Source organism: Pungitius pungitius, chromosome 19, assembly GCF_949316345.1.
Source record: "Pungitius pungitius chromosome 19, fPunPun2.1, whole genome shotgun sequence".
In the NCBI taxonomy this organism is placed as follows: domain Eukaryota; kingdom Metazoa; phylum Chordata; class Actinopteri; order Perciformes; family Gasterosteidae; genus Pungitius; species Pungitius pungitius.
Window position 1 is genome coordinate 1339311 of NC_084918.1, and position 63927 is coordinate 1403237.

Consider the following 63927-nt stretch of genomic DNA (forward strand, 5'->3'; position numbering starts at 1 on the left):
GCCGCGTGGTTCGCGCGGCTCCGACTCGCTTAGCGTGCGCGTCACGTGCAAAAAAAAAAGACGTGCACTTGGCGTTGAAATGTGACAGGTGAAGTCCTGAAATATGGAGCTTTTATGGGCGCCGGAGCCTACTTTTACAAGGTTAATGAACTTTAAAAGTCGTTTTTTTTTCCCGACTCATGCGTCTTCATAAAGCGCCCTTCCCCAAAGTGTGCGGGCGAGGGGGGGGGGGGGGGGGCGCACATTTGGAGCAGCTGCGCCAGGCGTACTGCGGCGGAATGAAAGGAGCCGCGTGATGAATCGCGTCCCGCCTTCCGCTTCCCCCGTCGCCCCCGTCGCCCCGCCTCGCTGTCAGCGGATCGCCGGCTCGGAGGTGAGGGGATGAGAGAGTGCAGACTTCTGTAGGCTCCTAATCACCTGGTCCAGAGGTGTGGGGACACACACACACACACACACACACCCCAGGAGTGGTATTAACGAGCGGAGCAGCCGAGGTGAGGGCTGCAGGCCCGAGATGGAAGACTCTGCAGACTTGTGGAGTGAGTTTGGGATGACGGTGAGAACGTTTCTTCTTCTTCTTCTTCTTCTTCGCTGAGATGTTCTTCTCCTCTTTGTGCAATAAGCAGCCTTCTGGCTTTCTGTCCGGGTTGTTTCGTGCGGTCCGACGTCCCTTTGGAGTCCTTGTTGTTGGTAGTTCTCAGTAACATCTCTGTGGACATTAAACACCTGCAGCCCATTCAAAAGGTTTTCAGTCGCTCTTGTTGTGTTGACGTCTCGCCGTGACCCTTTGTGAGAATCGGAGAGACCGGGTGTTTCAGACGAGCCCCTCCCCCGCCCCTCGGTGTGTTCACAGCGGACTTCCCTCAGCACCACGTGGTCCTGAGGGAACCCGAGGGAGGAAGTGACCTTTGAATGCGGATGGATGTGATGCAGACCTTCTCCACCAGGGGAGGGGTCTCAGGCTCCTCCCACCTGTGACGCTCCGCGTTAATCCTCCTCCGTCCTGCGTCCCCGACAATGAAGACAGACGCTACACCAGCCAGAAAGGATCCACGGTCAGAGCCGCCAGAGAAGCTTTGGATGGTTTGCTTACTTTGCAAATGTGGAGATTAGAGGGAGAAAAAAAACCTCAAATAAAACAAACACGAGCAGCGCGGATAAAAAATAGAACGACGACAACAGAACAAAAGAGAGGGAACGTGAGGACTTAGTGAGACGCACAGAAAGGGAACTGAGAGGGTTTTAATTACACCAGCGGTGCGGCGCTGCAGGTCCCGAAGGAGACGCCTCACGTCCCCGAAGGAGACGTCTCAGAACCAGTCCACGTTGGTCCCGGAGCTTCGGCAGGTTTCTGCGATTCAAACAGTCATCTGAATCAATTCAAGTTCTTAAGAATTAAATGTTTTTCTCTGCTTTCTTGTGCGGCGACAGGAGACGGATCACCAGGTGTGAGTGGGCCGGGGGGGGGGACGAAGGTCGCTCGACGTGATGGAGCGAGTCTCACTCAGACGCCTTCTCCATCTCACCCCCCCCCCCTCGCCGTCCCCAATGGTTACCTCTCTTAACTTCTACTTTGCACTCTGTCTCTCTGCCCCCCCCCCCCCTTGATGTGATTCCTCCCCCGTCCAGGGTTTGAGGCGTCACTGCCGGGCCTTGAGATGGATGGGATCAGCTCCACAATGGAGTCACAAGTGGAATGAATCACACTGGATGACGGCGCCGAAAGCCCATAAACTCTGATGCAATAATCATAAACTCTGATGCAATAATGTTTGCAGGGAGAAGTCATAAAATCAAACATATGCTCAATGCGTGTGTGTGTGTGTGTTTGTGTGAGAGAAATTAAATAACTTGCATCATGTGACAAAGCCGTCTTAAGAAACAAATTTGAACCTCTTTTCGCTCAATGGGATCCATTTAAATGCAATCAGTGGCGAGTGAACAGAGGCCTTTCTGCTGCTTGAAATATGCTTCCCATTAAAAGACGTCAGTGGGAAGAAGGGAGGCTTTTAACGGGACCTGGAACATCTGTGTCTTCGTCGGAGCGTCATGTGGTCAAAAGCAGATTATTCTAACTCAAGTGGGGGCACGCGAGGGAGGAGGATTCTCCCCTCTGAAGTTTTATAAATAAGTCCCCCCCCCCTTCCCTTTTATCTTCTGACACCACAAGCCTGCAGTTTTCCGTGGGTTTGTGGTAGTTTTCCTTAGTTCCCGAGCAGAATGAGGACTCTTCACTTTCTTCTGGGGGGGGGGGGGGGGGTGCAAACCAAGTGCACATGTAGGACCCACGCCGCGCCAATAAGAGACACACGCAAACAAGCTTACGTTTCATTCATTACGTCTCCCGTCACTTCCTGTTACCGGGGGCCGGGCAGTGGTGCATCTTGTTTGCTGTAGACTGCAGCAAAGAAAGCAAACAGCGTTTAGGTGCTGGGGGGGGGGGACAAATAAAATCAATGAAATGAAGTTACATTTGACACGTTACCTTGGGGGACGGTGTTATTACAAACATTGTACATCACATCTATGCAGCAGCTGACATCGTCTTCCTCGCGGAATAGAAAGAGAAAATGTGTCCAGACTGTGAATCAAACCTTTCACCTGCCGCAGATAGAAGGACCAAGGAGGTGATGCAGGGGGGAGGGGGGGTGGTGGTACATTTAACGCCCCCCATTGTTACCTGCATGAATATGAGGGGCTCAACGTGTGCGAGTCTTTTCAAGGGTTTGCATTCACTGCCTCGTTTTTTTTTTTTTTTTTTTGCTGTTTCATGTCAATTAGATTTGCACCGCAGCAGGTGCAGAGATGTGTGTGTGTGTGTGTGTGTGTGTGGGGGGGGGGGGGTAACATTAGCCCGGAGCTATGTATTTACAGCAGTAGAGTGATGCTGATACCAGGACAGAACATCAGAACGGGGCAGAGACGTCACGTGTGTGTTGCTTCTGTTTGGGCCCATTTCACCCCGATAACAAAACATCTGAGACGTCCTCTGCAGGTCGTCTCCTTTCATTCGTACGTCATGTTGCGTCTTTGTAAAAAAAAAATAAACACCGCTGCGGGGGGGGGGGGGGGGAAGACTGTGAGCTGAACTTTCAAAGGCCACTTTGTTAAAGGTAAAAAGAGTGTTAAAAGCTTCCTTCTGACATCAGAGTGCAGAGCTCGAGACCTGTGGTTTAATTCTATGTTTTGCTATTAATGCTACGAAGCCAACAGAGGTGGTAAGAAGCTCTATTTCTGCTCCACGAGCCTGATTGCTGATCTGTGACCAGTCACCACACAATGACATCACGTGGTAATAAACAACGTGTTCCACCAGAGAGACGTTTGGTGGTGAGCATGTGATCCGCTACGAGTTCAGGCCCATAAAGTACAGCGGTCCGGTGGTCTAAAGCTGACATTGACAAACAGACGGCTCGCTGTTGATTGGCCGCGTCCCGTCTGACGAAGAGAGCGTCGTCCTTCAATCAGAGACACTTGTGTGAGTGAGTGAGAGCGCGTGGTTGGTCCTGATGAATAGTGGCTCCACACACACACACACACACGCGCGCACGCCGCCATCAGCGCATGTATGAATGGGAGTCAACGGGTGAATGACACGTAGTTTAAAAAAAGCACTTTGAGTCATCCGGAGGCTGGAAAGGAGCCGTGAAAGTCCATTTACAATCACTAAAGTAGCACTTAGACACAGCAGGGAACCGGGCCCGCAACGTTTAGCCAGCCAGAACGCTCATTATTTCACTCAGCCGGCGGTGGAGACCAAAAACAGAGAGAAAAGTCCTTCAAGCATCTGTGCTTCTGGGGACAAGAAGTGACTGCGAAGAGTCCAAAATGCTCAATGATTGGATCAGTTTAAATGAATCATTTAAGGACAAAATCACGCTTAATCTAAAACAGGGTATTTATTTTAACAGGATGTTTTCCAAACATTATTAATACATTTAGATGTTAATACAGTGACGTCGTTCTCATACAACAGTGCACTAATAAAAAGATTGCTCCTCTTCTTCACATTCTTCCTCCTGCTGGTGTCTGAGAACTCATTTCCCATGGCTACCTCCCGATGTTCTCGTCGTTTATATCTTTAAGAGCGACGTTTGAGGCGCCTTCTCTGCATTCGGACTCGTTTTCACGCTTTACTTATTTCTGAGCCGACCCAAGATGTCCAAACGGAACCCGAACAGAGGGCCTCGTCCACTGAACCTTTTGGAAGAAGAAAAACACGGAAAACTGGCAGCGTCGCAGAAGGTCGGCGGTGCGATGCCAAGAGGAGGGGCTCTCGGGGGGGGGGGGACTGCAGCTGGTGGGGTCTGAGGTCACGGACAGATGCGTCCTCCACAACAAACTCCACCCCGACCGACGGGACCGCTGCTCCTTTCAAACCGCCAAGTCTCCATCAAACACGCAAGTCTGAAGCCAAAAAAAGATGAAAACAGAGAATTAAATTGGGGGGGGGGGGGAACTACTTTGTGAATTTCTAGCCCTCGGCCCACAGACTCCAGGCTCCTGTGTGGGTCCTCGTGTTGTTTTCAGCTCACAATGAGGCCTTGAAACTCTCTCTTCTTTAGTCGGGGCTCATCCTTAAAAAGCCTGGTAATGGTCGACCATAATCACACCTCTGTAGCCTACTCCCCTGCACCCACACGCCTCACTGATTTATGGCATGTTGGTAAAAAGGCCGTTAGCTGAACGAGCCGCACCGAGCAGCCCCCCCCCCCCCGGCGCTTTGACCCTTTTGTCTTAATTGGTCTTTTCTGTGATGAAGTTTTGAGATTAATCACCTTTTTACTGGAGCTGCGGCTTCCCGCCGCCGTGTTTTACAAGCGCGAGGCGACCCGGAGCCGTCCGACCTGATTGATTACCTCGCCCGGCATCTCGGCCTCTCGGCCTCTCGGCATTTCACCGCGCCTCCCGTCTGCTTGACTCCGACTACAAACCCCACGTAAAGGACAACAAAAAGAGGAAGCATTGCAAACAGTGGAAAAGGGGGGGGGGGGGCCTTAGAGGAATAAATGTCAGGCAGGAGAGCTGTCGCGCTGAGGCTGAATATAATGTGGTGTAAGTGTCCCTTAGAAGGAGCTTGGGTGGAACAACTTCTGTGGATGATCTCCGTCTCATCGCCATCATCCACTCCAAGCAGCACGGAGAAACTTCTCCACCTCCGGGGAGCACGTGTTGATGAACAAGCTGAAGCCACAAAAGCCTTTTAATGAACTGTGAGGGAGGCCTGCTGTCTTCAGGTGGGAAACAAATTAATCCGAGCCTGGTAATCCACGATAACCCCCCCCCCCCCCCCGTTTGTTAGCCCCACGCCCCTAGGGGGTGGGAGGTGGTGTTTCAATCAGGCCGCAATGGCTACATAATCAGGGGGGTCACTGGGCACAGGTGTTGGGTGTTGGAAGGGAAATTTACATTTATGTTTTTCACATGACATCATCTCTGGCTCCAAAGCAGCTAAAAGGCTAATTAGCAATTAGCGTGAAAGGGACAGTGAAGCGGGGCGGGGCCACGGCAGTGATTGACAGCTTCATTGTATCTTTAACCCTCGTTAGGAAACGGATGATCAACAGGAAGTGGTCATTGTGGTGTTGTTGTTGAAAGTGAACCGACGTGGGGTTGGGGGGGGGGGGGGGGGCGCTGGAAGACGAGCGACTGCTTTAAACGATCTGGGGAGTTCAATGGCTTCGGGCCCCCTGGGGTGCTGCTCTTTAATGGGGGGTGGGGGTGGGGGGCTTTCATTGCTCACAGGCTGAAGAACAAAGAAGACATTTCCTTCAACTACAATAAAGTGACTTTAACTAAAGTGGGCGGAGGGGGAAAGGATCCCGCTCCATTCGGGTGGAGTCAAGGCGACCGGGCATCCATCTACTTCATTAAAACGTGAGGTGGAGGCTTCTCAAAAGACACCGTTCCTCCGTCCTGACAGGGTTCCATTTCCTTCAGTCAGATCGAAGCTATTGTAACGGGGACATGAAGAGGAAACGTCCTCATTTGAGGTCCCCCGGGGGCCTTGTTTAATCACTCAAAAGCTGCTTTGTGGTGAAAACAGAACCTCGTTGGGCGTAAGATGCAGAAGGTTCCTTTGAATCCTCCATGTGTGCACAGAGGAGCCGTCATTACGTCATTGTTTGAGAAGAGAATGCGTCAAATGAGGAGCTGAACACTGGACCCTTTTCTCCGTTTGCATCCGTCAGAGGGAAAAAGCTCATTTCAGGATTCAATATTTACGAGACGCGTTTGTTTCCTGTGTGGCTTCTGCCGCCGAAAGTGTGTCGCCCCCTTCAGAGCTGCTTCAGCTCCACTGAACCTGCACATTAAGTCCCTGACGGTGCATTTGATCCGGCGCCGTCGGAGGTAAACAAAAGGGAGTCTTAAGAAGAGGAGAAAGAAGGGAAAGTGAAACGATACTAACTCTCAGCGCCATCTTTTAATTCCTTTTGAACGAGGTCACCTGACCTCAGCGGCAGACCCTGAGGTGGAAGAAGTGACATCCATGACCGTGAATCCATCGGACACAGTTTCTGAAAGTTCTTTTCATGGGGGGGGGTTGGGGGGCACGGACGGCGTGATACTCTCATTAATCAGGAGAAGGCTGCAGCTTACAACACGAAAGCCATTACAACAAGGAGTTTGTTTTTTAATTAAAGCTGCCCTTAAGCCTCCACACACACACAAACACACACACACACTCGGTGTACACGGGGGCGGGGGGGGGGGGGGGGTGTTGTTTGACTCCATGTATCAGCCGTGTGCCGGCTATGAGCAAAGCAATTACAGCGTGAGAGTCTCCTTCGGCCCACGGAAGCACCCGAGTGTTTGTGTTGATCCACCGCAGGGGGCCTCTGGAGCTCCGCCCCCCCCCCCCCGCGCATCATCCCATTCAAATGAAATGTAAATCCCCGACTCTCCCCACTGTCTTACAAGCCAATACCTCCTTGACCCCCCCCCCCCCCACTTGCTTACTCCGCCTCTGGCTGATGGAGGCGCGTCCGACTCTTTCATCACGCCGAGCTCAGCGAATCAATCCGCCTCACAAGTGCATCTGCCAAAGTGATTTCTCTTTATTTATTTATTTTCTCGCTCATTAACTGAACCACCTTTGATTGCAGTTACCCAGAATGCCGCTTGCGACCCGTGTGTGTGTGTGTGATGACATTTAATGTGACTACCAGCACCGCTAGAAGTCATCAACACTACGAGAAACATGTTTTCCATTCGATGGATATTTTTATTTACACTTAAAGTTGATCTTTAAAAGAAATAAATAAATGTATTGACACGCAGAAACCAATGAGCATGTCTGCAAACAATCTCAAGGAAGCAATTATAGTCGTATCTCAGCGTCACATCTGTTGATTTCACATTTACGTCCACACACGCTGCAGGAGCTACTCTTAAACGGGACGGGCGGGTTTACATTTATTGTTATGTTTTATTCTTCTTTGAATGGGATGCGTGTCTCTCATCTGGAAGGTTATTTTTTTTTTTTTGGAGAGTAACTGATTGTGAAAAGGAATAATTTTTTCATCCCACTCAAGGACACCACAGAGTAACGAGTTCATCCAGTTTGAGATGTTTATTAAGGTTTTGTCAGACACCACAACATTGAAACAGCAAATCAATCCACCAGTGTGAAGAGAGTAGTCAAATAAAGATGTTTCATTACAAGGGATTTTTTTTTTATCAAAATGAGTTAGTTAGTTATGAGATATAATGAGCTGAATGTGCAGTTCCCTGAATGGCCACCAGGTGTCTTCTCTAAAGAGGTAATCGTCATAAACTTTAGATAGTTTACAACCTGATTTAAAAGAACGCTTTTCTTCACCCACTCCTTAACTAATGTCTTATGTGTATATGTATATGTCTTATATGTATGTATATGTCTTATATGTCTGTATATGTCTTATGTGTCTGTATATGTCTTATGTGTGTATGTCTGCGCATGCCGTTGGCCATAAACGTCTGTGACTGGATGCAGGTCCATGCAGATCTGAGTGCTTCCTTGACAATGGGGCCCCCGCTGCAGAAAAGGAAAATAGAAACACTTTACCTAATGGAAAAGGCTTTCTGTGGATTCTGCTGCTACTGCCAAGTGGCTTTTGTGTGTATAAATCTTACATATCAACACAACAAATGCACACAGAGTAACAGCATTCAACGGAGCTGTGGGTGAAAGAGGAAGAGGAGGAAGAAGGTGATGTGCTCGGGTCCGGCTCACTGCGTCGCTCCGGGGGCGAATCGGGCCTTCAGCCGCAGACTCACTGCTGGATGCGGAAAGCTGAGCTCATTCGATGAGTCTCACACACCGGGACGAGATTAAGGAATAAGGGAGGAGCCTAATCCCAGGTCACCTTCACGCAGCGTCCTCCACTTCCTCCCTGGTCCGGGCCAGCCGTCGTCCCTCAGTTTGTCCTTTTGTGTCTCGGCCCTCCTCAAACCTAGCAACAGTGTGGAACCTTCCTCTCTGGAAGACCTTTTCCTTTCTATGGTCCTCGCTTTCTCCCCTCAAAGACCAGGTGGCTCGACGTGAGTTTGTCCTTCACACGTCACAGAGCAGCAGTCGAAATCCAGCCGAGGGATGTGTGATCTTCACTGGAGTGAGAATTACACGCAGAGTGCATCAAGCTCTGCTTGGAGAATAATGAATACTGCATTTATATGCCCCCCCCCCCGCCCCCCACGCAGAGCGATGGACTGAATCAAAACATGCTTTCTGCGTGCTGTAATCAACATTTAGAGACGGCAGCAGAGCGAAGCTTCCTTAGAAATGACTGATTTGAAGAGGTGTGCATGCTTGTTTCTTTAATTCCAGGTCTGATGACTTTCAACCAATGCAGTTTCCTCTTGAAATTACATTTGGATTAGAGGGTTGTGACTTTGGCAAATCCTCCTTTTATCTCTGCAAAGCCTGTTTAGCGCCGTGTTTGCTTGCGTTCCCATCGGCCGATTCCGCCTCTCCGGGCGGGGGGGGGAAGAAGAGAACAGAGGACGTGCTGCGCTGCCCTCTGCTGCCCATCTGCAGGGAGACACCAGCACGCCGCTCGCTCCGCTTCACCAGAACAAGAGAAGACCACTCATTTCTCAGGCCTACATGAGGCACAAGTCCTGGGGGGGGGGGGGGGATGAGCCCTCGTGGGAGGTGCTACAACTGTGTCTAAAAGATGAATGAGGGCCGATTTGGCAGATGTGAAGATATGAGCCCACAGATGTTTGGTTGGATGGCGGCAGGTGTTCCTCTCCCTTCACCGTCAGCTCGTCCCACAGGTGGAGGACGATAAGCTTCCGTCCGCTGCAGAAGGAACTCAGTGATTGTTTAAGTGAGTAATAAAATGACAAAGAAATGGGAAAAATAACTGTAAAAGCATGTTGAAATACATCATTGTCTTTTGATTCATAATAATAATAACAAATATAAAGCGAATACCAGACTAAATATTTTCTAAATTAAATTATTCTTGTCTAACGTATTCATCATCATTAATATTATGAATGTATACGTATTATTTAATGTGCATACTATGAATGAATGAATGAAGAAGTGAGGTCATCATTTAATTTTGTGTCCCTTCTGTAGAATATTCAGAGCAAAATGTTTCTTTATCTCCAAATCCTCACAGCGGCCCCAAACTGCTCAGTTATTTCATGATCAATTATTGGACTGGATGCATGGAAGCGTTTATTAAAATCACTCCAGGGGTACAGGTTGCTACGGTAACGGCCCTGAGGGCCTCCAGGCCTCGGCAGCAGGCAAATGTTTCCCAGGCGACAAATACAAAACCTCCAGGGCGAAGAATGGTTCTTTTCAGCCGGGGGGGGGGGGGTCGGGTTCTTGGAGGAGGCAGCGGCTTACTCTACTCTACTCAAATCCACTCGAGGTACCAGTGAAGAGGTTCTTGGGCTGAATAGTCGCCTCGGGTTCAGAACACTGGAAGTAAAAAAAAATTACATGGGAATAATGAGCAAAAGTCATCTTCCTCTTCTGAAGCCTCGTATCCAACAGTCCTTTGGGGTGAAACCCTTCACAGCCCCCCCTGAGCTGGTGGAGGAGAAGGCGCCGCATGGAGCCGCATGGAATTTGCATCATCACTTCTCTCCAAGATGTTAATACTGAAGCTTTAAACAATGAATACGCCATCGAGCAGGTTGTAGCCATAAAAAGCATTTTGTGTTTAGCTTGTCTTATAGACACCTGAGGTCCATGACATCACACATCAACCCCCCCCCCCACACACCCCTCATGTATTTTAACTGAGCTACTAACCCTTCTATCAAAGTTCAGTTTTTACAGAAGCACTTTTTGCAAAACAAACGTGTAAAGTTACGGTTCATTTAATTATCATTTATCATCAATCTTCTGCTCCTCTTTTCATCTGTGGATTTAATTGAAAAGCTTCCCTTTGATTTTCTTGTTATCTAAAGTTCAGTCAACTGAACCCAGAAAGTTTCTCAGGAGCCTTTGATCTAATTATGCATGTCAAGGGAGGGGGGGGGGCGGGGGGCATCTGAATGACCGTACCCAGCCTTGCAGTGAACGTATCACAGTGTGTAAAATAAAGGTATTGTTGAACGACGGGGCAGCAGATGAAAGGTGACGTCGTGGTTCGGTGACATCTCACCTGAGCAGGTGACCCTGATCACTCAGCCATTTTCAAATCAGCCGATGGAGCGGCAGGATCTCATCGACTCTTCATCACTTTGTGGAATCCTGGAATTCAAGGTGGGCTACAAACAAGGATTCACACGCTGCAGGTGGAGGTCGTTCCGCTCACGTCTGTGCAGAGGTCACGTGCGTGCAGTTCTCAGCTCGGCCAGCAGGTGCTGCTGTATCACCGGATTACAGCGGCACGGAGCTCAAGGAGTTCCAATTCAGAAGCACAAAGACGAAGGAGGCGGGAGACGATTTGCCTTTTCTGGGGGTTTCTCCTCTATTTTCTGTGCCTTTTTCTATTATTTTACTCCTTCAATAAAAAAAAACAACAACTATTGTATCTTCATCTCATGAACATACCGTATATAATTCAGTTACTCAACCCCTATAGTTATTTCTGATTGTCCCAGTTTTTTATTCAAACACACCATTTCAATTCTATTCACCTGGACTGAATAGGCCACATATTCATTTCTGATGCCTTGTCCCACCTTCCATTACGTTTCCATGACAACTCAGCTTGAAGGGTTGCTGCAGATGCAAATTCCCAAATATTCAGATTGACTTCATGTTTTAATTATTGGAGGATAGGCATCTTTTTCTCTGAGTTTGACACCTGGACACCTTGTATCATAGCACATAGTATTATCTGTGCAGGGTTTATGATGGTAGATCACAATGCATTCTGGGTAATACGGTACTTCTTGACTTGTGCACCAACTCGCTGAGCCTATAAATAATAGATCTCACATCTCCACAGAGGGGCAAGGAACCGTGGGGGGGGGGGGGGGGGCGTGGAGAGGGTCAGGACGGGGACGGACGGACGGGGGGGGGGGGGTATCAGAATCGATGCAGCACAACCAGCGATGTTTTGATCCATTTCCTTGAAAAAACCAATAAGACTAAAAGTGTATCGATGACATTTTGAAGTAGTTTCCTCTTATCATAATGTGACACCAGGTGAATAGAAGCCCTTGTCATGCTTTTAAGCACTTACCTTTGTACCAAACCCCAAAATGACGGCTCACTCGTTTCTTCCTTGTTCCACTTAGACAGAAGGTTTATTTCTGTCGGCAGGATCTTCTGATGTTGAAGTCCTTTTTATTCATATCAAGCCCAAATCTCATGAAGCAGAATTTATTTTTCCCGGACAGTGCTTTGTGTTCATGTTGCTCCATGAAGACAACTTATGTCTTTACTTAGTTCCGGTTGCTTCTTATCTCTTTGTGGTAGTTTTGTAGCTCTCTGCATCCTATTTGTGTTTCATTTTAGTCCCTTTGGTCGCTTCGCCTCTTTTGGAACTCATTGTGTGGCTCTTTTTGCAACTTGTTTTGCATTTCTCCGTAGACTTGCATCCATTTCTAGTTGCAACAAGGAATATAAAAAACCCCATTGGCCCCCAAACCTTCTGGGCCCCCCGGGGGCCCTCTAACCCGTACCAATGATCACCATCCGCCTGTGAGGCGTCATCTACTTCGGACAGGACCAACAGGAGTTTGCGCCCTGATGGGCTGGATCATCTCTCCCTAATTCATAAAACATGATGATTTCAAAGCCAAGATTTAATTAGCAGAAAAGTGAGAGCTGTGCTTCATCAGGACCGACTCCCATTAGCACCACATGCACATCAGACCAATACTGCTCACTTACAACACAACTCATGCCTCAAAATAGGTAAAAGTAATAAGTAAATACGCACATGGGAGGGGGGGGGCAATCTCATTCAATCGAGAGAGCTTTATTGAATCAGACCCTGAGACGTCCCTCTGCGTGTCCGTCTCACTGTCTCCTCACTTTACCCTTTTTGCCTGTTTAAACAGAGGCACGATCCTTGCTGCTGGCCTCTGCCCCCATTGACAGGTGAATATTGACCCCCCCTCAAAGGGCCGTTATGAGGAATAAACCAAGCCGAAGAGGGCAAACATGCCCTTTGCTATTGATTTGTTCAATAAAGGGGGGGGGGGCTCACCTCTACTGATTAAGTAGGTAGGGGAAAATTCCAACAGAGTGTTTTTAGTGGCTGGGGGGGGGGGGGGGGGGAAGGAGTGAGCGCCGCTGCCGGCTGCCATTAATGATAATTGCGCAGCTGCAAAAAAGGTTGCATGAGCCATTTGCTGATTTTTTGAAAGTGCCCTATCAGAGGTTATTAACTTCCCTGTGCCACTGCATCAAGGGGAACATGTCGGGGTGGGGGGGGGGGGGGGGGAACATGTGTCTGACATATTGGGATTTTTGCTTTATTTAGTTTGTGAACCCTGAGCGTCATCGTCTGCCTCCCAATGAAACCCGTTTTTCTGAGAGACACTTAGAGGGAAAGTTCAGCTCTTTGGGGGTGGGGTCGTGACCGTGAGATTCAGCTGGGCCTGAAGGTGATTCTAATATTCCACGTACAGTTTGTTGTTGTGGGCTTGATTTCTTTGTCCCCCGAAATCCGCCTCCGGATCCTGTGATGTGCTCCTCCTGGTGTTTGAGCTTCAGCAGCATGAAACCAGCTCCAAGCTTCATGCTCCTCCATCGTGGCATTGTGATGCATTTTACCAGATAAACTTGTACCTCTGAGTGGTTTCTGTAATGAGCCTGCAGCATGAAGCGTGGATATTCCGCCGTGGGGGCAAACACTTTTTGTTACGCTTTTTGCGAACCCCAAAACCTTCCTTTTGATCTTAATAACCTCCTCTGGTCCGCAGAGGCTGGTTACATGACTCATGTGTGCTTCTCTTTGTGTGCGAGGCAACCGGGGTTCACAACGTTAAAAACTATGAATTAAAATCAATTCAAGCTCATTTTTTCCTGTGAGTCATGGAGCCATTTGTTCGCCTTAATGAGTTCCCTTTGGAGCCCAGTTGAATGACCTTAATGGATGTTTTGCTGTTGCAGGCCACAATGAATTCAGGATAGGAAGACAAGTTATGAAGTTGACCTCTGACCCCTACGAGTGGTGCCCATGTGACCCACGTGACTCTCTGTTTTCCGCGTGCGTGTTCCTGCGTTACAGGCCGCATGGGTTCTCGTTTTCTTGTAACTTTCATGCATAATATTCAAGTTCTGAGAGCATAAACTCTCGTGTCCTGGTTGCCGTGGAGGCGACGGTCTCTGGCGTCCTCCCTCAGCAGATGGGGACATGTCCTCCTCAGAGGCTCTGATCTGTTTGTTCAGAAACGTGAAAGTCCTTCGGATGGACCCTGTGGAGCTCCGCCTCGGTGTGTCTCTCTCCGTGGTGCTGAAGAGTAAAAACCCAGGTTTAAAGAGCTGTTATTCGTGCGTACGCATTTGGGCCGTTACACTGTGAACAGATTGGTCGCACTGTGCAGACACACAGATGAATTGGCAATCTGAACCTCTCGCTCTTTGGCACGCCGGACCATCAGCGCCATTCATTGCCCCCCAGGAAAACCCAGAGGGAAGATACGCGAGATTGAATATATTGTTACTGTTATTGTGTGAATCTCATTAACAGTTTCTGTGACAACTCCGCCCAGTACCACAAGTTGGTTTGTGGACTCCACTGATTTTAAAGTACTGGACGTGCTTCTTTAACGTGTCGACCACAGAACCTGCACCCACTTTGACCCACTTTAAGTCCCACGCAGGCTTTTTAAATGCACAACATTTGCTGCTTTAATCCCACAATGTGAGAGGCCTTTAAGTTGCAAAATGGTGCCTTTCAGAGTTGCCCGCAGCGCTACAAACGGTTGTTTTTTTTCTCCATCATTCCATCAACTATTTTAACAAGTAAAGTGCCACCATTCAGTCACTTTGGTTCCCGTTGTTTCCTTAGCTCCTTTGTGCTCTCTGAGGCCCAGCGGTGTGCCATTAGAGTGTTGTGGCTGCATCAAAAGTCACACATGGTGGATTTATTTTGGCCGTATAAGGAAATGACTTGCAACAGTATGCATTCTTTCTTTCTGTTCTTCATTCCTGATCAGTTCCCTCAGAGAATTTCAGGGGATGCTGCTAACGCTGTGCAGCTCTGAAGGAGGAGCCACACATTGAACATAAGTCCGCAGTGTGTCTGTGTCGTCTCTGAAAAGGAGAAAGCTTTCTTGCTTATATTTAAAGGGACATTTAGATTTGAGGATGGGGTTTTCATGCACGTTCACCATGGTAACAGCTTTCAACGGGCATTTCACTGAAGGACAAGCAGTCTTTTCTTTAGTGAAGATCTGTATCTCAAGCAACATGCTTTTTACTGTTCTTCAGATTGTAATTAAAAGGAGCTTTTCTTCTTCCCACAGTATCTCTCATAATGGGAACATTAAGTCTTACGTGAATGATTGGCACCTCCAGCACCGCCGGACTAATGGCAGTTCTGATTGTCCAGGGATGCTTTTTAAACAAGCTCTGACACCTCCAGCTCCTGCTTTCACAGTAAATATGTTTTACTGAAACTGTGCGTTGACGTTGGCTTGTATTGTGAAAGTTATGTGTTTTTTTTCTGTTGAGTTGTCCTTTCCATCTCACCCTGTAGATGTAGACGCATTAATGCAAAGGGTGAGTTGGGTGGATGCTGTGAGTGTTGTTGTGTAGAAACACTGTGGAATAAAATGAGTCATTTTGCGTTGAGTGGATTTCTTGTCCTCGTACCAGGGTCAATCGTTTTCATTTTTTTCTCTAATTCTCTAAACGCATCGCTCACGGTCTCAGTCATGAAAAGCTTTTTGTTAATTCTTTTAGTTAAGAAAAACTGCAAGCCCTTTGCCCTAAAATATTATGGTAAAATATATGATAAAATGATATGACAATATTAAGAGCGGTAGACAGTAGACATCATATTATAATAATAATGGTAATAAACGCAGTTAAAGTAGCGGTGAAGGCAACAGAAATATCCCTGATAACTCAAGCAGTGGGACTCAGGTGCGACAAAGGTGAGACTCAGATGGGAGTAAGGTGGGACTCACGCGGGACTCAGGTGGGACTCAGGTGAGACTCAGGCGGGACTCAGGTGGGAGTCAGGTGGTAGTCACATGGTAGTCAGGCGGGACTCAGGCGGGACACAGGTGGGAGTCAGGTGGGAGTCAGGTGGTAGTCACATGGTAGTCAGGCGGGACTCAGGTGGGACTCAGGTGGGACTCAGATGGGACTCACGTGGTAGTCAGGTGGGAGTCAGGTTTTAATGAGGTGGGACTCAGGTGGGAGTCAGGTGGGAGTCAGGTACCACAACGAGCGACGTGAGAAGGCAGAAAGACATCAGGCAAGTTGTCAAAACATGGTCAGGACTATTCTCATCAGTCCCCCCTGTGGGACTATTAGCCATTAGATATTTCTCGGATGTTGTGTTGCAATAATGTGTTTATAAAAAGGTCAATCCAACATTAAGAGGCTGCATTTGGGTTTGTTTGGAGCTTAGAGAGCATACAAATGGAGACTGAGGAATACACTTTAAATCATGATGAGCAGATAATTACACTCACTGTGTCACTCCTGGAATGCAGCCTTGCTGGAAGTAATTAATACATAAGTGATGCTTGTAAAGGTAATTGGCTTCTTATTTAGAATTAAACAACATACATAAAGAGAATCAACGCTCTGAGAGTGTTAACTTGTCTACCAACGAGTAATTAAAGTCAAGGTTTGAATAGAAGCAATAAAGTTCTTTCCCTTGAGGTTTTCCATCCGCTTTAATTTTCTCTTGGGCTGCTGCTTGTTTGACGTCCGGTTTGTTGAAGGGAGAAAGGGTTTGTGGGTGCACAGAGATCCTTTGTCACAAAAGAGCGGACCATGAAAGGAAAACACACTCACGATTAGCCAGTGAATACGACGGAGGGCTGAGCAGGGCCAGGTACCTGCCGACGTAACCATGATAACCCAGTGTCGATCTGAAGAGAGGAGAAGGGATCAAACTGCTGGCTCACCTGGGGCTGCAGCCTTGGACCAACCTTCCCCTAAAGATTTCTGGCCTTAAATGTACGAAGCCTGAAGGGGAAGGGGGGGGGGCTTAGAGGCGAGTTGAAATACAAATTATAGACAGAGGATCGTGTCCACGTGTTTTGTGTCCTCTCGTTCTGCCGTTTGTTAAAGCTGCATCCTCTGTAGTGACCAGCAGGGGGCGGCTCCTCTGCTCCCATAGATGTCTATCAGGAAATGACTCTACTTCTGTGTGGTGACCAGCAGGGGGCGACTCCTCTGCTCCCATAGACGTCTACGAGGAAATAACTCTACTTCTGTGTAGTGACCAGCAGGGAGCGACTCCTCTGCTCCCATAGACGTCTATGAGGAAATTACTCTACTTCTGTGTAGTGACCAGCAGGGGGCGACTCCTCTGCTCCCATAGACGTCTATGAGGAAATGACTCTACTTCTGTGTAGTGACCAGCAGGGGGCGACTCCTCTGCTCCCATAGACGTCTATGAGGAAATGACTCTACTTCTGTGTAGTGACCAGCAGGGGGCGACTCCTCTGCTCCCATAGACGTCTATGAGGAAATGACTCTACTTCTGTGTGGTGACCAGCAGGGGGCGACTCCTCTGCTCCCATAGACGTCTATGAGGAAATGACTCTACTTCTGTGTAGTGACCAGCAGGGAGCGACTCCTCTGCTCCCATAGACGTCTATGAGGAAATGACTCTACTTCTGTGTAGTGACCAGCAGGGGGCGACTCCTCTGCTCCCATAGACGTCTATGAGGAAATGACTCTCCTTCTGTGTAGTGACCAGCAGGGGGCGACTCCTCTGCTCCCATAGACGTCTATGAGGAAATGGCTCTACTTCTGTGTAGTGACCAGCAGGGGGCGACTCCTCTGCTCCCATAGACGTCTATGAGGAAATGACTCTACTTCTGTGTAGTGACCAGCAGGGGGCGACTCCTCTGCTCCCATAGACGTCTATGAGGAAATGACTCTGCTTCTGTGTAGTGACCAGCAGGGGGCGACTCCTCTGCTCCCATAGACGTCTATGAGGAAATGACTCTACTTCTGTGTGGTGACCAGCAGGGGGCGACTCCTCTGCTCCCATAGACGTCTATGAGGAAATGACTCCACTTCTGTGTAGTGACCAGCAGGGGGCGACTCCTCTGCTCCCATAGACGTCTATGAGGAAATGACTCTACTTCTCTCTTGATTTATTCCCTCAGTAAACATTGTAAACATGAGGCTCAGGGCTACAAAAATATATCGCCCTCTACGTAACGCTCCTTTCGTTCTGTCTTGGCTGAAAGTCCATCTCGTTTTATTTCTACATTTAGTGATTCCCTTTCAGCCCAAAGATTCTGAATCTGGATCAAAACTTCTCACTTGTGAACCCCGAGTGTCACTAATCCACAGCATCGTGTCGTACATCTGCTCACTGAGGCGTCGGGCCGGGCTTTGCTCCTCCTCTCCTGCCTCACCAGCCAGCGGATAGGGCACAGCCACAGGAGGGTGTGTGTGTGTGCGAGTGTGCGTGTGTGTGTGCGTGTGAGTGTGTGTATAAGAGCAGCTAGACGGGAGGACCACAGTAGCTTACCAAGTGATGATCTGACTGCACTCAAACGGAGAGCTGATCTCAGCACTGTGGACTCGCCGTCTCACCGCTTCGCTCCTTCGCCCTGATCTTCACATCCCATCTTTTCCGAGGGAGCTTTTATTTATCTGAACTTCCGAGTGGAGAGCGGGGGGGGGGGGGGCCCGAGGGACCGTCTTTGGCCGCCGAATAACAGCGGCAGCATATGTTTGAATATAATTGGCTCTTTCTTGGTTAACCCGAAGAGTGAAAGGGGAAGATTGCTCTTCTTGTTGCTCCTCCGGATGACGAGGACGACTGCGGACTTTCGAAAACGCACAATGGAGTGACAACAACACAGAGAGACCTTGACCATGAACGGCACGGAGAGCGAGGCATTGATCCAAAGCTTCCACAACAGGAGCGCCCCGGGCGCCCCGCCACCCGACAGACACCCGTCGGCCGAGGGGAAGGACTCTTCGGCTGGATGCTACGAGCAGCTGCTCATTTCCACCGAGGTCTTCCTCACCCTGGGCATCGTCAGCCTGCTGGAGAACATCCTGGTGGTGGCCGCCATCGTCAAAAACAAGAACCTCCACTCGCCCATGTACTTCTTCATCTGCAGCCTGGCCGTGGCCGACATGCTCGTCAGCGTCTCCAACGCCTCCGAGACCATCGTCATCGCGCTCATCGCCGGCGGCAGCCTGACCCCCCCGGTGGCCCTGATCAGGAACATGGACAACGTGTTTGACTCCATGATCTGCAGCTCCCTGTTGGCCTCCATCTGCAGCCTGCTGGCCATCGCCATCGACCGCTACATCACCATCTTCTACGCGCTGCGCTACCACAACATCGTCACCCTGCGGCGCGCCACGCTGGTCATCGGCAGCATCTGGACGTGCTGCACGGTGTCCGGCATCCTCTTCATCGTCTACTCGGAGAGCACCACGGTGCTCATCTGCCTCATCACCATGTTCTTCACCATGCTGGTGCTGATGGCGTCGCTGTACGTGCACATGTTCCTGCTGGCCCGCCTGCACATCAAGCGCATCGCGGCGCTGCCGGGCCACGCGCCCATCCACCAGCGGGCCAACATGAAGGGCGCCATCACCCTCACCATCCTCCTCGGGGTGTTTGTGGTGTGCTGGGCGCCTTTCTTCCTCCACCTCGTCCTCATGATCAGCTGCCCCAGGAACCCCTACTGCACCTGCTTCATGTCCCACTTCAACATGTACCTCATCCTCATCATGTGCAACTCCGTCATCGACCCCATCATCTACGCCTTCCGCAGCCAGGAAATGAGGAAGACCTTCAGAGAGATCTTCTGCTGCGGGCGTTGGGATGTCGGCTGTTGATGATTCACAAGAGGGGTTCTTGCCTTTGGGTTGCAGAGGAAAAATACACAGCTGCTCAGAGGAAAATGTGGTTTTATTAATTTGGCTCTCAAGTGCAATTTGAAGCTTTGCTCTTCAGCCTGAATATTTAACTGTGGTTCGCTTCAAAATCGTTCCGTCTGCACACACAACTTTCCTTTTGTTCACTGTCAAAAAAAAAAGATCAGCGCGGTGATGGGTCGTAAAGATCTTAGCACCTTTTAACCTGGACTCTGGAACTCAAATGTCACGGCAGTTGGAGTGCGTCCAGCGGGGAGATGAGAGCGTTTGGGGGGGGGGGGGGTCTGATCCACGACGCATGTCCCCCGGCTCCTGCGACGCATGGCAGCGGCTGCCAAGAGGAACTTCGGGACATTTGCTTTCCTTGAGAATGTTCTTTGTCTTCATCCACGGAGGATTCAGGGGGAAAGAGAGGTGCTGAATTGTGATTCTGTTTTACACCCTGAGACGGAGGAACACCTGTTTGTAGAGCAGCAGGCCGCGGCGTGACGCTCGCAGGGATCCATCAGCGAAGCCTCGGGGCGACACATTTACAGCGAAGAGGGAAAATACTTGTACACCTTTCGTACAGAAAAAAAACAGAAAAAAATGAGTATTTGTTTATCACTTTGAAATGGTGAAATGAAGAAAAGTGGATATTTCTCAGGCTTGTGTTAAGCGTTTCTGGTTTAGATGTTTTGTTGATTTGTGGGTGTGTATTTGTAGTTTTGGGCTCCGTCGTCATCAGGGAGGACCAGAAAGCTGCTTCAGTGCAAATCACGACTAAAAAAAACCCCTCCACAGCTCCCTGACTCACCCGTTGATCTCCATCAAAGCGCCTGTGAACTGGTGGTGTGTGTATATTGTGAGTTTGCACACGTGGGTTGTGTGCTCGCCCTCGAGACGCACGTATGACATCACATGTATTTTTCTATAGATCCGTTTGATGTATTTTGAATCATGTTCCTGCACAGATTTGACTAACTGTATTTTTATGTGCTGCTTTTATTCTTGCCTTAAATACGTAGAGAGCAGCTTATCCTCCTTGTGGTAAGTGTTATTTTCGATATTGCCTTTTATTTATTTCTGTCTATCAAACACAAAACACAAGAAAACGTAAGTAAATGAGTGTTTGCGTGGACTCTGATAAATGTGTGTCGGTATGAAGCCGCTTCAAAGTAACAAAGTAACTTCAATAAAGGCTTCATGCTACAGCTCTGTTTGTCGGCCTCTCATTTGCACCTTTTTGACCTCTAACGCGACCCCGACTCCGTCGACCTTGTGAAGACAGCGTCGCGCTCGGAGGAACAACTGGAGCCACACAAAGAGCGGCGATGCAGATGAGTGTGTTGTTATATGACTGCATTAATACGGGAGAATCATTCACACTAAAGTCAAGAAAACGCTTCCATCAGCAAATAGACATTCGCTGCATGCATCCAATAAGAAATCTGATTTATTTATTAATAACCCAATAATAGACGTTAGGCTTCTAATGGAATCACAGTCCTCCAGCAGGTTTCTGCTGATCCATCGAGGTGATGAAAGGTGAAAGAAAAGGTTTGAAATCCCCGACATGTTGCTCACAGCTTTTCTTTCACCCTGAAAACAGATTTGAAGTGTCGCACCAAGCACAATTAAATATATTAACGGATTCTCAGATAAACAGGTCCCAAAATCATTTTCTACTAAAGCAATATGAAACAACCAAACACTTATTTCCTAACAGACCGGAAGAGGTAAACAGCGAAGACACAGGATGACGGATGCAACCTGTTACACTGTCGTTGCTTAGCAACCCCGGATACAACGCACGTTCTGCTGTGAGAATCATGTTTACCTTCCCCAAACATATTCTCCTGTTATTCTGTGAAAATGAAGCAATGACGTCAGTGAAAACACGACCAACTTTTAAGACCCAAATCCTACTTGTTTGCTTCTTCTTTAAAAGAGAAGCCGAAGGCACGGAGAGAACCCAGCCTTCGATGAACAACAGAAAATAATCTCACACGTGTGTTTCCTGTTATCGTCAGTGTCAATGGTTCATTCATCTCCGGCTCCTCGGTGCACGTAACCCCCCCCCCCCCCCCTCACTGAGGGGCCATGCTCCTGAAGCCTCAGAGACTCCTGCAAGTCATTCCTCTTCTTCTTTTTTTTACACTTCACTTACTGAAAAGGTTTCTCTCATGACTCGCGCTTCAGTCGTATTTTCATTACTCATCTGAGCCATGAGGAAAGTGTTTGAGGCACCAGGTGAACTCACTGTGGGTGAAAGGAGCTCCCATCAGAAGGATGTTTTACACTGCAGCAACATCTGGAGCTCTGAGCTAAAAGAGGAAAACACTCATGTGCTGCTGCTGACAGAACGTTGAGAATGCAAATATAGTGGATGAAAAGTCTTTGTTGCATGTTAATCTGTTTTTGTACGTATCAAGCTGAGATGTATGTTTGTGTACATGATGCATTTGTTTGTGTTAATTAAGTGATGCACAAGTTTTACCCGTGCACTGCTTTATATTCCATCAACGCAGGCACCCTTCTCTTTTAATTCTGCTCAATACCGCTTCCTTTGCAGCTCCAGACCCGACTAATACGAGTGCTCGGATCTTCCAGTTCTTTCCCGATAGGATTTGATCTTAAGTGCTCATTGCGTAGTTGCATTTGTTTGTACCTCCGGTGCTGTTTGTGACTGTTTGTGCACTAAGGAGGCAAACGGTTGCCATGGTCGCCATGACAACGCGTGCCTGTGCACAACCTGCCATCGCCCTCAAGAGTTTTAAATCCTTTTTTGTCTGATGAAAATCAAGTTCTTTGACATTTGAAAAAAAGGAACGCGAGTAGCACACAGACAGCTGTTTGCGAGTGGAGAAGAACATCTGGGAGAGAGATTTGAGACCTGAAGCCATGCAAGCGGGAGGCGTTTAAATATATGTTCATGTCTGATCAGCTCTTTAGAGATGTGTGAGTTTAAGATCCAGATGTTATCTCGGTTTATAAAACACATAACATCTGGGAGATGGCTGTATCTCTTGTGAATTGACACAATACAACAATAATACATAACCAAGTCCTTTTGTAACACATGTGTTATTTTTTGCAAACATTCTGCTGTTGTTGATAGTGTCTTTTTTATTTTGTATGTTGGTTTGAAACGGTTTCAAGCTGCAACCTTGTGGTCCGGAAGGAAAATCATTTCCCTCCGCTGCATATTTGAGATTTCATTTCGTTTACTATCCAACTTTCCACCAATGAAACACGCTTCGAATTGAAATACAAACGATTCGATTTGTTGACCCGACGACCCCAGACATCCCACGATGATCCCTGCACACCTTCACGTGGAGACAAAGAAGAACGCAGGATCGATGGAGGAGACCTTTGACCTCTTCCATGCAGCCGGAGCATCTACTAACCGGCACAACTATTTTACCAACAAGAAACAAGCTACCAATTTCAGCGAAACGCCCATGAAGCTGAACACACAGTGCCGTCTATTATCGTATTGATCGGACATATTGAACTGGGAGATGTCAGCACTCAGGGATGCAGTGCAGAGTGAATCATCAGAGCGAAAAGATTTACATTATTATTTTGCAAATCTGTTCTTGAGGTTGGAGAAAGGTGGTCATGACATTTATTTCAGGGAGGGCCCCTTCGGGCTGTCAATCACGGCCAGATGCATTTACACGGAATGCCCACCCATCAAAAATGTCGCATTAGGTGGAAACGTCGGGACTCAAATGGATTCTGTGTGTAAAATCAAAGGCAAAATGGAAAGTTTAAAAAGTCGCAGATCTCCTCTCTGTTGGACCCGTAACGATCTAAAGCACCTTCTAATGCTGCAGGTTCAACAGAGAGCCTCAGGAGCACTAGACTCCATTAGTGACGCCTTCGAACATCTGTAAAGCATCATTCCAGCACACGCCAAAGCAGGCGTTCTGCATTCATGAGCGGAACATGTGTCCAGAGGACACGCGTGGTGTCAGACGGGGCACCGTGTACCGGGCCAGGCGTTACCCTGGCAACCGTTCAGAAACAACAAAGACAGAAACTGATGGGGGGCGGGTTTCCCTCACAGGTGTTAATGAGCTCATTCCAAAGCCGTTTTTAGCCGTCGGTACCCGCTGCGTCACTCACCTGCGCTCAGGTAACACAAACTCTGGAAAAGGGAAAACAAGTGGACAACAGACACCTGATGCCCGTCCGTGGCGTTGAGTCGCTGTGTCTTCCAAACGAAGGTTTCCTTGACAACAAGCAGGGAGTTAGTGAGCGGGGACATCGAGAAACTGATGAAACAAGTTCAACAGCGTTCGGTCACCTCTGTGCCATGAGCGCTAATCACTTGGAGGAAGTACTCAAGCTGCTTCCTGGAAGCAGGAAGGGGGAACCAGAACCAGGGCCGAGGGGTACGGGGGGGGAGGGAGGAGGAGGGGGGCGGGACTGCCAGACCCCGCAGCAGTAAAATGAGAGGTTTTTTTTGAAGGGAGGCGCTAATAACACTATTACACTAATACTGCTTACAGTAATAAAAGCCACTTATCCTCCTGCGTGAGTGCTTGAGAGGTGCTTGAGAGGTGCTTGAGAGGTGCTTGAGAGGTGCTTGACCTTTAGCGGCGGTGAGCAGGGCGCCGTGTCGAGGGCCACTCGTTCGTTTGGGGGAATTGTTCAAAGACCTTCTGGAACAGGCCTCGTTGGAAGCCCGTCTGGAGTGGGATCAGGGATCTCTTTTCTCTCACTGTGACCGAGGAAGGCACAAACATCGCCACGCCAGCGGACCGTCTCCTCCTCCGTCTTATTGTATTATAACTTATTATTATAACTTTATGCTCAGAGACCAGCGGCGTTTTGAATTAGAGCGAAGAGCGAACGTGTGAAGCGCTAGTAATCGTGTTTTCATCCTTGAGCCTGAATAGCTGCCACATCCACATTCAAAGACTTGCCAGGAAGAGAAAGTCTGTTGAACAAAAGAATGAGTGAGAATGAATATGAATTTGAAAGCGATTCAGCGCCCGAGAGCCTCGCTGAACTATTTCACCCTACAGGTGGTGTTTTGTTTTACACCAATGGAGAAACTGACGGAAAAAAAACTGACGAAAAAAAAATGTTGTATTTTTTACATGTTAAATCAAGCGTGCTCTTTAAGAAAAACATGCTTGGACTTGTCAAAGGACGGCAGTGAAATAAGATCTGATTTTATATTTCCTATTTCAATTCTAACAGATTTTGTGGTAACAATGCCCTGCAACACCTCTGCATCTCCTGAACGAGGGTTTTTACCTTTAAACCCCTGCAGCCTGCTTCAGAGGATTTAGAGACGGCACGAAGGTCGAGGGTCAACTCGTGTTGCGGCTGCTTTCTGACCCTCTTTAAACCAACGGTGAGGGAGCGATCCGCCCCCTGCTCCTTTGCCGCGAGCTTCGAACGTCACGTGGTGCTTTTCAGGACCTTTCTGATCCACCACCTGCAGACTTTGTGCTCCTTTATAACAGTGTTCAGCCAGCGTTTGTGTGAGTGACGGATGGAGGGGCCGCTGGCTGACTTCACGCTGCGTGAGGCCGCGTGGGCGGTCGCTCATTCAAGCGGTTTCTTCTGCGGCGGCGGAGAAGACGGAGGGGGGGGGGGGGGGGGGGTGAGCTCCGAGTGTCGCAGTGACACTCAAACGCACTCACAGCTAACAGAGAGCCGGTTTCAATGTCACCGTAACTTGTGACTCTGACCGAGGAGTTTGTTTCCACAGGAATCCAACAGTGAACGTTGCGACCTCGGCGTCTCCAAACGGACCGAAGACAGATTGGAACCAGCTCCACGTCACGGACTCTGATCTTTGTGTCCAGAAAAAACTCACATCATACAAAACATTATCCAACATTTCAACCCTTCATTAAGTAAGAAACTGTCAATTGTTTTAGACTAAATGTGTAACACCTGAATGTCCAGGAATCATCCTCTGATCTTTGTTCATATTTTCTATATTTTAAATAAAATACCCCTCCCTCTCTCCCCCCCCCCCCCCCCCACTATATGGAAACCACTTCCATTAAGCTGGAGGGTCTCTCTGAGAAGGGAAAGGGGGACATGGAGTGAAAGGCTGAAGAAAAGCAATCATTGTGAGAAAAGTGAATGTGGCTGAAAACACGCCCCGTAAGGATGTGAGATGCCACCATCCATGTGTAGATCTGTGTTAGATTGTGGGTGAAAGGCTTCTGTTCAGATCTCTTCAGCTCTGAGATGTGATGGAGGGGGGGGGGAGGTTTTTTTATTTCTGTCATCTGACCCCCCCTAAATGAAACAAAACAAATAGTAAATAATTGAAAAATAATTCTTCTTCATTATTGGATGATGGATCAAAGGTTAACATTTGAACACTTTTTAATGATGGTGCAGTTAGCCTGTGTAGGTGCAGAGCACATTTACATATATACGTAGATATAGATGTAGATATATTCTTCCCCTTCAGCGCTTTGCTTCACACGGCTTCAACATGTGCAACTAACGACTTTTCTAAATTAACTTCTGCCAGGAAAAGAACCATTAAAATGATCACACCTCTGGTTAGAACTTGTTGAATGACTTTGCGACCTCTTTAAGTAGTTTGAATTACACAATGAAATAAAACATGTGGCCCAAGGAGATCTTACAAGATACACGGATGGAGTATGCTTAGATAAGTGAGAAAACTGCATTGTGTCCCTTTTACTCAGCCGGGGAGGCGAGCGCAGAGAAGCTGTCTAACTAATAACAGTAATGAGCAGGTTATTACCCGCTGTAGAGCCGACAGGATGTTTTAGAGCCAACAAACAGAGCTGTTATTGTGAAGAAGAAGAAGAAGAGGAACAAACCTTTTACGGTATGTTTCATTATTTACTGAGCCGTAGTTTAAAAGGTCTCAATTGTTTGTTGCAGTTCTCTCTGGACGGTTTGAATCCATTTGTTCTGACTGAAGCAGATGGTTCTCCTCTCAAAAGCGCGTCCTGCAGCAGGAGCTCGGGTGGAGGACGCTCTCGCTGTGATGCACCTGACCACGAGGAGGCTGCAGGCGACACCATCAGCACCACTCCAAAAAAAAAACAACATATTACTGCTTTCTGTGAGCAGGATTCTTGTTTAAAAGTTTGTCTGAATAGTTTGGAGTTTCCTCGTAAAGATGTCGACCCTCCTGCCGGCTCTCGGGGGGCCCAGACGCGCTGACTCACCGGGGGGGGGGCTTTGACCCGCGCGTCGGAGCTAACGGACGGCGGCGAGGAGCCGGCACGCAGCGGTCCCCCCGGGCAGTAAACCCGGTGCCGCAGAACCACACGCGTAGTCTCTGGAAGCACCAACGTTACATAAAGAAGTCGCTTGCAAATGCAAAAAATAAAATCCTCTAATCTAATCAATGGGAGGCATAATGGCTCCGTTTGATTAGCCGTCACTAATCGGGGTGCAGCAGCTAGGCCCATGCGGCATGCGTTTGGTGTTAAGCTGCATGAAGCACACGATGTCACCATCAAATGTTTGTCTCTCTGCAACGACCTCACAAACACTTTGGTTTGCGGTGATCATTTCGTGTTTTTTTTTTCTTTTTCGCCCCAACCTGCTGCTTTAAGGGGAGGAATGTAGGGAGGACGGGGGACGTAACAGTCATGTTCCAGCATGCAAAGCCTTCAATGGATCCACTGGTCTCAGTCTGCTGGATGCTCTTAATTAGATGCTTTTTGGACACTGAGGTAATGGCACATGCATCCGCCTCGGTACTTAACCAGGGAACATCAAAGTACACCTCCTCACCCCCTTTTTTTCAATCCAAATCATTTCCTCTTTCCCAGCACTCCAGTGAAATTCATTATCTTTTTTTTTTTCGCAGAGGAAAAACATGCTGTTTCTCTGCAGGTTAGCTCTGGTAATGACGACTTTCGATGTGCGCGCAGGCTCGGCGCCGCGCGGCCAGCCTGCTGACGGAGGCCCGCTAATGCGGCGCACGCGCCTCAGCGAGACGGCATTATGATCCGCATCGACAAAGGAGCCGACTCGTTTGGGGGCCCCGGCTTTTACGCTGGAACACAAGAACCCCGAAGACCCGAATGCACCAGCTATTCTTCTCGCCGTGTTCATCGCCACTTTCGGTGTGAAATGGTGTCGTGATGCTGAATTTAAGACAAACAGACTGAGCCTTCACGGCTGACTCACTTCACAGTCAACGGACTTCAAATAACTCATTTACCTAACAAATTGTTTGTGATGGCCACAAACAACCCACAATGCAACACTGTCTGCAGACTCTATTACCAACACGTTACTGTCTGCTCCACAAATACATGAACATCACACACTCACATTGGATTTCAGGTTGTTATGGTGCTTTTTTAAAAGTGAAACAGTGCGCAGCTGAGTCATTGAAAGTCGAACACAGAAGGACTTGTCGTTGGGATGGTGACAATCTATGAATACATTTATCAGTGTGACGCTTTCTTAAAGTTCAGATCCATTAGTATGTTTTTATGTGAGTCTCTATCTTCCCAGTGGTTCTCCTCATGTATCTGCATGTAGGCACCAGAATGAAGTCCGTACCGGATCGCAGTGTGTACTTTGTGTTACATCAGTTCCCCTCCAGCAGCAGAAATCTAATGAGACACAAGTCAGAGGTCCCGGCGCTGTTCAGGGAAAGAGAGTTTAACGCATCGACTATTTTGAAAGTTCTACATAATTTCTAGATTCCCATTTGCATCTTGCTGAGATTCATAGATGATTCGAGGCAGTTTGAATATCTTCAAATGATAATTTTAACTGTTTATCTGACATGTTTTCCTCAGGCAAGTAACTTTATATTGCATTTTTCACCAGCTACAGACTACAAACTCATGCAGAATGAACTCATTTATTGGTTTGCTTTGGGTAAACTGAAAAGGTCATCTTCACCTCCGAGACTCATTAAGAAAGTGAGACGGCTTGTTTGCCCAAATCTGTAAAACTAATCCAATTCCTGAAAGAATCGATATTGAGAATTTGATGGATGCACAGGGGGCCTGAATGTGGGAAACAAACAGCAGAGAGATGCTCCGCCAGTCTGTTCACGTAACACAAAAACGTTCTTTACAAAGTTACGTGGAGGCTGAAAAACACGAGGGGGGAGCAGGGCACGTGAGGAGCCACGTCTGATGTCTCTCATTCTATTCCATGAGGAGAGGAACACGGGAGCCAGCGACTCAACACCCTTTCATTTTATGAATTACTCTCAAAGCAGTGTGTTTGTCTTTGCTCCTTCTCAGGAGGCATTTGTCCATTCAGGAGTTACACAACAGGCCTAAACTGAACAACATGAGACACTCCCACAGCCATCGAACATCACAGCATGCGGTTTAATTAACAAAGCATTTCATTATCAGTCAAAGAGACCAAAACACAGAGACTTTGAAAACAGCTACAAAGAAACATGAGAGATGATACAGTTAAAAGAGACTTTGAGTGACAAAGTGATGGAATGTGTTACAGAGCAACTCAAAGCAACACATGCAGGAGGAAAGTGGTGTCTCTCTTTGTGTGCGTCTGAAGGAGGATTTCCCTCATTGATTCCTCTGATTGATCAGAGATTTGGGTTGGAGTGAAGGCTGTAATACATGTATGGGTCTTTCTGTGAGCTCTACGATAACAGTTTTGGAAAAATCAAAATTGTGAAACTAATAGAAACCGCTTTTATCATTTGATGTCTCTTACAGCGTGCGTGTAGTCTTCAGTCACTTTTTATATCTTGTTAAATCACACGGTCGAGCTCAAGCTGGATGGGCAGCAGGAAGTCTCATTTCCTCCACATTCCCTCTGACCTCTTAGAGGCTCGAGCGGCACGTTTTTTAAGGACCAGCGGAGTCGTCAGGAGTCCTGTGACGTGACACTTTGCTCCTCAGGATCGCTGGGAATCGTCTGCTGTGCACATTCTGGTTTCAGAAGTGACACCCCGGTGACCGTGTCTTTATTCATATTTAAAAAGACATGTAAGGTGATGCCAGGTGTGAATATCTCTTCTTTCTCATTCTCCTTCATCTTTCTTTTTTTAAGGAAGAGACGGCGCGACCCTCGAAAAAAAGCCAGAGAATATTAATGCTGCTCGACCTGAAGGGAATCCCAATGAAGCGGTGCTGACTGACCATCAGACATCTCAGAGGAGAACAAATAAAAGCTGTAGAAATATTAAATCATCTGTGGCATGTGAGATTTGCAAGGGAAGTTCAAGACAAAACACCCGGGCTGCGAGTGACGCATTCACACCTGAGGAAGGAAGGGTCGATACGGAGTGGATCAGAGAGACGCGTCTCTCTCTTAAAGATAACACAGCTGAACCTTACACGAATGACATGTTATTGCCTCCGCCTCGGTCGTGATGGAGCATATTACACACATGTTTCCATGGTGACGGTGAGTAATTCGCTGAGATCTTCAACCATCGTTCAATCTTCTGCTGCTCTCTGGTGGACGCATGGCAAAGCTGCACGGTAAAAAGGTTTTAAAATGTATTATGCATGTTTTATTTCACCAATAAATCATCAAACTGAACACAGTCAAATCTAATATAATATGTTTAAGCACATCTATAAATGAGAACCAAGTTAAATGGTATATTTAACTGTTTTTAATTTAAGAAAAAATAATAAGTAATAATAAAGAAACACGATTGCTGTGCAAGAAACAAATTAAGATAGCAAATGATAAATGAAGGCAATGTAGGCTATGAGAGAAAAAACGATTTGGTTTCATTAACCTCATTACATTTTTTCCTCGTTTAACAGTTAGAAAACACAATGTGCTTAATTGTGGAATCATTTTAGACGTAATATTTAAAGCAAAGCAAATAAATGTCACGCGGTGATATTTTAATTGAACATCAGTACGTGTAGAATCATCCAGATTTCAGTGATATAGTAATTCAGCAGGTTGTTTGAGCGCTCCAGTGGTGCTCCTGCCGCTGCGGCCCGGTGGGAAACGTTATTAAAAGCCGGCCTGTATTTCATTGGCCAACGACCGGATGGCGGAATGTGATTGGTCCACCAGTGGTCCGCTCGCTAACCTGTCCGACCGGAAACACGGCCGCCTAGCGAACGCGGTACCTCAATAGATGAGGCGTCGCATTGCTAAAGCTTAATTATCGTTACTCTGTTTACACAATTTACGTCGCTGAAATTTTAGACTTTTGAACTAATAGTGAAGACGGAATGAGACGCTCCAGTTTTTAGAACTACCAATTTTTTAAAGGTAATTTCTTTAACTTACGCTGTCATGGTGTGCTAGCATGCTTGCTAGCGTGTTGTCACCGGGTCGCCGCTTTAACATTTCCGCCGCTCTAAGCTCAACGTTAGTATTAACGGTCATATTCACACAGGGGGGACTCTTCTAAAACGTACATTTAGCGATGTGCTCTATGCATGCAATGGAAAAATGACATATGCTGTGGCTAAAGGTAGCTAGCTGGAGATGCTAATCAGCTAACGTTAGTCAGTGGGAGTGTGCCGTTTAACGGTATTCTGCTCGCTCATGATACACTGCTGACCAAATAACGAGTTAACGATACACGTGTAACACACACTAAAGGAATAATAAAGTAGTTACTGAGATTTGGTTCATGTTTCATTAAGATCTCTTCAACAAGAAAGACTATCGTGGAATACAAAACGCAGCTAGACGAGTTAGTGACAAAGTAACAGAAACGCCGGCGCTAACGACCACAGGTGTTATGTGAGAAAATAGCAAGACGAGCTTTAAAATCGCTTAGATGTTTGCATGTTTCCTGTTTACAACCCACAGGTTCATACTATTATGTCACTGCAGCGGTGTCAAGTGCTTTCCCATCGATTCGTGTATCAACAGCCAAGAAGAATAGAGTTAAACCTTCCTCTAACTTCCGGGTTCATTGAATGTTTCTGTCCACAGTCATGTCTTTCCATCAGGACCGTGGGAGCCCCAGGGGGAGTGCGCCTCCAGGGCAGCACGGCACCCCTCAGAACTACCGACCCACCAACATGAGGCCGCCGCCCCCCAGGCCTCCCGTTTCCCAGTACCACTACGACCCTCAGGCTCCTCCCGGTTCCAGCTACCATGGAAACAGCGGCTACATGCCTCCGCACACCGACTTCATGCACTACCCTCCACCCGCGCCGTCCCCGACTCCAAGCTCCCTCAACCAGTGCCCGGTGCGCCCGCCCTTCCCCAACCCCCCCGTCAGGCAGGGCTTCCTGGAACCCCCGCCTAACTTCCCCCCTCCCCCCATCCCCAGCTCCACGGGTGGTCCCACGCCAGGGTCCCAGGTGTCCGCTCAGAACGCTTACCACCCGTACATGATGCCGCCCGTGCCGCCGCCGCCGATGCCACACCCATCCATGCCCCCCCCCATGGCTTCACAGTCTATGAGCTACCAGCCTCCGTACTCCATGAACTACCCCCATCCTCCTCACCCTCCTTTCCCTCCGCCCCCCTTCAGCCCTGGCTACAATCAGAGCGCCGCCTCATTCAAACAGGTCAACAGCTTCAGGCACGGGGGGCCATACAAGTACGAGAAGCCCATGGACAGCAGGAGGTCCCCGGAGAGAGGGTACCGCCACGAGGACCACCGGCAGAAGGGCTACGGCTACGGGGGCTCCGGTGACCGGCACAAAATGGACTTCCCCGGAGAGAGGAAGGACCGCGGGCGGAGTCCGGACAAGCGCGGCAGGCCGGAGGGGGGGCGGTACAGGTCCGAGTACGACAGGGGCCGGGCGTCCCCCAGACACAGGAGCCGGGATCGCAGCAGGTAACGGCAGCCGCTCTCCCGACGTGCGACCCGGCTGTGAAATGTGTTGGTGTGTTTTTTTTTCTTTTTCTGACTGCCGTGCGCGTTGGTTCACAGGGAGCGGTATCGGCACCGAGAAACCCAGAGGTCCCAGTCGCCCGACCGGCACCGGAAGAGGCCTCGGAGGTAAACCATAATAAAGATGATTTGTCCCACAAAAACTTGTGTGAAACGACAGTTTTGATTATTTTCCACACTATTTGACTCAAGATTCAATAAGTATCTGCTACAATAATGGCAATTGTTTTTGTTAATAATCAGTCAGTTTTTTTAACACTCACCTCCGCTTGGTGCTTCGGTCACATGACCACCTCCTGTTTAAATGTGTCTCGGCAGTCGGTCCTCGAGCCGAGACAGGAAACGCGGTCGCTGGGAGGAGGAGAGGGACCGGAGGTCTGAGGGCTCCTCGGGCCTGAGCAGCAGAGAGCGCAGCTACTCCTCCGCCAGGAGCAGAGACTCCGAGGAGGCCCCCCCCGCCGACAGGGACAGGGAGCGGGAGAGGGAGAGGGGGGGCGACGAGAAGGAGGACCAGGAGCTGCTGAAGCCCGCCTGGATCCGCTGCACTCATGCTGAGAACTACTACTCCAATGACCCCATGGACCAAGTGGTACGCTCGTGTCTGACCCGATGAACCCGTCCTATGTGCTCAATCGTTTGTGGTAATGAAACCCGGTCTTCAGTGACCACAGCCTTACAGATAACGGAGGGCTCGCCTCCCTCCAACGCCTTGCTTTTCCAGCCTCAAATCCCCGTCTGTCCTTTCACATGCGTTTCTTCTCTAAAGCGCTGACCTTTACCAGTGTTTGCTTCACGCCGTCCGCATTCTAACCCTTTTCCCACAAATGACAGAGTCACTATCACCTTCCCAAAAGAGAGTTAAATCCCACTGGTGCGTTGTAGCATTGGAGAGGGCAGCTCACTGAATGCACGGTGAAATATTGCAGCACTGGCGTGATGATGGATGCCTTCACAGCCGCTAGCGCGCCTTTCACCTGTCCTGCCTGTGCTGTGCTCAGGGAGACTCGACTGTGGTGGGGACGAGTAAACTGCGGGACCTGTACGAGCGCTTTGAGCAGGAGCTGGGGAGGAGACAGGAGAGAGCCAAGTCCATCCGTCCCATGTGGGACCCGCCCAAAACCAAACTGGATGAGGATCCAGGTGTGCAGACCTGCAAAACTAGTTGGGTACAATGTAGAAAAATGAGTGTTGTTCCTGCTCTAAGTGGTTGTCTTCATGCCCCCTCCCCCCCCCCCCCCCCCCCCCCCCCAAAGCCGGCCCTCTGCTCTGCCTTCATAAGCTCCTTGTTCTGTTTAGGTGCCAACAGCTTACACATCTGTTGTGATTGACGTGCATGAGAAGTCGGGGCAGAGATTAAGCTCCGCGTTGGCGATGCTCTCTGCCTGAATGTCTCTTTCCAACGATACGAATGGCACTCGGAGGGGGGGGGGGGGGGGGGGGATCCCTCATATGCCAAACATGTTGCTCCAAGGCGCCGACTTCACAAACGAGCGCTTGAGCTAAAAAAAAATACACACACAGCCGGCGGTAAGAGTTGAAGACTTGGCACAAACTGCACACCTTAGCTGGCAATTATAATCCTCATTTTGGTGAGACGTGAGAGAAAAGCGGCGGGCCAGATGTCAGCGCTCTTTTAATCTCGTTTGGCCAGAAGTCGTACGGAAGAAGAATGTTTCCACGATGAATCAGTAAGTCGCGCTTTATTCCAACAGGGAACCTTTCGCTGTGTCACCAACATGATGATTTGAAAAACATTCCCCACTGAGACTTGATGTTGTATAAAACGTATTGAGGGCACAGCTGAGAGCCAAACCTCAGACGCATCATGATCCAGTTGTCAGCGCCCCCCCCCCCCCCCCCCACGCCCTGCTGTGATTCAAGGCCCTGTTGTTTTGCGCTTTCAGGCGACAGCAGCAGCGAGTCGGACTGCGAGTCGGACGGCGAGGGGAGCTCCTGCTCCAGCAGCTCCGACTCCGACGTCTTCGACGTCATCGCCGAGATCAAGAGGAAGAAGGCTCACCCCGACCGGCTGCACGAGGAGCTGTGGTACAACGACCCGGGGCAGGTGGGTGGCGCCAAAAAGAATACACCCTTGTGATGTCCACTATTTGCCGCTCTTATCGCATTTGGCAGAGACACTTGATTGAGGGCGTCGAGTTCAGGTCCTGCTGCCTGAGCCTTTGGGGGAAACGTGTTCGGAGGATTATCCAAGAGTTTGTTAAATTTGTCTTCAGGATAAAAAAAAAACAACACAACAACAACACAAAAAGTCAGTTTCTTTCTGTCGTGCCGTGAGTTCCCCTCCACTATGAAGTGAGAAGGCAGCACATCGTGATGGTTTCTGGGCACCGAAGAAAGTAAAGGTCAGCAGCAACGTATTGTGATTTACGTACTTCCTGTCCATCCAGATGAACGACGGCCCCTTGTGTAAGTGCAGCGCCAAGGCCAGACGGACGGGGATCCGCCACAGCATCTACCCGGGGGAGGAGGTAGGACGCGCCCTGAATAAATCACCCTTTCCTAACCTTGAAGTTGGGGGGGGGCGGGGAAAGAGAGTGTATTATTCTAGGCAAGCTTTTAAAAAAAAAAAAAAATGCCTTCGCTGCATTGCATCAAAGAGGACAATAAGGATGAAATGATGATGTCACATATCCATACCAGTGACTCAGCGATAGAATTCCCTTTTCATAGGAGCGATTCCTCTTTTTGCTGTTCCCATGAAGGCTGTGCTGCACTCAGCGGGTTTCTCCTCTCTAAGTGGACAGCGTCTGTCCCCTGGGTGTTGATTAGTCGCCTCATGCTTCGTCGTTTAACTGCTAGGGCGGCGTTGATGAAGAGGATGTCACTTACAGCGTTGACTCTGTGCGATCTCTCGTATGCTGATGGTTTAACGAACGGATGAAAACACAGACAGTTTTTTTTATTTAGTAAGTATATTTTGTGATGGTTTGTTGTCATAATTCTTGGTTCAATGTGCTCAGCCGGTGAAACCGTGCCGTCCGATGAACAACAACGCGGGGAAGCTGTTCCACTACCGGATCACCGTGTCTCCGCCCACCAACTTCCTGGTACGCCACCAACCCTTGTTGGTGTTTTATGGGAGTAATCGCTGTGTATAATAGGAGTAACTTCATGTTTTCTGTTTCAGACCGACAGGCCCACGGTGATCGAGTACGACGACCACGAGTACCTTTTTGAAGGCTTCTCCCTCTTCTCCCACAAACCTCTCACCAACGTAAGCGTTTCTAAACGTGGAAGCGGCTCCTTTTCTGAACGTCTCAACCGCTCGGCTTCAGGACCCTGCACCTCGCCCCCCGCTAAGTTAGCCTAGTGACTTATTGTTGTGACTACTGTGAGAAGCTCCCGGAGCCCGAGTGAAGCCGGATCCCAGTGGATTGTGCGACTCCGTCCCCTTGCTCTCTGTGTGTGTCTCTCTGGGCCTGCGAAGGTTTGATTAGCTCTCTCTCTACGGCATCCTCGCTGGGTGGAAGATTTCCGAGATCAGTCCGTGTGTCTGTGTCTGTGTGTCTGTGTGTGTGTGTGTGTGTGTGGGGGTGTGGGTGTGTGTGTGTGTGTGTGGGTGTGGGGGGGTTCCCGCCAGTTGAGAATAATGAACTACTCGGTCAATATCCGTCGAGCGGGAGAAAGGAGCCCGGAGGATTAGGCGTGATTCCAACTGGATCATTTACGCGGCCCTTGTTAAACGCTCCGCGGCAGCCCGGGGATTTGGAACCTCTGAGTGGGGCCTATGCTAGTTAGCCTCCGGGATACCCCCCCCTCTCTGACCCCCACTCAGGTAATCTCTTAACATGGACCCCCCCAGCGCTATAACAACAAAGCGCGTGTAACTAGGGAGATTAAACGCGGAGGAGAGGGCTTATCTATTTAGGGATTGTGTGTTGCATGGGGGGGATAGAGTGTTTGTATGCATCCACCTTTTTTTTTTCCCCAAATTGTTCTAAAAGCGGTTTGTTTCTACACGTTTCTGTGATAAGAGTCGTTTTTTGGGTGAGCAGCACAGCGGAGCCGAGCTTTCTCTTAACGAGTTTCCTGTGAAAAGCCGTAACCTCTGCCTCACGCCGCGGTAATGAGTCGTCCTCTCTCCCTCCCGTCCTCTGCTCCCTTTCATCATCACAGATCCCATTGTGCCGTGTGATCCGCTTCAACATAGATTACACCATCCACTTCATAGAGGAGATGACACCGGAGGTCAGTAAAACCTTCTTTATCTCGCAGCTCCCGCTCACCCTTTTGTTTTTTATCTGAAGACGGCGACGTCTGAGCCGCACGCGACCCTCACACCTCTAATCCCCGCAGAAGACGGAGGAGAGTCTTTCTGAACCGGCAGGGGGGGGGTCGATGACGACGATAAAGTGGATTATGCAATAAAGAACTGGATTTCTATGTGTGTACATTAAGCCCGTCTTTCTCCCCCCCCCCCCCCGGTGTCCAGAACTACTGCGTCCAAGGCCTGGAGCTGTTTGCCTCCTACCTGTTCCAGGACGTGCTTGAGCTGTACGACTGGAACCTGACAGGTACAGCGGCGCCGCCCACTGCAGCGACTCAGCAGTGTGCTAGTATGGCATCTTGTTTGAAAGGAGAAACCTAAACGAGTGATGCATGTTGCAGAAATGGGGAAATTAGCCATTAGCTGCTATTATGTCAAAAGGCAATTTCTCCATTATAGATCTGGTCTAAATTGTCCCACAGTTTTTTAAATGTAGTCTACTGGCGTCACTGTAAAACTCATTGTAGGTTTAGAGATTATAAAGGAACATTCGAGTCATAATCGTGATCATGTGTAGAACAACAGGGTTGCATACCCGGTGTACCTAAACAACCCTCTTCTCTTCCCTCCAGGTCCGGAGTTCGAGCCCTCCGGGTGCCAGCGGTTCCATTTCATGCCGCGATTTGTCCGGTTCTTGCCCGGTGAGTCCCGCGTTGCCACAGAGGAGGCGGAGAGGGTTCTCCTGCGTGGGGTTCCTCTCCCGCACACATGGTGGTGCTGGTGCGCTGCCGTAGCCGCCGACCTTCTCAAACACGTTTCTGCCTCTTTTATGAAAAGCACAGAAGAAATAAATCGTGTTTCTGATCCGTGTGAGAGGACGGTCGGGGAGGGGGGGGTGGCGGCTGCAGTGAGAGTGGTCCGTTTTGAAAGGTCCACTGTGTATCTCATATTGTCTCATGCATCTGCAGCACTGAGGCTTCAGCTTGAGTGTGTGTGTGTGTGTGTGTCCACGGGAAGAAGTCGGAAGTGGAGGCCGAGTGTCTATTAAACGAGTCTCTTTGACCGCGTGGTTGAAGTTCTGCCGATACACTTCTCTGATGTTGCTTCTGTACGCTGTGGTTCATACTGCATTGGGTATGCGACCCTGCGCCTGTTTACCTGTGCGTTCTTTCTTCAACAATGAGGCTTTTCCCCCGGTGGGAAACATCAGAGCAGGCAAAGTTCAATTATAAGCAATTATTTTATTGTTTAATCACGAAAAAACCATGTGAACCACTGTCTTTGTACCCATTCCACACTTATTCCTGGTGTGTCTTTTGTTTCTAATCCGTCCCAGATGGCGGGAAGGAGGTGCTGTCCATGCATCAGGTGCTGCTCTACCTGCTGCGCAGCAGCAAGCCGCTGGTCCCCGAGGAGGAGATCGCAGACATGCTGCAGTGGGAGGAGCTCGAGTGGCAGAAATACGCCGAGGAGTGCAAGGGCATGATCGTCACCAACCCGGGCATGGTAAGGCCTCCGCTTCCGCTGTTAGGACAGGAGGCGGCCTTGTCTGCTTCTCAAGGGCGTACGTTTCCTCCCCCCCCCCCCCCCCCCCCTCGACCCCCAACCCCCGACACCGCGGGAATAAGGCTGTTCTTGTTAGCCTGTGACACCAGCAGCCTCACCTATTATCCCCAAGGGCGTTGGCTGTCATCGACGCCGGTCCTGCCCAGAGCTTCCATGTCACAGGGTTGTTGGTTAACCTTCTTGTCTGGCGCCATATTTTAAAGGAGGTGCGGTAATTGTGTCTCGGCGAAGGTGGCGATGTCATCGCCTGCTAAAAGGTTGCGTGCGAGCAGGGGGATGTGATGGCGTGGGTGAGTTATCGAGTCGGCTGCTCTTTCTGAAACGGGGCTGTCAGGATTTGCAGGAGAGTCCTCGGCCCGTGGACTCAAAGTGTATTAAACTCGCCCTGTCGGATGCAGACGTCACATATGTATCCACACAAGCTCCGCCCTTGTTAGACCGTTAGCCGATGAGGTCACAGATCGCGTCTTTCTCTTGTTGCTGCAATTAACACTTTTGTTTGGTCGTAATGGTGTGAAATATTTAAATATAACAAGCCTACGGTGACATGTTATAATTACTTGTTTTGTCAAAACACCAGCCCAAAGACATTCAATTTACAAAAAAAGAATAAACCCAGAAAAGTGTTGACGGCTTCATGGTGATGCATCGTGATTCTTTTAGTATGATATCAAATGTCATGGTAACGATCACCACCCACGCATGTGGCAAGAACAATAAGTCCCTGGTGGGGGGTGATTGCTGTACAATCAATAAGATGTCGTTTCTCCCCCACTGTGATACATCAAGGTCACGTGCACCGCCCCAAATGAAGGGGTCTGGTGCTAATGAAACATGCCGCGCTCAAGTGATTATTGCACAAAGTGGCGCGGGGCGCAAATGTCAACAACCTTCAAACGTCGGCGGCGCATTAAAGCAGCAGCGGCTCGATGTATATTAATCAGTGTGTGTGTGTGTGTGTGTGGACTATGGCGCTCAAACTCAAAGGCGGCCCGCGACCTCTTGCTCTCTCAAATCCCAGTTTGTATGTGGCTGATGTCAAGGTGAGCGCCCCTCCCCCCCCCCTAAGCCTCGAGCCATCTGCCCGTCGCTATCTGTGATTGGCTTGTCAGTCTCCTCCCTTGCTAAGAGCTTCACGAGACCCGTCTCACGGATTGTTTGTTATTTTTGGGATTGAATAGCGGGTTTGTTTTGCACTGTCACATGACTCAGTCGCATGACTCCCCCCCCCCCCCCCCCCCCCCCCCCCCCAGAAACCCAGCTCGGTGCGCATCGACCAGCTGGACAGAGAGCAGTTCAACCCGGACGTCATCACCTTCCCCATCATCGTTCACTTCGGGATCCGCCCCGCTCAGCTCAGCTACGCTGGAGACCCTCAGTAAGCACACACACACACACATAGGGTGGAGGTACGGGGGAAACTCAGGACGAGAAAACAAGGAAATAACGTGACATCTTCACACCCGTCCCAGGTTTCCCGCTGGGCGCCTCGGGAGGGGGGGGTGGGGGGCGGTGTTGGTTATGTCTGGTGAGTAGTAATGCACCGGGGGCCGCGGGAGGGGCGGGGGGGCCGTGCGTCAGAGCTGAGGTCTCGGAGGCGTTGGTAGATGACGGCGTGCGGATCAGAAAGTTGGGTCTTCTGGCATCTTTCCGCTAAAGTCCGAATGTCCGGCCCCCAACATGACTATTGGGAGGAGGAAAGTACTGGTGATGAGGACGCATTAGGAAATCCATTTAGGCAGAACTAGTCTGCTCCTTCCCCTCGACTAATGTCCCCTCTCCCTCGCCGCGGCTGCTTTTTAGCCGCCTGTCCGCCGAGCTCTTTCATCCCTGTGCCCCCCACCCCCCCACCGCGCTACTCCCCCTCCCTCCCTCCCTCCCTCCCGCTACCATGTCAAACTTCTCAAAGCGCCAGACAACGACAAATTTATGGATGGACCGGGACATCATTAGCCGACGCAGAAACGAGTAGCGAGGCCAGCGGAGAGGATTTCCTACCACTGCTAATGATGCGTGCGGCGAGGGCAGGAGGCTGTGTTGATTGCAGCGGCGGCAGCGCAGAGAAGAGGAGGAGGGGGGGGGGGCATGTATTAGACTGAAGAAGTTGTGCCGTTTTCTACCCTTTTTTTACAATGTCCACTGAAGCGCCACTCCGGCGGGAGTGATGGCGTGTCAGAGGTCACGGGATGCAAAGAGAGGGAGGAAACATCAGAAGAACACGGGGGAGGGACGGACTGCAGGAGGGAGGAAAAAAAAGAGCTTTGCTGAAGATAAAAGCAACTTTATTTATGACAGTCTGCCCGAAGCAGAATCCCACCTCACAAGGACTCCAATTCATCCACAACAACCGTATTAGCCCCTTTTCCCTTTAGCTTTTGGACCGTTTGTCCAGCTCTCGTTATGGCTGCCACTTAACATCATTTCACTCTCCACGGACGTGTTTATTCACATACGCACGTGTTTCACATGTAATCGAGCTCATTAGTATCAATGAACAGGCCACAGAGCGTCTTTTGTGCACCCAGGTACCTCTGGTGCTACACGGGCTGGACTTACTGCTCCTTCATTCGCGCCTCGGCGACACGTCGTCGTCTCTCTCTCTCTCTCACCAGCCTCCAGCTGAGCACCGTTTTTTAAAGTTTTTTTTTTTTTTTTACACGGTTGTTTTCTGCTGCTGTCAAGTGTGTGCCTCCGCTTGTCGAGGAACGAGCTGTCGTCGGCCATGTCGTCCTTCGGTGATGAAATGGGCCGTTCATGCACTCTCCTTGCAATGAATGCGTCAGCATTCAGAGCTCCTCGGCTGTCTCCGTGTGGCTCTCAACATGGCGACGGCGTCCACGGCTGGCAGCTAACGGCGCTAACGGAACCTGAGGGGAAGCCAGGGGTTGCTACGGACAGCATGCCTGGGAAAGGAGGATGGATGGGGAAACAGGACAGGGGGGGGGTGGGGGGGCAGAAAGGAAGAAAGAGGCAGCATATGCTAATGAAAGCGTGTGCATGGATTGGCGTGAGCCGTGGCAGAGCTTCCCTGAGAGCACACAGCGGATATGTGGAAAGGTCATCGGAGCGGATTGGGGACGAGGGGGCCTCCCAGGCTGGATAGCCCCCCCGCCCCCCCCCCTCTCTGTCTCTCCTCCACTGGGCTGCTGCTGTGCTGAGGTGGTGGTGAGCTGATAATCGAGGCGGTAAAGCCATCTCGTTCCCTCGTCTCAGTCTCTAATGAAGTCCCCACTATTAAAGCTCTATAATTCTTCTATTCCACAGCCCCCCGCCCCCCACCTCCCTCCATCCCTGCGCACCTCTCTCTCCTCTCGCTTAATGCTGCTCTGCCTCTCCCGGTCAATGCACCCCCCCCCCCCCCCCCCACCAATCATAATTGAATAACTCTGGGTATATGAGGAGAAAGTCTCCTGAATGGGAGCAGAACGGTCACACTCGGCCCTCAGTGCATCAATCAGGAGGTCTGATTGAAAAGAGGGTGGATTGGGGTGTGGAGGGGGAGAGAGAGAGAGAGGGGGGGGGGGGGGGGTAGTATGGCGGCTACATGTCACCTTGCCGATAACTCCTCGCCTCTTTTCAGATGCAAATGGGAGCAAAGACAATGAAGCTTTGTGGACGAAGCGAATGAGGAGCATGTGAGATAGCTACACCAATGTTTCATTTTTTTTTAACGTGGAAGAAAAAAAATGAAGACAAAGGTCGAGGTGTTAGTGCACGCGTGTGTGTGCGTGTGTGTGTGTGTGTGTGTGTGTGTGTGTGTGTGTGTGGTGATCCACTGCTCACAGTTCAAACTGTGTAGAAAGTCTTCTGCACAGCAGCTAATGCCATCAAAGGCCACAGGCAACCGTTCCATTATGTTTAGTAGATGAAGTATTGATGTGTTGTTGTTGTTGTTGTGGTGTGGGGGGGGGGGGGGCAGATCGACTCCTGTCTGAGCCTGACACCTCCTCCTTCTGCTGTCGCCAGGTACCAGAAGCTGTGGAAGAGCTACGTGAAACTACGCCACCTGCTGGCCAACAGCCCCAAGGTCAAGCAGATCGACAAGCAGAAGCTGACGCAGAGGGAGGTGGGTCACTGTGGTCTTTACTCTCATATCTTCCCCAGGTGGCCTGCGCCCCTTCATTTGATTATTCACCTGAGGAATATTTAAATTTGCCAATTTGCAGATTACCACCGTGAACATAGAGACCAGATGTGTACTTTTTGCATGTATTGTGTGTTTTTTTTTTTTCTTCTTCAGCCTCTTGCACGAGCAACTAAAAACAATAGAACCATTGTGGGAGATGTTTAATCTCTGGGAGATGTTTACTGCATCATGCAGCTCTCATGCGGGTTGCACCATCACTCAATGAGGAGTGATGGTGCTGAGCTGAGGAGGACAACGGTCCACATTTGTTGAAGCAACGAGCGCGTTTTGTAGCCGAGGCCCCTAGGGGCCGCTGTAACTTCTCCACAGCAGACCACGCTCCTCTCTCTCTCTCTCTCTCTCTCTCTCTCTCTCTCTCCCCTTCCACCACTATCTCCATCTCCTTCCGTCTCCTCTCGGCCCGTCTGATCCACTCTGAACCCGGTAATGAGTTGGAATTTGGCGCTCAATTAACTCGTTTTCCAGGTAGCTGGGCGACGCTTCCCGGCTAACCGGCCCCGACAATCCCAGCGCCAAGCTGCACCGGAGCAATTAGTGGACCCCAACACACACACACACACACACACTCACACACAAACAGCGGGTCTGCCGTGTCACCGGCGTGGAAGGGTGGCGGCGCTCGTCATCCGTTGCCCCGGGGACCCCTTCCAGCTTTGGTGAAACACGGAACGTCCTGATTTAGTCCCTGAAAGGCACAGCCCACCATCCAAGGGTCCTTCTGCACCGGCTGGTCCGCGGGTCTGGAGGAGTGTGCGTCGGGGGGGGTGGGGGTGGGGGAGGGTAACCGGGCCTCGCAGCAGGGAGTCCGCCTCCGCCTGCCTGTGTGTGTGTGTGGCATTGAGGGACAGGCACACGCTTCCTGCCCAGATGGACTTTCAAACCAGATCTCTCAGCCAAACCCACGATTGGCCTGAAAAACGGGCTGATACTGTCGGGCCTGTCGTTCTTTTGTGTTGGGCATGAACCAATAGGAGCACAGCGCTTACAAGGAGCACTGAAGACCAATGTTACTCTATTATCTCACATCTCTAATTTGAATAAGTATTCAGCGCGAGTCGGCGCCCTGGCAGCGGATTCCGCCCCGAGTCGCCTCCTATCTGCTCGCCATATGTGGATTTGGGGATTTTCTCTTGAGTCTTCGTCGCAGATTTGGGGCCGGCTCAGTCGAGCTGTGCGAGGAGCATCTTTTCCACTCGTTCTTCCAGTAGAGGCTTCGAGTGCGGGCTCCAGCTGGGCCCCACAAGAAACTTCACTCCGTTCCTCTCTGTGCCTTCCAGTGTGTTCATCAGGATTTTATATATATATATATATATATATATGTGTCTCAAACACTCAGCGGTGTGTAGGTGTGAGTCAACAGGTGATGGTAGCGGACAAAGATGAGCCCTCCAACTGGCGGTGATGAACTTTTCCTACTTGTGTCCACTCACCTCAGCATAAACACAGTGTTTCCACTTCATTCGCTGTGATTACTGCGGCTCGGCCAGAGCGGGAGGACGTGCAGTGAGTGAGTGAGTGAGTGAGTGAGTGAGTGTGGGCAAGCGTGTTCACTTTGATGCACAGTTCAAAGTAGGATGGCATTATTTATTCACGCCTTTGTTGTTCTTATTTCCTCAGCGAGTCAAAAAGGGGAAAAGAATTCCTGGCGTTCCGTTTTGGGAAGTCGATGATTCTCAGTTGAATGAAACGCGTGCACATTAAGGAGGGGAGGAGGAGGGGGGGGGCGTCTGTCAATACGTCTTCCTTCTCGGTTGTTATTTGTAGGACCCTCTTGTCTCCCTCCCCTCTCCAGTTACTTGCTGGGCTGACATGATGCTGGTGCCTGATTCCTTCTGCTGCTTCTCACGGGCAGCCAGGTGTCTGCTCTCGTCGACCGAAGCCCCACCCCTCACCCCCCCCCCCCCCCCCCCCCACGCCCGCCGGGCCAACCCGCAATTAGCCGGGCCCCCTGTGTTCATGTTGGGGTGTCAGTTCAGAGGATGTATCTTTTTTGTGTGGGTGGCGGATCGATAGCTGACAGGGCTGACTGTTTGTTTGGCAGGAAGCGCTGCAGAAGATCCGCCAGAAGAACACGATGCGGCGCGAGGTGACGGTGGAGCTCAGCAGTCAGGGCTTCTGGAAGACCGGCATCCGCTCCGACGTGTGCCAGGTGACGCGCGCACACACACACACACACGCGTCCGAGTCCTGGTCACATGACGGCCATCATGTGACAGTCGGAAACAAATGCACTGCAGAGAAGTTATGACGCCGCACAATCCTTTGTTGTTTGGTGATTGTTGTATTCTTACAATCGGAGCTTTTATTGTGAAAGGGAATCTCTTTCTCAGGGTCACAGCACAGAGGTTTTCCCAGAGTCCTTCTTTCTAACTTTGTAGCGCGGTGCTTTGGATCCAGCCGTCTCACTCACCCCCCCCACCCCCCCCTCCCCCACACACTGTGGACGCACACCAGTGCTTCCACCTCGGCCGGACGCCTCTTCTGATCTTTCCACGCGTTGCGTCACTTCTCCATTTATGTGTCCAAGGCAGTCGACTTCCACTACCGTCTCCCCCGAGTTATTTTCCTCCTTGAGTGGGGGGGGGGCACAGTTGGGATTCCCGTTCCGTTGGCGTGCGTACGGCTCAGCGCAGCCGCTCCCTAATGAGACCCGAACCCGCGACCCCGCCGCAACGCATGCAAGAAAACCGACGGGCTTTACTCTCCCGCTCTTTTATTTACAGTCTGTTCCTGTGTTGTCTTCCATGATTTCTCCAGAAATAATTGCCACACATCTTCATCTTCTCCTCCTCCTTCTTCTTCTTCCCCGCGATCGCCCCGTCCTCACATTCCTGAGAGCAGTGACAGAAAGTTCTAGCCTCGCCGAGCAGACCTCTCTCACAGCGAGGTCTCGCAGAGAAGGATCCGATCCATAATTGCTGCCCAATTATATTTGCTTCAAGCTGTACTGCCGCGGCTAATTGGTTCATAAATAATTTCAGTTTGGCGCCGCGGCGCCGCACTCTGCACAACGTGTGACACGGACGAGACGGAGCGGGGGAAACCGACCCGTAGTCCCCCCCCCCCCCCCCCCCCCCCCCCCCCCCCCATTCCCCTCGTTACTGACATTGCCGAGCTACACCAAGGTTGTTTCACTTGAAAGGCTTTGTCGAGGGCCGGGGCCACTCATCAGGCAGGAAGTTATTTATTCAGCAATGATTTTTAGTTTTTATATTTATTTGTATGTTTATTTATGTTTTTTTTTTTTTTTCCTCTCACTGTTGATGGGGAACAGACAGCGACCTACTTGATAAACGCCTCCTAGCAGCATGAGAGGGAAGCCTGACTCACCTACAGGATACGTCCAAGCGGCCCTGACGTCAACCCCCCCACCCCCCCCCGCCCCCACACACACACCTGTTAATTACCACAGAATCTACTCTGACGGCCCCCCTCCCCTCTGCGGCCCCCACGCGCACGTCGGAGCCGGTCCGGAGCCGTCGGCGCAGCTTTTGTTAATTGGCTGCTTAACCGGGCCCCAGGAGTGAACCCCCCCCCCCCCCCCCCCGCCGCCCTACGAGGGCCCCGGGCCTATTCGTACTCAACCCTCCCCGATAGCACTAATTAAAACATGCCCCCCCCCCCTCCCCTCGCGTGGTGGCACGGGGGTTAATGTGTGTACAGCAGCCTTTTGCTACAGTTCGCCCCCCACCGGGGGCCCTTGATGAGGCTCCTCTAATGATCCCTCGGATGGGAATTTGCTGACCGCTTTCTTCGCTTTTCTGCCGCCCGCCCTCACTCTCCATGTCCCCCCCAAACCCCCCCACCCCCCCACTACGCTTTTCTTTCACTCCGTCGAACTCGAACTTTCCTCTTAAAGCGTATGTGGGTCAGCGGCGGCTGGCGAATGGAAGTGTGTCAACAGGACGAGATGGGCTTCGATTGGACATGTGGACTCCTGCTCCGTCACATCGGCTTTTTCATTATTTCATCTCTCTGTTGCAGAGCACCACTTAATAAGTAATGACTGGCTGATTGATTTCTCTCTTTTGCACCATCTCCACATCACACTTGATGCTCGTTCTCCTCCTCTTTCTTTGCTCTTCCTGATGTTGCCTCTCTTCACTATGCCCCCCCCCCCCCCACCGGCCCCCGACCTCTTGCCGATCTTCTATCTTTTAATTTTTATTTTCTAAACCAATCCTGTGTGTCCTCCACAGCACGCCATGATGCTGCCTGTGCTCACCCATCACATCCGCTACCACCAGTGTCTGATGCACCTGGATAAGCTCATCGGCTACGTCTTCAAGGAGCGCTGCCTCCTTCAGGTAAAAGCACTGCCTCCCCCGCCCCCCCCCCCCACTGACTCAGGGTGTGTTATTTAAAGGCCGGCATAGCTGATAACTCACAGGATGGATACAGGGAGGCAAATCCCCAGTTGCTGTTTTTGGGTGCACAGACTCTGTTGGTGACAGGGAAAAAGAAAAGTCCACATTTTGTGCAGAGGCTTCTCTGTATCTGGGGGGGGCAGCAGTGGCTGCCTCATTACCGGCCCTTTCCCCCCCCTCTGCGGGGGGAGTTCAGGTGGAAAGCCGCGGCTCAGCACTCGGCTGAGGTAACCCACACGCCGGCCTGAGTCACATCGCTGCAACCAGCAGCCCGGCTCCGCTGTGAGCTGCTGTGACAGTAGTGAGGACAACAACAGCCTTCTGCCCCCCCCCCCCCCCCACCCCCCTCGCCTCCCTCCGTCAGGTCCGCAGCCTTGAGGAGCTCCGCGCTCTCCGAGAAAGCCCCCCCGGCGGCCTCCAGCCGTATTGAAGAGCTGTCATACCCTGATACATTAGAAATCAATGTGTTGTAACCTGTACATAGTTAAGAAGAGAAAGTGTGTGTGTGTGCGTGTGTGCGTGTGTATGTGTGTGTGTGTGTGTGTTCATGTTCATACGGGACGTCTGCCCTTAATCGATCAGCGATTTGGCTTCCCGTCGTTGGTACAATGGCGAAAGCCGCAGCCCCTCCCGTCCGCCGTGACGCCCCGCCAGGGCTCAACATCGCCGTCCCTTGGGGAGAAGTTAATGGATTGGCCCCTCCCCCTTAACCCCCCCCCCCTCCCCCCTTTGATTACTTCATCACCGAAAGAGACAAAAAGCAACAATGTGTTTGATCACGGAGGCTCGACTCCAGGCCGTGTGTGTGTCTGTCTGCATCACAATTCTACCCACCGGGGTGTTAATGCCATGCCGTGTGTGTGTGTGTGTGTGTGTGTGTGTGTGTGTGTGTGTGTGTGTGTGTGTGTGTGTGTGTGTGTGTGTGTGTGTGTGTGTGTGTGTGTGTGTGTGTGTGTGTGTGTGTGTGTGTGTGTGTGTGTGTGTGTGTGTGTGTGTGTGTGTGTGTGTGTGTGTGTGTGTGTGTGTGTGTGTGTGTGTGTGTGTGTGTGTGTGCGATATAAAGCCAAGGCTGTCAGCAGTCAACCACTACTGGGACTGAAATGGCCAGAGCAGGGAGCCATCATTGCTGGGCTTTACAACAGCTAGCCCAACTATTGCATGCACACAGACACACACACCCACACACACTCTGCCGAGATGGGTTTGGACAGCGCGGCTGCGATGCAAGTTGTGAGTGCAATGGGGCTCGTTCAGACGGTCCTCTCCGAGTCAGAACTGATTTCCGATCTCTCCCCCATGTGCCTCCCTTCTGTCTGTTTTTTATACATTTCTAACGTGAGGGTGATTTTCATTTTTAATGGATAGTGCTTTGAGTTCATTTACCTGTAGCGGCGTATATAACGTGTGGCTGAATTAAATCCTCCTCACAGCACCAGGTTCGAGGTGTAAGGCGATATGTGTGTGTGTGTGTGTGTGTGTGATACTGAATCCACTTTGATAACGGTTTGATTACCAGTGAAGTTTAGCTCAGTCGATGCTACATTTAATCAGCTCAGAGATGTTAGAGAGGCATTTAAAGTAAGCTGTTATCTCACTTGGTCCTTTTAGTTCGGGCTTCGATCCAGAGCTCTCGACGCTCGCGTCCGTGGCGCCGCTGGTTTGCAGCTGTTTGGTCTGTCTGGAAAAAGTTGCGTTAGAATTCCAAGATGGCGCTTTTGAGAAGTTAACGAGCCGCGCTCCCATTAAAGGATCACGTTTCCCCCCCCCCCCGCGCCGAGATGAAAGCGGGCCGGTCGTCCGGGGCGACGGCGGCTCGTAATCTTTTTAACGGACGCACACCGAGGGGGACGCGTGTTTTCAATGTTTAATCGCCGCGCCGCGGAATCGATGAGGACTTGCAGCACCTGCTGATCCCCCTCCAGAGTGGAGATGTGAGGCAACGGAAACCTCAGCCGGAGACACCCCCCACCCCCCCCCACACACACACACAACCCCCACCCCCGGCTACAGAGGATGACCCTTTGAAGCTCCTCTTCTGAGAGCCTCCCCGTTAAACATTTCACATTTAAAACATGAGGGGGGGGGGCTTATGCTCATCCCCACATCCAGGAGACCTGTATAATGCCCCCCCCCCCCCCCCCCCCCCCCCCCCACACGCCTCCTCACTTGTGACCCATGCTGACAGAACGAGAGGCATCAGAGGATCTCAATTATTAACCTGTACAAGTCCTCCCCCCCCCCTGTGATACCGCTGCATGCTTTTGTTTGTGCAGAGTGCAGTTATTTTTGTTTGTTTTCGTTATTCATAGGGGGGGGCGTGCCCAGCCTGGTGGGGGGGCCAGAAGAACATTTGAAAGACCTAAAATATTTGCTCTCTGAGCAGACATTTTTATTTTTCCACAATATCAAAGAGATTCTTTCATTACAGGTGAGCTAAACTCTCACTAGCCCCGCCCCCTCTCATCCTTTCCCCCTATGGGCTTCATTACTGGGTCACCATGGTAACACTGCTGGGCGCCCTCCCCAGTCCCGTCAGCTGAGCGATTTATTCACTAAATCCAAATCCCTCGGATACTAGTCGTGTCGCGTCAAAGAGCTCGATCTCTCTCTCTCTCTCTCTCTCTCTCTCTCTCTCTCTCTCTCTCTCTCTCCCCCTCTCTCTCTCTCTCTCTCCCCCTCTCTCTCGCTCTCTCTCTCTCTCTCTCTCTCTCCCCCCCTCTCTCTCTCTCTCTCTCTCTCTCTCTCTCTCTCTCTCTCTCTCCCCCTCTCTCTCGCTCTCTCTCTCTCTCTCTCTCCCCCTCTCTCTCGCTCTCTCTCTCTCTCTCTCTCTCCCCCCCTCTCTCCGTCTCTCTCTCTCTCTTCCGAACCCCAGGAAGGAAGAGGAGCTGAATTACACGGCTACAAAGCTGAAGGCCTCTTGAGCAACTATAAATATTGAAACCCCCCCGTTAACGCTTTACATACATATGTCATTGGAGCTTGAAATTGATTTGAAGTTGGCTGAAAAGAGACAAGCATTCTGAAAAGCAAGCGCGGGGGGGTGGTAGTTGGAGACTTTTTTTCTTCTTTTCACTGAGATTAACATTCTCCTAATGTAAGATTGATAAAGGCTGGACGTATCTTACTGAGCACCATCCCCCCCCCCCCCCCCAAGTCTTTCCAGGCGCTCTGCTTTTTGTCCTCTTCTCAGACAAACTAATGCGTTTCCTTCAGGGTTATTCTGCCTTAAAGTCCCTCTTTTGCCTCTCTTTACAGGTTTGAAAGTTTAAGCCATTTATTTCCATACAGACAACTTAACTGGGACAAAGAGGCGAGAGGTCTCTCCCCCCCCCCCCTCCCTTCCCTCCCTCCTGGCTCGGCTCACCTAAGTGCAGCCCCCTCTCTCGTCGTTCTTTGAGCGATTGCTGATCCCGGGTCGTTGGAATGATTTCCTTTCACCAGCGTCACCGTTTATAATTAGTAATTAAGAGGAGAGGGTTCGCCGAGGCTCCGGTGTCGGGGGTGGGGGGAGGGGGGGTCGGGCCTCGGCGTTGACGTCTAAACGTTTGTCGCTTTGGTCCCTCGTTGCTCAGCGCATTTTTTTACAGCCCAGTGTCACACATCTGACCGAGAGGCGTTGAAAATGTGCGCGACATCCCACGTCCTCCGTCCTTGGACCTTTGAGCAAAGGAAGGAGCCTCCGAAAGATGTGTCACCGGCAACTAAGTCCCCAGCGGCTCTAGGCCCCTGGCAGGAAGTGAAGAAGTAAAAGCCCATTTCACCACGTCTTCCTGTCTGCCTTTTGAACTCCGCTGGAAGCACCGTGCAGGTTTGGTTAGATGAGGCTTCTGGGACGTGGATGTTGTGAAGCAGAGAGACGGGAAGCACAGGACCCACAGGAAAGGGAGACTAACGTCCAGGACTGATAACGGCCCTGTGATTGATTTACTAACCCCCCCCCCCCCCTTCCCCCCCTCTTTCCTCTCCTCCAGCTGGCCATGACGCACCCCAGTCACCACCTGAACTTCGGCATGAACCCCGACCACGCCCGGAACTCCCTCTCCAACTGTGGCATCCGCCAGCCCAAGTACGGCGACAGGAAGGTCCACCACATGTACATGAGGAAGAAGGGTGGGTCCTTTTTGTGTCCCTTCTAAAATGTCAAATGACCTCTCGGCGTCCCCCTCAAAGCTCATCTCACCTGACAAGGGGGGGCGGGGTGATTTGTGTTTTCCAGGGATCAACACCTTGATCAACATCATGTCTCGTCTGGGCCAGGATGACCCCTCCCCCTCCAGGTAGGCTGCCCGCGGGCGCATGTCTGTTGGCGGTAGCGGCGGGCCGGTCGGGGGCGAGATGCTCGTGATTAATCCGCCCGGCGACCCGCTGACGGGAAAATGAACTTCGCCGTGAGTGGAAGGGAAGTCGTTCAAACTGCCTGTTGTTGTTGTTGTCGGAGCGCTGATCGCGGCTGTGTGTGCCCAAAAGTATTTTCCTCCCAACTGTCTTCACATCTCTTCCACCCCCCCTCCTCTCCCCCCCCCCCCCCCCCCCCCTCCAGGATCAATCACAACGAGAGACTGGAGTTCCTGGGTGATGCCGTCGTTGAGTTCCTCACCAGGTGAGAAGCCGCCTTTTGTGCGTCTTTGATGGACGCAACGGCTAATTGAAGCTGACGGCAACACTGTCTGCCCCCACCCCCCCCCCAGGAGTGACCCCATCACTCCACTTCTCTCTCTCTTCTTCCCGCATTGCCTACACTTCCCCTGTCAGTCACAACCCAGCTCATCTCCATACTTTCAACTCTTTCAAGACAGTGATTTACTGGTAATTGGAACTAGGATAAAAGCCGCCCCCCCCTCACACATACCGCCCCCTTTTAACGGCCTGAAATTCTCCATGACAACTTGCAATTAGCTGTCCTGACTGGCTGTCTGGGTTGCTGACTGTGTTATTGACTCCCAGGTGAGTGGACGTTGCAGCTCAGCACAGTGCTAATTATGTGCAGCTATTATTAATATCAGCCTCCACCAACATACAAGTAAAAAGGCCGCAGGCTGTAGGAAGGAAGGATACATGTCTACCTGACTCACATTTGACCAACGGGCACATCTTACCCCCCCCCCCCCCTTCTGCCTCCCGACACCTCCAGAGCGGTGAACATTCAGGAGCCGGATTAGATGTTAATGGGATCCGACACTGGGCTGCACAGGACACTGCTTCAGCTCCTTATGCAACAGTGTGACATGGAAGGTGGTGCCCCCCCCCTGCCCCCCCTCCACCCCAGCTTCTGCATCCCTTCTTTGATTGTTAGCGTCCGACGCGGCATGCTGGGCCTGCGCTCTGGCCCTCTCTGAATTATTTATCAGCCTCTTAAATGGCTCGGTCCTCATGCACCTCGGAGGCTATCTGTGCCCACTCTGTCCAGCCTGCAGAGTGTTGGGCTCATTTGAATGGCCCCCGACACGGGGAGTTAGTGTTGGACACGGTGGGGGGGGTCACGCCGTGGTCATTCCAGAAGGAGAGAGCAGAGGATGTGAAGAAAGACGGTCTGCGTTCTAAGCTAATTATTTCATGGAGTTATAGAAGTTCAGGAAGGTGGTTTTATTAAAACCATTTATAACATATTTGTTAAATGATTGAACAATGAAATGACAAATGAAGCCCACATCAGAGATTAGCCTCTCTTTGGCTACGCTACCTCTCCAGCATTACGTCTGTGTTAGCATTAGCTAGCATGGAGCACATGATGAATGGAGCCCCCGTCCTTGTGGTCCCTTCGATGTGCACAGTTCACCACATGGTCCCGTTTTCCAATCGGACCTCTTTGCGTTTTAAAGAATAGGCCGAGGTCCAAACGGGAGGATTCGGTTCCTGAGGTCCGGATAGCCTCCGAATTATTCTTCATCGCGCTGAGTGTTTAATTTTGTCATTAATTCCAAGCACTTTGTTCTCCCACTACGATCTGAAGACCCCTATAGATGGGCCTCTCGTGAATTTGGGAAACAGAACGCCACCTGCTTCCCTCTCCGCATTGATTAGAAATGACTGGATTTAATTCAAATGAAATCAAATGACACGGTGCGGTGGGGGAGCGTGACGAATGTGGAACCCGCTCGCCCGGAACCCAGCTGTGGAACCGCTGGAGCGTCTGCGGCCATTTTGGGGGCTGCAGCACCTTCCTGGAGAGGCTGGAAAATCTCTGGGAAAAGAACCAGGTGGTCTCGCGCCCAAATTGGTCAAAGGAAAATTGAGCTAATATCCGACTGCCTTTTGGGAAAAAAAAAAAAAGAAAAAAAAAGTTGCACGCCCACTTTCCCACGTGGATTCTGTGATGATGTCATGTTTCTCTTCCACTTGTACGCCCTGTAAATACCAACGTGAGGGTTCTGACTGAGCTCTCCTGTCTCTGCCCGCAGTGTCCACCTGTACTACCTTTTCCCCGGTCTGGAGGAGGGCGGCCTGGCCACCTACCGGACCGCCATCGTGCAGAACCAGCACCTCGCCATGCTAGCCAAGGCGAGTTATTGTTTTTACACCTTCCCGTTGCGGCTCGCCATCTTTCTGGGGGGGGAAGGGGTCCCCGTGGGCCCCTGTAAGTCATCCTGGAACACTCAACAGTTCCTCCTCCCATCTCTTCCCCCCCCCCCTCGCTGGCACGTTTGCAAAGAACACAACAGTAATCGTCCCGTGATGTGGAGAAAGCAATTAAAAAACTTCAATCTTTCATGTCGCTCCCCACTGAATACAAAGAAGCAGCCGCCCGAATCTGCATTAGCGCTGCGTAGCAGTTCGGCTTGTTTCAATTTGCCGCTCGCGCTAAAGTGAGTGTGATACAGGGTTCGACGCCGCCAAGTTGTTTACCGCGCTCCTCTAAAGCCGTCTGCTCAAGAACACTCGCAATTATCTTAAAAAAAAAAAACTAAACTATCTTCAGCGAGCAAACGGCGCCATCCACCACTTCACTGGGGAGGCTTAAAAGTCAGAGCGGGTTCCCTCTGAGTTGGAGTATTTATGAGTCGTGATTTAATTTGTGTGTGCGATCACGGTGGGAGGAGGGGGGGGGGGGGTTACCACCAACCGTTATCAGGCGTAATTAAATAGCACCCTGACTGTTTTTTGCCGCCCTGCCAGTAAAATCTAGCCGGCCTCTTTGGACAAATAGTCCCAGAAAGTTTTTCTGACCAAAAGTGCGCACGTTCCACTTCTTATTTTCCATTACATTTTTATAATAGTAATATTGTTATTAGTCTGAGACAAAGGGGGGAAAACTCACACACAATGCAGAGCTTTATGTTGTCGCCTTTATGTGATTGGATGGATATTTTATTTGGGCCCAGCTTCACCGTGTGAATAAGCCTGTGCCTTTTTTATTGTCCAATTAAATCCTCCTCACTTTTGAGGGATGTCCGCGATAAGCGTCTCCCTGCGAGGAGACCGCGTTACGTGATGGTCCAATAAATCCATCAAACGGCCGTCACTTAAATCAGGACACTGATGGCGTAAGGACGCCCAAGGTTCTGCTGGAAAGAAACCCGATAAATAACAACAAAGATACCTTGTGAGGTCGGGAACACACTTTGTCTGTGTGTAGAAAGTAAACTGTACACCGATAGTGCTCCGAGTAGGACAGATATCGTAGATATACTCTTAAATATAAGTATCGATAATATCATTATTGGGAACAATTTCAGCCACAATGTTCATGAAAATCTGATATTAGGACAATCATAATCGTGTGTGTGTGTGTTTTTGTGTGTGTGTGTGTGTGTGTGCCAGATTGTGCACGGCAGGCTGTATTGAGTTCATTTAACTTAACACGCAGTTGAATATATTTTCCCTTGTTTAATGGAAGCATTCCCACAGGTAGAGGTTGTGTAATAAGACGTGTAATAATACGCGTAGCGCAGAGATAAATAGGACGTCCGACACAGTTGTTGTAATTCTAATTGACTCATTCAAAAGCCGAGTAATGAGCAGCAGCCAGAATGAATAAATCTACATGAATTGATGTGGATCTTTGTGTCTTTTGGACGTCATGATGCCGGATGGCAGCTGAGCTTAAAGCCCACTTCTCTTTATTCCTACTTATAGGAAAACACACAGAATGAAGGTCACCGCTGATCTATTTTACCATTTATCTTGGGATTATTTAGCGTGTCTGTGTGTGTGTCTGTGTCTGTGTGTGTGTGTGTGTGTGTGTGTGAGAGAGCGTACTCCTCCCGTGGCGGCTTAGTGCATCATGCCACAGCTGGACAACACATGGGCACATCTGTCAGTGCCATGAAGTAGAACCTTTTCCAGCAAGGGCAGGCAATCTTTTTCATTTCCCCTGAGTTTTTATCTCCCCCCCCCCCCCCCCCCCCCTCCCCCCGCCACCCCTTTGTTTTCCATAGAGAGCCAATGAAAATGCACAACACCCAAAAAAAATGCTATTACTTTTTCAAGAGGCCATTACCGGGGTGTCGCAGGCGGCGCTCTGATATCAATGCATTTGTTTTTGTTTCAGAAACTGGAGCTGGATCGCTTCATGCTGTACGCTCACGGGCCGGACCTGTGCCGGGAATCGGACCTGCGACACGCCATGGCCAACTGCTTTGAGGCTCTTATCGGTGAGGTTTGTGTGTGTGTGTATAAATAGCTGCTATGGATCCCCCATCAGACCCGTAGAAACATTACGCATCTTTATTGATCTTAAGAGGCGAGGTTTGACCTCTACCTGGACGTTTAGAGGTCAGGCCTGCAGGTCATCGCACACGCAGTACGTAAACTCCCTCCCCAGCGCCAAGCTGAGCCTCGGCCCCCTGAGTCGGCAGCTCTTCGCTCCCCCTGATGATGTATGTGACACACACACACACACACACCGATTGGATGCGCACACAGCGGCGTCTGATGCTGCCCGTCTTTCTTTTACTGCGACTTTTGTCATCTCTCTTGTTGTTTCTTTTGGCGCAAACGCCTCCTTGAAGAGCTTCAAATCTCCGCCCCCTCCCGTCTTACCCTTTAAGCCCCCCCCCCCCCCCGCACCCCCCTGCTGTGATGTTCAGGCTTTATCAGGTGAACGATGTGCCAAGCAGATGATGAGTCACCACGTCGCTCTGCCATCCCCCGCCCACCACCGCCGCCCTCACCCCGGCAACCTTCTCACCGAATCGAGCGCTCCCTCCTCGCCATTGCTGTGGCGCCTCTCTTCGTCCTCGCCGTCTCACGGAGATGTCAAATAAAATCAAACGCCACTTTCCCAAAAGCAGCAAATAAGAAAGAAAAGCCGACTGCACCTGCAAGACAACGTTGGCTTTTCTTCCTCTCCTCCATTCAAACGGTTTGCTCCTCTGACGGAAGGCGGCGTTCTGATCGCTCTGACGGCGTCCCCCCCCCCACCACCCCCCGGGGCACGTTTTCCTGACCTTGTGTTTTATTTGTTTCCCGGCCGCGGTGACCGTTGGACCTGGGCTTCGCGAGAAGTGGCGGATAATCTCCTGCTTTGCATGGGCAGAGCTTCTTCCTCGGAGAATGTGTCTATCTCCTAACCCCGAGGCTGGGCCGCTCTCTTACTCGAGACGGGGGGGAGGTGGTGGGGGGGGGGGGACAGAGGAATGGAAAAGCAACGGCATCTGCAATGCAAATGACTGCCCTGCACCCTGAATAATTCAAAGTGTTGAATGGAAAGCTCGCTTTTCTGATCCCTTGTCATTAACTTCTGCCGCAGAGAGCCATTCTCATTTGGGCTCCTTTTGGCCTCCCCACCCCCCCCCCCTCCTCCCTCCTCCCTCTCACCCTTTTTCCTCTGTAATTTCGCTCTCGCCCACTTCTCTACCTCTTCGTCTTTGGAAAGCGCCTCCTCTGCCTGGCGCGCCTGTTGCCCTCTCAGGCCCCTCTGCGCCGATAAGCCCCCGTCGCTTCCTTCCTACCCCGAGTGTCTGAAAAGAATGGAGAGGAGGAGGAGAAGAAGAAGGAGAAGAAGAAGAAAGAGGCCCCACTCTGTTTTTATGGCCCTAATTTCCTTGTACAGTTGATCTGTGGATTATGCGCTGCCAGCAGCCATGGGGGATACAGATGGTGAACCCTTTGTGAGGGCCTTCTCTAAGCTCTTCCTATTAAAAGAACGGAGAGAAAGGATTATCTCCCACTTGCTGAATATCAGATTCTCACACAATGCAGCCGGTGTATTCATCGCTCCTTTTGTTAATTGCTGCGATGGTAGCGAGTTGGTTTTCTTACGCGAACACTCTTGCTTTTTTTTTCTTTTTTCGGCATCTCAACACTGCCCCCCCCCCCCCCCCCCCTTCTCCTCCTCCTCCTCCTCCTCTCCCCGCTCCAGGCCTGAGTTTTCTTTTTTGGAAAAGTAAGATGTTTGATGTCACAATGCACTCAGCCCGCCTTTGTCAGCGCCGTAGTGCGAATGATATTTTCCTATTATTATATTTTGGTTTATTTTTCGTTTATTTTTTATCAATGTGTTGCTTTTCTGCGTCCGTCTGCCGCTCCGGCCCCCGTCGGGCCGAGAGGGAGCGGCTTAATATATTATTTGATGGATTAGAGCCAGAGCGTTTTTGAATAATTCATTCTAGGTTATTAATGTGACTGTCAGCCGCTGGTGTTTCATATGCCCCTGACTCTGGGTTTTTATTGGTCACAGCCATTGGAATTCTACCCTCAAACATAACTCCGTACGGCCCGCCGTCACATGTGGAGATTCATTAGCGGCCCGGCCTTTCTGCGGCCGTGACCCCCCCCCCCCCCCCGACCCGGGCGCCGCGTGAAAACTTGGTTTTTCGTCCATTGGAGGCTGCGGCCGATGCTCGGATGCTAAACTTTTCCATCAGAATGGTGAAAAGTGATCAAAACTTCTTTGGAATGTGAGTGCACTCAAGTTTAAGGATCTCATAATACCTTCTTGAGTTGGCTGTTAGCCCTTTTATCTATTACTGATTACCAGGGGGGGGGTTTCTACCTTCTAGCCTAAAGAAGAGCTGCTGGACCGCTCATGTTTCCCCATCGGTCTCAATACGGCATTCAGATCCAGCCATGTGACCAGGGCATGATGGTACTGCTGGATGAGCTGCAGAGAGTGTGTGTGCGCGTGTGTGTGTGTGTGTGTGTGTGTGCGTGCGCGTCAGCTGCAACTTTGCAGGCTGGCGGGCTGTTCGGTTAAACACGGATCTGCGTTTAATGATTGCGGCGAGTAGTGCGATGGATTTGATGGCTTTGGGGCAAACCTTTTTTTGTGCACGGACAGCCCGCCTCGTCGAGATTTAAGTGCAGATCTTCTTCATCAACGACCCTTTTGATTGACACCAAAGGTGTTGCTTTGAGATTTCAATACCTTTTTTTTTTTAATCCCTGGAGGCGCTGCTCGTTCCTCCCGTCCTCCCTGCCTCCATCACACCTTCTCCTTCCTCTTGGAACAAGTTTTGAAAATCTATTAAGAAGTAAGAAAAAAAAGTTACAAGGACTTTAAGGTACTCGCATAATCAGCTTTGTCATCAAAACATGAAGGAATCTGTCTCCCCATCATCTGCCTCGTCTCTCCTCCCCCAGCTGGTCCTCAGAGGAAACATCTGCTGCGTGGACAACTGACGTCCACATGATGCTCAGAGCTACCCCCCCGCCTCTGGAGCCCCCTTCAGTCGGCCTCCTTAAACATCTACGAGGGTTGGAAGAAACTTCTGGTGGTTGGGGGGGGGGGCGATCCTTCTACCTCTACAATGAGGGGGTAGTGTGGAGGAAATATGTCTCTGATTTTGGATGGTTGTTAGCATCGTTATCTCCTCCTGTCATCTAAAACCCAGCCACTCCCCCCCCCCTCCCCCCCCCGGCCCCCCAATCCAGCAGCTACTTCCATTATTTTACCACTCAACTAGACTTTTGGAATGAGCGGGAGCCCGCGACTTGCCAAACTAGCTGCCGGGGTGAAACGAAGTTGTCGGACTTAGTCAAATTTCACCAGCATTTAGCCAATGGATGCTGGTAATCTCACCCCCTTCAACCCCCCCCCCCCCCCCCCCCTTCTCGTTGTAAAGTAAAGGGGGCAAGGCACACTGAGTGGGATGGTGTTTGTCTTTGTGCTCAGTGGTTTGTTTGTGTCCCATTATGGTGTCGGTCATGTAGACTGAATCTTCTCTGGGTGTGTGTGTCTGTTTGTGTGCACGTGTGTGTAAATGGCCTGTGAACCATCTGAAAGCATTCCCCCCCCCCCCCCCCCCCCCCCCCCCCCGATGATGAATCCTTCATATGTTTTTGATGTCGTCCATGAAAGCCGTTTCGCGCATTTAGACTTTGCAGCCGTGCAACCATTTCCACCGGCTCATTTATGCACATAATAAAACCCTCTGCACTATTGTACACCCAATCTGCCAGGTGGTTATTGCTTTCTAAATTGAATGACCCCCCCCCCCCCCTAAGTGTGATGGTTCCAAGTTGTATGCGGCTTAGAGGCAGCAGGATAGTTCCACTGATTTTAGTGGGAAAGAGACAAAACAACAACAAGTTTCTTCTGCTCTCTGCAGTAAGGACCCATCCTGCATTGAATTTCTTTCTTTGTGTGATATCTTTTGTGTGTGTGTGTGTGTTTTCAACACATTGTGTGATACGTGCACCGATAAGTCACGCTCTGAGCGCGTGGGCGACGACAACGTGCCGTCCGTGGGTCTGAACCGGTGTTTTTTTTTTGGGCCTACTCAACCTGGAATATGTGACTCAGTTTGTGTGTTTTTTTTTTTTTTTTGTTGCCAACCCCGTGCGCCGACGCAACGACCCCCCCCCCTCCAAAGAGGTCATTGCACCTCCAAAAAGGAATTAAAAGGCACTCTTTCCTAACTTATCGGCGAGTTCAATTCATTAGAAGATTCTCCTGTAGCGCGTCCTAGCGCGTGGTAGCGAGTGTCTGCACTGGCTTCAGTTGGTCTGGTCCTCATGCAGGCCTTGTTCCCTCTTTGTTTCAGGTGCTGTGTATCTGGAGGGGGGCTTGGACGAGTCCCGGCAGCTTTTCGGCAGACTGCTTTTCAAGACCGAGGTGAGTGTGTGTGTGTGTGTGTGTGTGTGTGTGTGTGTGTGTGTGTCACTCTTTGTCCTCAGTGTACGTCTCCCTCCTCTCGCCTCTTATTACATTGGTTTTAAACCCACGCTCCGGATACTTGTTGGGAAACGGCCACATTTCGCTCTCAGAAACCAGAGATCTCTCAAAGAAATCTCCCCCCCCACCCCCCCCTCCACCCGACTTGTTGTGCGTCCGCTGATGTGCACAAAGCCGAAACAACATCACAGAGGAACAGAAGAGGGATGAAGCCGCGGCGTGTATGTTTAGTGCGGCGGAGCGGAGGTGTGGAGCGCCTCGCTCGGCCAGGACACCTGCTGTTGTTGGTGAGCGTGTGATCAGCTGGCGTGAATAGCTGATGAACGGATGAGTATTTGCATTCATCTTGGCCAGGAAGCGTTATGAGTCAATTGTGAAACGTCTTGGTGTGCAGCAGCAGGCTGCGCTCTGACTGGACGGGGAGGGTGGCGTGGGAGGTTCTGGTTGGAGATCCGCTCCAATTAGAATCCTGCAAACTTCTTTTGAAGAACGAAGCAGCTGGGGCTCTTAATCCCAAAGTGGAAATATCAAATCTATTTAATTTGAATCAAATACTATTTGTTAAAGACAAACGATGCAACCAATAATTCTGCTACAATCTGAAATGGTTTTTAAGTACAGTTGCAGTTACAGTCCTTTGATGGACAGAGCGTCGGGGCCTTGGCTCGGGGGTGCAGGGTGGAGGATCCGTCCCCGGGTGGAGAGCCGGAGCGTCCTTGGTGTCCTTTTTTTACGGTCCTCCTCCTCCTCCTCCTCCTTCTCCTCCTCCTCCTCCTCCTGGTCGTAAAGCCAAGGTCTTCCCTCGTGTGGTGGTCAGAGAGTTCCTTGTAAAGAGCGACTTTACAAGGGAGCGGCTGAAAGAGACCGGGCCACATTAGACACCGGGTTCTCATGGCGAACAGTGCAGCGACGGGTGGAGGCGGAGGACGGAGTAAACCCCCCCACCGAGCCAACATGGAGACAAAGGAAAAACATGCACTCGCGGACAACTTCAACTTCTAGTGCAAAACAAAGCGCGGAGCACACTGGCGTCCCTCGGGTCCAGAAAGATGGCGGCTGCTGTTTAGTTTGTTTCATGGAAAAAGTTTAGGACTTGATGTCCAGAGAGGAGAGAAAAGATGGAGGCAGAAAAAGGGTGTGAAACACGGAATGAACCAAAGGAGATCATTTGTATGATGTTAGATGAACTCAAACTCAATCAAGCATCACAGGACCCTTCATCAATGGTTAATGAGGATATTGAATTAAAAAGAGGGTTAGAAGTGAGATCTGAAAAACAGCTCAACTTGTATGATCTCGTCAAAGGATGTGATCCGTGTCCTTTGTTCTGCCCACTTTGAAAGTCTCTTTCAAGGGTAACGAGAGCGCGGAGAGAGAGGAGGCTCAGACAACCTCCCTCTTCCACGCAGATTTGACCAGGGGACAAAGGCAGGCCGACTCCTTTCCCTGTCGCCTAGGGGTGGTTACCATGGCGACGCCCCGTCCCGGCCCAGTTAGCGCCGCAAAAAACGCACTCAATAACCGCGCACTTCCCTCCTCGCGGCTCGGCCGGATACGAAGTGGGCGCAAGCGAGAGAAAGGGGACTTCTTAGCCGTGGAAACGGAGGATTGAAATAGTATGACTAAGGCCCCCCCCCCTTCCCCCCCCCCCCCCATGAATCCTCCTGATGGCTGCTCTGTCACACGAAGCTGAGAGCAGACAGATGGCCGCCGACCAGAAAGCAAGCCAGACCCGCGTCTGGTGTTCTGGTGGCAGGCGGGTCGGTGGGGGGGCATTGAAGGGGGGGGGCAGACTGCAGAGATGGACGGACAGAGGGGGGAATCGCTCTGTATTTCTAGCACCATCACTCGAGAGTCTTCACGCGGCGGGTCACGCAGCTGAGGGGCTCTCCACCCACCCCCCCCCCTCATGAACTGAGCCAGGCATCTCTGCGGGTCTGTTGGGGAGTGATGTTCTACTCCCCCGTGGGTGGTCAATCCCTCACCCTGTGCCCCCGCCCCCCCCTATCAGAGCTACAAAGACAAAGCATGCCGTCGCCACCTCAGGAGTTTTTACATTCTCTGTTTCTGTTATTTCCGTCTTTCTTTTTTTTTTTTCGCTCTCTGCTCGTCACCTTTTGCTGTTTCCCAAAACGACTCCGTCCTGGGGAGGGAATCTGGCTTCGTGGCACTCAGAGGCCCGGAGGAAACAACGGATGCTAATTTGCTAATGATGTTATTGTGAAGGTTATTAAAGCGTCAGCGGAGACGCGGGGAGCGTCCTCTTCAGGCAGAGATGCTCCATTGCTCCCAACCTGGACTCCACAGCGCTGTCCTGGGGGGGGGGTCGGGGGTTCTTTTGATGAGCAATCATCATAATGACGATCTCACTAGTTACCATGGGGCTTTTATCAACACAGACACGCAAAGCAGAGCTTTTTTTTTTTTTTTTTTTTTTTTTACTTCTGAGCCGGTCGCCATGGCGCCGCTATGCTCGCTGCAGCTAGCCCGCGCCGCTAAGAGCTAACAGATCTATAGAAGGCGAGTTGTAAGCGGGTCAGATGGTGGTGATCCACGGCAGCCTGTGCAGCCCCCCCCCCCCCCCCCCTCATGGACATGAGTGGATGTCTCTGTCCCGCCACGTGGACCACAAGCCCCCTCTTCCCCTTTCACTCGGCTGCTCTTTGGCCGCTCAGCACCCCCCCCCCCCCCCCCCCCCCCCCGGCGTCCCTTTCTGTTGACACCTGAACGCTTTGTGGGACGTGACGACTACGACCATTATGTCCAGCGCTTTCCCTCCTCTGAAGAATGAATCTCTCTCCATCACAATGAATCCAGCACAGTGGGGTGAAAGTGACCGCGTCCGGGGCCCGCATTCGTCTTTTCTGATGATGCCTTCAGTCATTTGATCATCACGCCGTGAGCTGGGAACAAGCACGTTGGCACAATCGGGACACACTTTTTTTTTATGTAGGGTCTCCCTCACCTGCTTATAGCCTATAGCAAAACGAGGCACTTTTATTGTGAAAAATATATGGGATGTTTAGCTTTGTGAAGCAGTTGTTGCGTAGTGCAGCGAGGAGGACTATTGCGCAACAACAACCCGGGGACTCTCATTTGAAAGAATTCGTAGGAAATGAAACGTTTAAACGTACAATCGTCGTGCTCAGACTCTGCCGAGGTGACGTTTCAACAAGAAGGACCAAGCCAACGGACCTCCCTCCCATCGTCTCCCACCCTTCACCCCCAATGCATTCCTAATGGCGGCATTCATCAGCCATTAGTGGGGGTAAAATAATAATGAAAAGTAATGCATGTGCACATTCGGCGGCCATTCACATTCACACGTTCCTGCCCACACTCCCCCCGGAGGTGTGCAAGCGGCGCTCTTCCCCTCCGCCATAAATCACATGTTGGACTCGGCCAAAGACTTTAGTCTTTCTCTCAAATTTTTGGAAGATCACCTTCAGCATCTGCAGACGGGGGGCCTCTTGTTTTGGGCCGGCCGCCTGCTTTCATGTCGGCATTGATCAGCCGACGCCATCTCTTATCGACCTTCGCCGCCCGCGCTAGCGCGTTTGATGGATTGATTGGCGCGTGTTGCTGGAGACCAATTTGTCAAGGAGCACTGGACCTTGTCGGAGAGGAGCACCATTATGTCCCAATCACGGCTGGCCAACACTCCCCAGGGGTGATTGGCGGGGTAGAGAGCGCGTGGGCTGAAGGTGTGTGTGTGTGTGTGTGTCTGTGTGTGTGCGTGTATATATATACACTCACCGGCCACTTTATTAGGTACACCTGTCCAACTGCTCGTTAACACTTAATTTCTAAGCAGCCAATCACATGGGCGGCAACTCAGTGCATTTAGGCATGTAGACATTGTCAAGACAATCTCCTGCAGTTCAAACCGAGCATCAGTATGGGGAAGAAAGGTGATTTGAGTGACTTTGAACGTGGCATGATTGTTGGTGCCAGAAGGGCCTGGTCTGAGTATTTCAGAAACTGCTAATCTACTGGGATTTTCACGCACAACCATCTCTAGGGTTTACAGAGAATGGTCCGAAAAAGAAAAAACATCCAGTGAGCGGCAGTTCTGTGGGCGGAAATGCCTTGTTGATGCCAGAGGTCAGAGGAGAATGGCCAGACTGGTTCGAGCTGATAGAAGGGCAACAGTGACTCAAATAACCACCCGTTACAACCAAGGTGGGCATAAGAGCATCTCTGAACGCACAGTACGTCGAACTTTGAGGCAGATGGGCTACAGCAGCAGAAGACCACACCGGGGTGCCACTCCTTTCAGCTAAGAACAGGAAACTGAGGGCTACAATTTGCACAAGCTCATC

General features: G+C 50.5%; 2 protein-coding genes across 2 annotated transcripts; both read left to right on the forward strand.

Annotated features, from left to right (window-relative positions):
• The first annotated feature begins 18239 nt into the window (after window positions 1–18239).
• mc4r (melanocortin 4 receptor) lies at window positions 18240–19548 on the forward strand. Its single transcript, XM_037456691.2, has one exon. It carries the CDS (start codon window positions 18437–18439, stop codon window positions 19415–19417), a length of 981 nt encoding a protein of 326 aa, XP_037312588.2. The 5' UTR covers window positions 18240–18436; the 3' UTR covers window positions 19418–19548.
• A 10905-nt stretch (window positions 19549–30453) lies between these two features.
• drosha (drosha ribonuclease III) lies at window positions 30454–60017 on the forward strand. The gene is made up of 24 exons (XM_062559348.1): window positions 30454–30655; window positions 31331–32186; window positions 32283–32351; window positions 32562–32832; window positions 33242–33383; window positions 34148–34308; window positions 34652–34732; window positions 35225–35311; window positions 35392–35478; window positions 36381–36452; window positions 36697–36778; window positions 37104–37172; window positions 37808–37977; window positions 39291–39415; window positions 42004–42103; window positions 44226–44333; window positions 46384–46491; window positions 50523–50661; window positions 50768–50828; window positions 51092–51151; window positions 52950–53049; window positions 55040–55142; window positions 59475–59545; window positions 60000–60017. Exons 2-24 carry the CDS (start codon window positions 31333–31335, stop codon window positions 60015–60017), a joined length of 3138 nt encoding a protein of 1045 aa, XP_062415332.1. The 5' UTR covers window positions 30454–30655; window positions 31331–31332.
• The last annotated feature ends 3910 nt before the right edge of the window (window positions 60018–63927 follow it).

Bases quoted from the DNA above. Each gene is read 5' to 3' on its own strand.
- mc4r (XM_037456691.2), top strand. From the start codon at position 18,437: ATGAACGGCACGGAGAGCGAGGCATTGATCCAAAGCTTCCACAACAGG.
- drosha (XM_062559348.1), top strand. From the start codon at position 31,333: ATGTCTTTCCATCAGGACCGTGGGAGCCCCAGGGGGAGTGCGCCTCCA. The intron at 44,334-46,383 runs GTGACGCGCGCA...TGTCCTCCACAG, and splicing joins TCCGCTCCGACGTGTGCCAG to CACGCCATGATGCTGCCTGT. The intron at 55,143-59,474 runs GTGAGGTTTGTG...TCTTTGTTTCAG, and splicing joins CTGCTTTGAGGCTCTTATCG to GTGCTGTGTATCTGGAGGGG.